The following is a 72,089-nucleotide window of genomic DNA, read 5'->3' as shown; positions in this document are numbered from 1 at the left end:
CTGCTGCTCCTGCCCACCTGGCTACGGAGGCGCCCAAGGGAAATGTGAAAAGATAAAAGAAGGTGATGACATTAGCGAATAAAATTGAGTTATTAGATAAAATTTCTAATGGTGAAAATGTCTCCTCAGTGGCAAAACATTATAAAATCAATGAGTCAACGGTACGATCAATCAAGAAATCAGAAGAAAAAATCCGCCTTAGTGTCCGTGAACACGCGCTAATTGCTTCAAAAATTTGCTCTGTAACTCGTAATTAAATTAGAAAAAATGGAAAAAGCTTTAAATTTGTGGATAGAAGACGAACTAAAAATAAAATTCCGTTAAGTTCACTTATCATTCGTGAAAAGGCAAAACTCCTTTATCAACACTTTAACGAAACTTGATAGCACTGGAGGGATAAGTTTTTTAGCTAGCAAAGGCGCTGGTTTGAAATTTCTAATAAATATTACATTTAATATTAAATTGTTTCTTATTTTCATTTCGATGCCATATGCTTGCATTTCACTATGTGCTGTCTATGTACATAGTCATATTATGACGGTACATATAATACATACATAGACAAAATTTTAGACTTGTTTTTCTTATATATTTCATACTTTGGAACGTAACCCCTTTATTACTATGGGAGCCATAACTCAGTATTCGCGGCATTTCTCAGGAACGTAACCCCCGCGAATAGCGGCGGGGGGGAGGGGTTACTGTATATCATTTATTTATTTTAACCAGTTAGTCGGTCGTCGCAAGAAACTTGGATGATGAATGACAAACTGATATCCACTTAAAAGATAATTTGCGCCCCAGTGTCATATGTTTCTGGCTATATGTTATTCTTTGTATTTACGGCTTTTAGCAGTTATCATGCTGTCATCTTCAAACTGGTTCCACTGAGATCTAATACAGTGAGACAATGATTCTGTCATTATTGAAAATATCCATGAATGGTCTAGGTTTTGATCTCCCAAATGTAGCAAGGGACCACGTAAGTTTTCTTGCATGCAAATATGGCCAAATTATCTCCTTTTCAGTGTAAATTTAAGTTTTGTAAAAAAAAAAAAAAAAAGGAAACGTAACATGGTCAGGGACGGCTTAATGGTCTGTGATATTGAGAGAAAAACAGTGGTAAAATTATCAAACTTCCAAGTTCACCACCAAGGGAGTGGGGATACAGCTCATTTGCTATGGTTGTTAAAGATAACATGGATGTCGTTTGACAATTTTACGGAAGCTTCGGATTTTACAGTTTCTACTTGGAGCAAAGCTACTTACCAGTAAACTCCAGTGCAAAATACTGTACACCACGCAGAGTTCGCATTCGAAGCATCTCTTTTTCTGTTTATACTTCGATACACTTCGAGAATGTACAGTTAGTTTCCGACTTTACGAGTTAATTCGTTCCTAGCGCGCGCTCGTAAAGCTGGAATTTATTCCCATAGACATATGTTAAAAACAGGGGTTACGTTCTCAACAATGAAATTAGTTAGCTAATTACTTTATGTGTAAACAATGATTGGTTTATCCAAAGAAATGAAAACATTGCCTGTAAAATCAAGTAAATTATAATTTAAAGAAATTATTTACGACTTAACAAATGTTAAAAAAAGTTTATTCTTCATCATCGACTAAATGCACACTCGTTGGTCACTCATTGTTGCACTCGTTATAAATGCACTCGTTCTTGGTTTGTTGCACAAGGAGTCTTCTTCAGAAAGGCTTCAAGAGGCGTTTATTTCCAAGATAATCTCTTCTCTTTTCTTTATAAATTTCACGATAGCAGATAGCATAAGCATTTTGGCAAGCAGGCACAAATTGCAACTAACTATTATTAGCCATTTGGAGCAAGGAAGCCTGAGGCTTATGCTGCACCAGTCAAAAAAAAATTCCTGAGTTACCCTGAGAGAGAGAGAGGAATCACCAAGAAAGAGAACAATGATGATATCCAGCTCAGTACCCTGGGTGTGTCAAGCCCATACTCACCAGATGTTAGTCCCTGAGGTTGCAAGATACGCGCAAGTGAGATTGCAACTAACACAATTTGCAGGGAGTGACAAGTTTATGAAGCTTAAAAAAAAAAGGAATGAAGAGATTCTGAAAATTTGCTTTTTATATGATTGAAGATTGAAGTGAAGGGGAAACACATTTCACCCTAATATCGCAATAACATCGAGTTTACTACCCATTTATAATTGCCTGCACTAACAGAAAAGCACAATAAACCGAAAAGTGCAAATTGCTTTTATTGTTTTGTGGTCGTGACTTCAAGAAATATGCTTTTGAAAAATATCACAAAGCCGTTCAAAATTGGTTCTTATAACAGAACATATGATAATGATGAAAGTGTATTGCATTTAATGATTTGAATTGATAACTAATACAATTTACATTATAAAATGACCTTTTAGAAAGATAAATTTTCTGTTTATACTCCAGGACGACCAAACTGTCACAGGAGTTCACAAGAAACAGCATCGTATTTAGCAGTCACGGGCTTGAACCCCAGTCACTCAAGGCACATGTACTTATGCACCTGCGTGCACTTGACCACTCGGCTACGGCGGCCAATAACTGTTATACAGTAAAAATTTCAACTTCCAAGGCCTTGGAACGAATAACTAAAGAACGTGTTATTGGATTCACATTACGATATTTGCCCCATATGATGGTCTCTCTGGAACGGATTAATATCGTAAAGCGGGATCCACTGTATTGTATAGCTACCTGCATGGTTTGAACTGTGGGATTTATGAATGTTTTTAATTTTTTGCAATTAATCTTCATATTTTCGATTGTGTTGATACTTGAAAAAAAAAAAAACTCGTAAACTCCCTTCAGAGAAGATATAGTAACTTCTCTGAATGCCGTGCAGAGAAGATACGGTAAGTTAACACACAGCTGAAACGTTACTCAAATATTTATCTGGTGATTAATTACTTGAGGACTGGAGCCGTAGCCCTCATGGGAAACATAGGTATAATCAGCATTCTCTCCACACCGTGCAGAAAAGACCCGAGTTCGAATACCGTCAATGAAGCGAGCAATTTTTATAGGACTTTTACACGTTAGCAAATTAGTTGATTTCAGGCGAGGGTAGCATGGTTTTCTCTCCAGGAAATTAGTGTTCTTTGTCCAGCAAACGGCAGATCGACCACGGAACACACGCAATTTACAGACATTTTATGTACAGTGCAAAAAAGCATAAATTACTGATGCACCTAAAAACAACATGCACTCCGTGAGGGATGACCAGCTGCTGACAAATTGCAGGATACTAGTGAGCTGAATTCAAGACAGGCGTGGCAGATGCATTCAGAATGGTTCAATACGAGAGAAGAAACTAAACTAAATTAAACTATTATAATTGGGTCACCTGGTAATTTCTTATATATAAACCCATGTGTATTGTGTCAGTAAATTGCTTGTGTTCTCTGGTCAATTTGCCTGTTTTTCTGGACAAAAAACCTGTTTCTGGGGGAGGGGGAACCTTGCTATCTACGCCTGAGACCAACTAACTCAGCCACGGATTAAAAAACACATTAAAGTTCTTCGCGTCATCGACAGGATTCGAACCCAGGCCTTTTTTACCCGGCGTGGGGATGATACCACTGTGCTACCCGTGCAGACTGAGAGAAGAAACTAATCATTTGCATTTATATTGACTGGGAAAAGTGTACACAGGGAAGTACACTGAACCTGTGCCATGCATACTGAAGCTCCCATTTCGCCAACAGAAGATTTTATAGTTTCTAGAAGCAAACAATTCTGGTAACCTCGAAAATTTGGGCTAGACTTTCTCGACTGTTCTGCCTTTGTCTAAAAAGTGAAACCGACATTCTCTATTCTATCATTATAAGCATTGGATCAGGAAAAAGAAAGGAGTCAAGTGCAAAGGTTCGCAAGCCAGCATAGAGCCAATAATTTATAAAGCTAAATTGCCTTTCCCCATATGGAGGCGGGATTCTCAGGACCTGGGAAATTATTAAACCATCCTTGGATTCAGAGAGGGACCCTATGGACTGGAGAATGTCTCCAATTCACAAAAGGGGGAAATCAAAAGGATATGTGATTAATTGTAGACCTCTTAGTTTATTGCCATCCTCATCACACTGGGTGAAAAAGATCTGAGTTCAAGTCCCGTCAATGACACGAGGAATTTTTATGGGCATTTTTGGATGAAAAACACGAGTTGTTCGTCCAGCAAAACAAAAAAAATTGAACACAGGACACATGCAATTAATAGACAAATAGACAATATACACAGAGGAACATGGCCTTAGTCGCCAATGCTCCTAAACCCAACAACAGCTTAAAGCTGTAGCTACCATCAAGGGTTTTTGCTTCCATTAAAGAGACTACAATGGTCTCAGGTTCTTTTTTCAATTCTATACAGTGGGACCAACTATTAACATTTCCAACAACAAATTATAAATGGGAAGCATTTAAGGAAATAATACATAGAAGTTACTAGGCTGTACATACCATATAAAAAAATGTTCTTAAATGCTTAATGAATGTCAGATGATCTAATGAGACATCTGTCAGAGAAGCAATGCATGGGATGCATATAAATTATCAGGTGATACAGAAGCCTATGGGAGATATAAACTAGTCTTCAGTCAAATCAGAAAGGAAGCCAAGGCAGATTATGAGAAATCTTGGGCAAAGGATGCAAAGACTACTTTGCTTATGTGCACACTAGGACAGAATGAATCACACTGGTAACACTTAATATCGATGGTTTAAATATTGATGATCCTGCTCAGGTTGCTGGCAAACTGAATAGGTATTTGCTTCTACATTAACACGAGGAATTATTTAGGGAAGTGGATGCAAGAAGTTTATCAAACTCTACCAGGGAGTTTTTAAACAACTGAGAATAAAGTGGAAGATAAACATTTGAAGTCAAACAAATGAAGTCATAAAAAGATGCCTGCAGTGAATGGGATCTATCGAATTATCCCCAGGGGCTCATATGTTTATTTATTATATCTGGTGAGCATGTTCTTGGCACACCCAGGGTCCTAAGCTGGATATCATCATTCTTCTCTTTCTTGGTGATTCCCTTCTCTCTCTCTCAGGGTAACTCAGAAAGTTTTTTTGTTTGGTACGGCATAAGCCTCAGCCTTCCTTGTACCATATGGCTAATAATAATTATATTAATGGAGGCAGCAAAGGAGGTAAGGAAACCAATGGTCATAACTAGAAGAACATCTTTGCATTCAGGGTAGGATTCTCTAGTCTGGAGATGTGTGAATGAATCTCAAATTCACAAAGGGGAATCAAAAGGTAGCATGAATAATTACAGACCTGTCAGCTTAACTTCTGTTCCAGGAAGAATAATGGAGTCACTGGTTAAAGAAGTAATGCTGCATCATCACGACAAGCATGCAGTTATGCTTCAGGCATGGCATGGGTCGATCTTGGCGGACTAATTTGTTTGGATACTGTAATCCAGTGACAAAGGACTGGATGCAAAGCATAATTGGTACACCCAGGATCCAGAGCTGGATATCATCATTCTTCTTTCTTGGTGATTCCCATCTACTTCCAACTCTCTCTCTCTCTCTCTCTCTCTCTCTCTCTCTCTCAGGGTAACTCGGAAATTTTTTTTTTGGCTGGTGCAGCCTAAGCCTCAGGCTTCCTTGCACTATGTGGCTAGTGATAATAATAATAATATCATATACTTGGATTTCAGGAAAGCTTCTTTTGATACTGTTACTCATATGAGACTGCTGTACAAATTGAAGCAGTGTGGCATTAAGGGAAAGTTACTCCTATGGATATAGGGGTAGTTAAGTGGGATAAGACACAGAGTGGTTATCAATGGGCACCACTCTTCACGGAAATTTTATTAGTGGAGTCCACGGGGTTTGGTGCTGGACCCATTGTTGTTTTATCTATTAATGATATTGATATATCATGCTTAATATCTAAGTTTGCAGACGATACAGAGGCTGGTAAGCTGATCAATGACAGTAATGAAGGTATGCTATTGCAACAAGATCTAGAAAAATTAGGCAGATGGAATGAGAAATGGTAGTCTCACCATTTCTCAATGAGAAGTGAGAAATGGACTGAGAAAAGTTTAACATTGACTGATGTTAATTACTCAATATGGGTAGCATTAATTCCATATTAACCTTTTGTGGCCTTTTTTCACTGTGGCTGAGTTAGTCTTGGGTGAGGACAGCAAAGTTTTTCTTCCAGAAACTTTTTTTTTTTTTGTTTTTTTCCAGCGAAACAGGCAAATCAATTAGAAAGCACACGCAATTTACATACATAACACATACCTACACATGGGTAGATAAGCTTGTTCTCTCGAGTAACTCTTATTTGAAAGAAAATAACCTGGAGAACTATGCTTATTTTCAGAGGTTACATAAACACCTATTTAATTTTTTCATTGAAAATGACACTATGTAACAAAAATATATGTATGTATACATTTTAATTTTTGTATGCATTTTGAGCAGTAATCAAGAATCAAAATATTAACTAGAGAAAGATCAAAGCTTTATCACTGATTTTTCTCCAGTGTTAATAGTTTGGTGGCTATTCGTTCTATTTGCATTCTTTATGTACATATGAATATTGTGATATATGAGTCTGAAGAATTAATATAATAATATTTTGCCATTTGCTATAACTACGAAACGAAGGTGTCAGTTTTCAAAAAACTCGTTCTGCTATGGATATTATATAAGTTCGTAGTATATGCAGTGACACCAATGCTACCTATTTTGGTATGCCTAAGGTAACCAAAGAAGTTGTGGGACCTCATTTTTGCTCTTAGTTGCAGGTCAACATTAGAAAGATGGTTTCATGGTAGTAGTAATTATAAGCATTTTGCTATAGCTGCATTTATAGAGAGTACACAAACCATTATGACTACTACTTTTTTACATTGTGGATATATCAAAGTTTAAAAAGTCGATAAATTAAAAAGCCGTGGTGTGCAGAAGGAGAACTCTTTATTGTATACATAAAGGATATCGCTGTATACAATGCCTATTTAAATGTTCATCTAAAAGCCAATGGTCTACATGAAAACCATGTATCCCAATGTACCACCTCTATTCCTCTGGTACCACACTTAGACTTGCCAATTCCCAACCCAACTTCCAGAGACGTCTTTAGAATTATGTAACGAATCTGATCAATAGGATAATTGAGATTACATTTCAGAATCCTGTTCAAGTAAAACCACATTTTTCTAACTAAATCCAGTGCAGAGCACCTGACAAAAGAATGGAACTGTCAGCTGCAAGACTCCAAGTAAGGAAAAGCCAACACTCACACAAGTTTTTAGGTTTTATATTGTTGCAGCTCTCATGCATAGCGGTGGTTATAAATACCATACTCATACACCAGGTGGAAAAGGTGCGAGTTTGAACCCAGTCAATGATGCAAGGAATTTTTTACGGGCTTTTTTTTCACGTGGCCAAATTAGTTTCTCTCCAGGAGGAGGAGGAGTTTGCATGTTTTTTCTCCTGGAAACTCAGCTTTTTCATCTAGAAAAATAGTTAGTTTCAAGTGCACTGGCAGAATATTTTGCAAGGTGAAGCATGTGGGAATAAATATTTTTGTTCACCAAATTTTTGAATACATGCAATATCTTAAGTCAAGTTTGACTGATTTATATGTACAGCCAAGCCAACATTGTGATCGGTGGGAGAAAGTACCACAATTAATATTTTAGTTGTATTTTTTTTTTTTTTTTTTTTTGTAGAATTTGTATTGTTTTAATGTTTCAATAAATTAATGAAAATATTAAAAATTGTGTATTACTTCGAAATTCAAAGGTGGCACACTTGCACCATGCTGCTGGCACCCACGGTTGGTTTGTAGGGTTTTAGATGCATCAGTGACTTAGACTATATTGCACCACATCTGTAAATTGCATATGTTCTGTGGCCAATTTGCTGTTTCCTGGACTGAAAACCCAAGCTATCCCTCCTGAGGCCAACTAACTCTGCCACATTAAGAAAAAAGCCCACAAAAATTCCTCACATTATTGATGGAATTCAAACGCCAGGACTTTTCCACCCAGTAGTGGAGAGGCTGGTGATTATACCAAATGTGCTACAGAGGTCTAATCTAATAAACGAATATGCTCATATTGAGTTCTTTTAAATAAATATAAGTCTTTTATACTCTGTATGGCCACAACAGCCAGGATTGCATTTTTTTATGGATTCAATCCAGCATTATGTGCCGGCACACCTTAAGCCCAGAAAGGATTAGGTACTGTTATGTACTTCAAGAACATTTGTTGGATTTATTTGTTCAGTGCATAAAGCTGGCATGTATTTAAAAAAGAAAATGAGTCACTTCAAATTGCAAGTTCATCTACATCAATTAATCCAACTTGTACTTTTCCAAATATTAAAATCAATTTATTTACAAAATTCTTGATTCTTCCTCTGACTATTGATCGGATTTGTCTAACTGTGCTGGCCACAGCGGTCAGATATCTTCAGTTTCAAAATATCCCTCTACCAATTGAGCTCTATGTCGTGGCATTGGCACAAAAAGAAAATCTGGGCCAACTGTTTCGACAAACTCTGCTATGGTCTGGAGTTAATGGAATACATAAATTTATGGCTAATTCCACAGGTTCCCATATTTATCTAAATTGTTTCTTGTTTTAGAAACAAGTGTAATTTTTTTTTTTAATAATAATTTTTCATAAAAGATATGATAGATTCCACCAAATAGATATTTTCCTGATAGGTTTGATTTTATGGGTGTAACTTTTGGATGCCAGTATATATGACCACCAACTAGCAATTCAAGGAGCCACCCTTGAACAGATAATTGCTTAAACACAGCATAAACCTGACATCCAGAAAAGTGGCATCATCGTCCAAGAAATGGAACTTTGACAGACATACTTGTTTTGCAAAAATATTCAAATAGTTAATAATCAAATGTTCCATTTATACCACAGGATCAAGAGCAGAGGAGGACTAGCCATAAGGCTTACCAGGAAAACCCCAGTGGGCCAGAGGCAGGAGGCCAGTGTGCTTTTGGCCATAAACACTAGTGAGAAGCCACTACAAGTTTTCCCCAGTAAGAATTTTTGACCCAGTCCGCCTCTGATCAAGAGCCCAACAAAACTTTTCCCCAGATTTATGCTGTAGTGAAACAATGCTAGACAATTAAGGTATAGGTAACAAAAGCCCAAGGTTCCAAAATAATTCATACAAGTCAATAAAATATAGTAGAAAAGAAAAATATACATCACATTATAATGCAACAATGCTATTATGCAAACTTATGTATAAAGTAGTTTTAGAAATATCCTGCAAGGAGGTTAAAGACCTCAACAGTGAGATAATTATATCTTGAAATCTAATGAAACATTAATAAGAACTCATGCCACTAAGGAGAGTATTTTAGAACCCTGAATGGTATTAAGTACACCGTTGAGAGAGAGCAGCTTATGATATAAGCTTTTAGAAGGGTTTGCAGATTCAAAATTTGTTTCCTGAGTAATCCATACATGCTCAAAGGGATTCAGGTCTGGATACCTCTGTGGCTACTGCATTCTGGATATGTCCTTGCTCTGAAGACAGTTTACAATCTTTTGTGCTTGATGGGGATTTACTGTCCATTAGAAAAGAGAGGGATATATATACACAGCAGCAGATGACTTATGTAAGGTTCTGGTGGGGGGTTGAAATTTATCACCCTTAAAGCACCACATACGTGCTTAATCGGACTCAAGCCCTATTGAGCACTTCATTCTGAAAATGCCCTCACTCTGAAGAAAGTTCACCTTCCATACTCTATGGGATTACTGTCCATTAGGAAGAAACTGAGGGTCTCTTGCACCTCTAAAACATGACAGTATTTAGCAGTCACAACTCCTCTCAAAACTATGCAACTCCATTCATGAACTGCACACTTTGCCTGCCCAGACCATTGAATCATCTTCTACACAGCAATCCTATTCTTCCTGTCCAGATAAGGATACAGCAAGGAGCAGTACATTCACTGAATCTAAAATCATCTGTGAACATCAGATTCAAGAGCAATGATTCAAAGAGTAGTTATGGCACCTGCTGAAACAAACTCTCTTCTATGACAAGTAAAGTATGAGAATGTCTAAATGGTACTTTTGCTACCTTCACAAAAGTACCTTAAATGGTACTTTTGTGAAGTGTTTTTAGGTGGTTCATGATAGGAAAGAAAAAAAAAAAATTTTTCCCTTTTCCTATCACAAACTACCTAATACCAGATTGCTCCTTGAACTTTAACTTCCCCATGCTATCAACCTAAGCAATACTACCCAGTAATTTAATCCACTGAAGTAAACTTCCTAAGATACATTGGTACAACTATTGGTACTCCACTGATTTTCCTTCCCTGCCAACAAAACCACGTGCCCTACTCATTTTGCTGTGAAAGAAACAAATCATGGGTTGTCTTTTATATGCCAGCGGTTCCCAACCAATGGTTCGCGAACCCGTGGGGGTTCACAATAGTGTTCCAGGGGGTTTGCACTAAAAATTCTGTAATGGCATCTGCTTAAATTTACAAAGGTATATTACTGTAAACAACAAAACATAACTAATAATAAACAATAAAGTAAAATAAAAATGTAAAGAATTGCCAAAGAAAGAAACCACATCTCCCACAATTCCTTATAATTAGTTTACTATCTACAATATATCATGTTAAATAAATATGTTTTCCATACTAAATTTTTTTTTTTCATTCTCAAGGATCATTGTTATGTATAGGTACTTTTTTCTTTTTTTTAGAACCTATAGTACTTAGTACCATGCATGAGTTGAAGGTTGAAAAGATGAAAGAAGATACTTGTTGATATTAGACTTTAACTTCTGTAGATTGTAATTGTCAGGAAATACGTATTAAGGAAGGTTGTTCCAGAAAACAGAAGCTGAATGAATAAATGAGGAAGATGAAAAGTTGGTTCTGTGAGTTTAAAGTTGGACAGTAAAAGGATGTTGTCTGGTTGCGGCACATGTTTGGACTGCTTTGAAAGAGAGAGAGAGAGAGAGAGAGAGCGGGAATTATAGAAGCCAATTCAGAAGAACAGTGCCCATGCAAGTATCTATAGAAAATAAATCCAACAGAAACAGAAACCTGGTACTTAAGGATGTGTTGCTTAAATTTTCATTATTGCTGAGGAAGGAGGCAGACACCTCCGAAAACTTTAATAGTGTTTTTATCGATTTTAAATTTATATTTTAATGCATTTTAACTTATTTACTTATTTTATTTTATTTTTGTTGTAAATTAGTTTTTTGTAAATAATCATATTTTTGTAAATATTATTTTACAGTCTTTTGTATCATTTTATTTTATTTTACTATTAAATCAGTTATAAACGGTTGGTGTATATGTTTAAATTTATGGTAGAAACAAAGTCTGTGAGACAGAGAGAGTGGAGAGACTCTGTTACAGATGAGACATTAATTAACCTAACTGTCCTCTTTTGAATGGAATCTAGAAGCCCGAGAGAGAGAGAGGTTTTGAGGGCACAATATACCGTGGTAGACTGGATTTAAGATTTCTACAGAGTCAACAACTGTTTGGAAGAAAAGTAATGCTGAGAGCGAAAGAGAAAACCCAATTTATTAGGTGCAGAGGAAGCAATATTTGTAATGTACTTTATGCCAAGAGAGATTAAAAGTCAGGGTAATCCTCAAGATCTTGCCTAGAAATTGGAGCATCATCGAAGATAAGCATAGGAGCAGAAGAATCCATTTTGCAAGATATAAGACAGGACTGAGGTTTAGAAGGGTTGAAATCAACTAAGTTATCTTTGCCCACTGGAGAATTACCTGGAGATCAGCATTTAAGGATTTGGCAGTGGATATTTGAGAAGTTGAAGCTGTTTGAGCAGAGCAATGTTTCTCAAACTGGAAGCTTGAATGCAATGTGCTATCATCAGCAAAACTACGGATAGAATTTCCGGTCAATGGAAGAAGGTCATTAATATACAAGAGGAAAAGGTAAAAGAGGAACTAAACCTTGGTGAACACCAGCATTAGTGGAGAAGTTAGAAGACAGAGAGCCATCTACCATCACCCGCAATGAGCGGTCGGAGAGAAACTGGATATCCAATTACAAAGAACAGTTTGCAAACCATAGGATGGAAGCTTATTTAGAAGACCTTTATGCCAAACATGATCAAAAGCCTTTGAAATGTCAAGAGCAATGACTTGAGTTTCATCAAACTTTTCCACTGAATTTGTTCATAGATGGGTTGTTGTTTGGTTTTTAGGAGCATTAGCAACTAAGGCCATATTGCTCCAGGATATGCGGCGGTCATTCCTTAACCTTTCCGCATCCTCCGTATTTGGTGGTGACGGGCTCGAACCCCGGTCTAATCAAGAAGCGTGTGCTACGCACTGCTGCTCCTTCCCACCTGGCTACGGAGGCGCCTCATAGATGGGTAACATAAGCCAGAATATCACCAATGGAATGACACTGACGGAATCCATACTGGCCATTGTTGATTAGATGAAATATTTCCAGATAATTTAAGAGTTGGCAGTTAACTGATTTCTTCATTACTTTGGAAAGAGTAGAATTGCAATGGGACAATAATTAGATGGAAGGGATTTGTCACCTTTTTTAAAAACTGGCTGGATATGATCAAATTTCCAAGCAAAAGGAAAATCACCTTTGGAATAAGTAAGTGAAACAAAACTGAAGTAAGTTCGTGGGCACAGGTTTTGAGAACAAGTGTAGAAATACCATCAGGACCTGGAGATTTCTTAGCATCAGATTCATCAAAATCCTTCTGACATCCTTTTGACGGAAGACCACCAGAGGCATTGGAGTGTACAATACTGGAAACAGTTTGAGGTGATTTACCAAGACCATCAATACATGATTTTGAAGAAAAATAGAATGATAGCAGGTTAGCTTTGTCTTTGGCTGATGTGGCAATGGAACCATTTGTTTTTGACAGAGCTGGGAACACAGTTGGGCAAAAATTGCAGCCAATAGCTTTGGCAAAAGACTAGAATGCTCCGCTACCATTTGGACAAGAAGCAAGTTTTCTACTCTTAGCCTGTTCGAAATCTAGTTTGGACCGATTGATAACTGCTTTACAAAGTAAAGATATATTTTGATTTAATTTAATTAAAATATAATTTTATTACATTTTTAATATAATAATTTTAAATTTAATTTAATACCATTAATTTTTTAAATTAATGTCATGATTTAATACTCATCTATTTGTCATACATGTTTTTATATTACCCCGTAACCTTGGCAAGCTCCTGGCCGTGGCAGGCATATATTGTATCTTTATTGTATAATAAAGATTTCTTCTTCTTAATACTTAATAATAATATTTATTAATATGCAGTGTCACTTATAGAAACGTTTGTTGTTTGTTTGTTATTTGGTTTTTAGGAGCATTAGCAACTAAGGCCATATTGCTCCAGGGATATGCAGTGGTCATTCCCTGACCTTTCCACATCCTCCGTATTTGGTCATCACTGGCTCGAACCCCGAGTCTAATCAAGAAGCATGTGCTACGCACTGCTGCTCCTGCCCACCTGGCTACGGAGGCGCCTTATAGAAATGTAGTACTAGAAATATTTTATAATAAAACTTCAGAAATATTATACGATTTCAGAGAATATAGTGCTTCGCATTAAAAATATTGTGTTGAAAGGGGTTCGCGATAAAAATATAACATTGAAAAGGGTTCGCAAATCAAAAAAGGTTGGGAACCACTGTATGCAAACACCTTTCTCCAGTTCACTGGGAGTTGCATCATCCTAGTAAGATTGAAAACAACTCAGAAGAAAGAGCTGCTGTGCTGTTCTCCCCATTTTGCCTAGCAATTAAGGCCACATGCTAGTGCCATTTTCCCCCTGGTTAGCCTTGTATAGCATTCTCAGATTCTTTCTTCATCCTGGAACCAGTTTCACTATCAGTATATAACATTTAGGTGGATAGGCAGGACCCTGGTCTCTTTCCCAAAACTGCAAACTGCTCTCGACCACAATGAAGTCATTGCTCTCTCTCTCTCTCTCACCAAGTGGAAATGGCTTTTTCAGTGAAAAAGTTTAATTAGTATGTAGAGAAAATAAAAATCACAATGAGTTAGAACAAGAGCACAGAGTGGGGTCCCACAACCATGTTATTTTTTTGATCCAAAATTGTTGCAGCAACCAATCTCCAGTCCAATATCTTTTCAGAATGTTTTCTTATAGAAACATCTTCCCATACAAGTTGCAGAACTTGTTTGTTGGAATACTGATTTGTACTTTCACCTGATGAAACAAATTGGTACACATCATATGTTGGACGGAATCAGTGTCAAAAAACATGAAAAACTTGTTCAAACAATGTGCTAATACCAGCCTGAATGAGGAGATAATTTATACCCAAGAGCAACTTCGTTCCTCACTCTCTATTCAGATCTAGCTTCCCATGAGCACAGAATACTCAGCAAAAAGACAATGAAGTGGTTATAGAACCACACTAGGATGTTTGTTTGTTATTTGGTTTTTAGGAGCATTAGCAACTAAGGCCATATTGCTTTGGGAATATGCGGTGGTTATTCCCTTGACCTTTCCGCATCCTCCGCATTTAGTGGTGACGGGCTCGAACCCCAGTCTAATCAAGAAGCATGTGCTACACACTGCTGCTCCTTCCCACCTGGCTACGGAGGCGCCCCACACTAGGAACCACATTTTGAATTTGTATACATTTCTAAGGAAATAAATATGGAAAATAAAAAATTAATTTTTTGTGTATCATTATAAAAAACAAATACGTTGTGATCCAAACTTTAAAATAAGATTTATAGTTTACAAATATATTTCTTTCAAAAAAAATATCCAGTGCTTCTGCTATTTTCACCACTGCTGATAAAATCTAACAGTTTTCTAAAAATGATTACTTATTTGAAACAGAAATTGATGCAAAATTACATGACCACAATCATATGATTACTGAAAAGCTACAATTCAATGCTATAATGCTACATGATGTCAATTTCAAAAAAGTCAGTAAGTATGCATCTATATATTTGCATGGATGGATATGATTAAATCACTTCATAAAGTATTATTTCAGAAAGTTCTTCTTCATGCTTAACAGTGAGAGCAATAAGAGGATCCGTAATTGGAACTTTCTTCACCCAAGATGAAATATCAATGCCAGTCTGAAAAAACAAAAGAATGGAAATTTTTGAACGCTGTTTTTTTTTGAAGGGGGCAATAAAATAAGTGGAACAATGGCCACGTAACAGAAATGTGTGAAATTCAATCACAATAAACTTAAAATAGGAAGCAAATAAAGCAATGTTTCAGTTAAAATAAATTTTATATAGCTTAAAGTCCAATTAGTACTTTACAATCCAATTTTCTTTAAAATCGGGTAGTATCTAAGAAAGCAATTTGACACTCATATCAGCGATTACATTTGTCTTTAAGAATCCATGCAAAAAAGGTAACAATTCTCTATTTACAGATGTTTGTAGGAATACCTTGCCCTTTTATCTGTTTTTGAGGCCAGCATGATTTAAACTGCATAGATAGTGCAATGGTCTTAATTTTCACAGAACAATAAACCCATCTTTGCAACAAGTTGACCTAAAAGATTAATCAAACATTTGTTTAAAAGACAAGACTACTGTGACAGCCTGCTTCAGAACTAACTTGTTCCTCACCAGGTAGCAACATACAAATAAAACAATTGTAAAGAAGTTGATTGATAGGAGCTGCCATGTAGTATATGAAATCAGAGTTTTCAAAGTTTTAACTAAAGTTATCTGCTTTGCCTGGCAAATGGCCAATTAATTTTATGGCAATGTCATCTGTTTGAAAGTAGTACTATACCAGGACAACTTGTACAAAGGCAAGCAAGTTTGTTCTGCTATGAGAATTAAAACCATTTATACTGCATTATCAATGCAGTTTAAATCATCGTGCTGGCAGCAAAAACATATGAAAGGACAAGGTAGTTCTGCAAACAACTTATTATTTCTTCAAAGCCATTTAGCTTTAGCAATATTATATCTTTAAATTTCTCTCTTTTAGTGTTATCTCTTATTCAATAAACTTCATAACTTAACACGAACTGCTCTTGTAAATTATAGCTATGTGGATCATCATAGAGCATTCTTGTGAGCTGGTGAACAGTTTGTCACTTTAGGACTGCTAAGAGCAAAGGCAAAATTAAAATATCAAGTATGGATACAGCTCGAAAAATATATGCTTTCTTAAATCTATAATTAATCTCCTCCCTAAAAAGCAACTAATGACATGCACAAACAATAAATTCAATGCCACATGACCAACATTTTTTTTTTTTTTTTTGACACTATTATAACTAGTCATACAGCTCATCACGTGCACGACTAAAGTAGGGAGAACCCAACAGGTGGCTCAAGGTATACGAAAACCAGGCCGTAGTTATAATGATGGCAAAAAGGGAAATGTGATCCTTGTTACCACATTGCAAGAAACTGTTTGAATTTTTTAACAGTATATTATTAAAAGCAAAATGTCATGTAAACTGATAAAGATTGGCTTGTTATAATTATTCCTCCAAGAAGAATAGTTCATTTTTTCTTATTCTCCATTGTGAAAACATTTTTTCTCTGATACACATGCATTGATATTCTGACAACATTTGCTGTGACTATGTTTATTGCCATTTATTCCCATTCAGCAAATTAAACTGTTATTTACATTTTAACCCTTTACCAAGCATAATTTAAAAGTGTTCACATTTTGATGCCATCTTTATTTTAAATCTGGCATGAACATGACTGTGAAACATGTCACATTCTTAAATCTTGTGTAAAAATTGTTTGCTACATCCCATAAAAATACCGGTTTCACTAGCAATTTTGCAGATAATAAAAAGTCAATCACTTCTGATTGTATGTTTTCGCAGTAGAAGGGGCCAGAATGAAAACCATTTTTGACAGACAAGTGGCTCTCTTTAAACTTTGTAGAGTTTTTTTACATTTGCAGAGTTTTTGTAGAGTTTTTTTACATTTTTCTACAAAGCTTAAAAAACTGTAGCAAATGATATGTAAAAACTTCTCTAAAAGCTGTTTTTAACATTCCATGGGGTAGCTTTGCATTTTCCCCTAATTTGAAACAATCTGATAAACATTTTCTTCTCAATAAAATCATTTATTTTAAAATGCAACAAAACATATAAAACACCTTCTATTCAATGTGCACTAATTCAGAGTGACGACAGATAAATGGTGATTCAAGTGTTACTATGATGCAATAAGTTGAAACTTTCTATAATGCTGCACTTTCAAGATACAAAGTCAATCCCCAAACATTGATCTCACCTTGCATATCAAACATATCAAAAAATTGTCCAACCCATTAGTAATTTACAGGCATTTTCTTCAAATAACTAAAAAGAAGAACAATTTTTTTTCATAATAAAGACCATAAACTTGATTTTTTATTGAATAAATCTTCTTACCTCAATATTCTTGAGACTATTCTCAAGCCTAGGCACAGTCAACAATAAAGTTCCAGGTTTAGTTATATTTTGTCTCAAGAATTTCCAACAGCTAATCTGATCTTCAACAGGAAGAAAAAATTCAAATACGTTGTTTAAAATAATAACATCTGCAGATTTGACAACTTCAGGAACTTTTCTAATGTCAGAATTAATAACCTGAAAAATAAAAACACAAAACTTAAAAATTATTTGAATGTTTCAATTACCTTATTTATAAAAAATATCATAAAGGTAAAGAAAATGCAACTACATAAAGTTTTAATTTATCATCACTGCCATTGCCATCTTAATCTGTTATACCCAGTGAGTATATGGATCACTATGATAGCACAGATTAGTCCTGGAATATCAGCCTTTCATTCACTATTTCTTATTAGATTTATAAACCTAGCCAGAGTAAGCACATATTCCTCTGTTGCTTGAGATCATCATTGGATTCCTCTGGGCTTACTGCTACTCTATGTATTCCTGTCTATGTATTCATATACTATACCTTATTTGTAAAGGTACAGTAAAATCCCATTACAACGAATACTATTTTAAAGAAAATTTAACCATAGGTTCCAGCAGACTTTCCTTATCATCAGGGATTTGTAAGTCTTATCGGAACAAAATAGTTTTGGCAAAAAATTCAGTACAATGAATTATTTTCAGAGTGACTCTGTCTAAAATTACTCATAATAATTGCAACAACCCATATATATGACAAAGACTTTAATAAAATTAAACAGGATAAAACTGCATATTTAATACAAAAATAGAACAGACTAATAAAACTGTGGAGTTAAAAGCATTAAAAATAATATATAAAATTATAAATATACAAGCTGTGGCTATTAAATAAGGAGACTGTTGCAATAAAATAAATGTAAATAAAATAAATGTAATCACTATTGTGAATGAATTCCTTCCTGTAAAAAAAATTCTGTTAACTAGCATGTTCTCTATACCTGCTTTTAGTGATCCTATAAAGGTGTATTACCCTGCAGAGAATTCCCATATTTTTGTTAAATGTTTAAGTCATAAATCCCACCAATCACATTCTTGGATGAGGTACTGTTCCTATGTTTAATGGAACAGTACCTCATCCTATGTTTAATGGAAATGCAAACTATAGCAAATTAACAATACATGTTCAGAAAGATACCTTCTGTGTTTTTAACTTATTTTATGTTGAAGTAGACATGCAGCCATCAATAATTGTTAAAGAAGCTGTTTCTGTGTGGAAGAGTATGGTGCCTTGGTCAATTAAAGTTTTCAAATTCATAGCAACTACATACTTAATGCATGCATGGTAAGCCACCAAACTTGCACATTGCACTATTGGGTCCCCCGTCCATAAATGGTTCATATGCTTACCCTTCTTTTTCGGTCTTCTGAGTAAGTCACATGTCCACTTAATGTAATAAGCACTAATCTACAGAAATAAATAACTTGGCACCTCCCCTCCCACACATATATAACATTATGCCTCTCCTCCAAACATGACAGCCAACATCTGTCCATGGTAAATTCTGAACCACTTTCACATTCTGAAATAACTTATGAAATAACTTATTTTCATAAGTTTTGGTCATTTTTGAGATCAGTGTCAAAAATCTTAACATCAAATTTATAGAAGCAAAATATAATGATCAAACAACAAATTTATATTTGTTTGTTGTAACTTGTTTCTGGGTGAATTAGAAAGAAAAAAATGCAGCATATAAAAAAACAAATATCAAACAGTGAGTAATAACCATCTTAGATTACGTAACATAAATAATTAGCAAAAATAAATAATTAATACTTAACTTGATACGGAAGTTATATAAAGGGATTTCGTAGATAACACTCGATACTGAAACATAAATATATAACTGTGTTGGGATACAAGTTTAGGGTTTTAATTTTGTACTGAAATTGAAATTTTATCGAAATCATGACTCAGACCAGAGCAGCAAAGCAAAAGGCTCAAGCTAATGGGAGTGCTGTGGCTCAGGGGAGAACTGAGGAGGGCAGTTGCTCTCTGAATCACAGTCTTTTAAAATGCACTATTTGCTTGATGTTTGTGGAGCAGTCAGGTACGGGACATGATACTGCCATGGGGGATGTCTTTGTATGTGCGCGATGCAAGGAGTGTAAGGAAATCAGGCGATAACTCAGCGTTGTTATGGGCCTATATGAGAGCTTGAAGGACAGGGTGGATGCCCTAGAAGGATTAAAAGTGAGGGGCTCATCAAGCTCTCAGCTGCCCACACCAACCCCAGAGCTTGCACTTGGGCATCACGCAACACAGCGGCAACCCACAAGGCAGATTGCGCTGATCCCAAAGGAACTAGTAGTTGTTGGTGACTCTATTGTCAGGGAAACGGGAAACATGCTTTGTAAAAAGGATAGGTGGAACAGGACCAGGGTATGTCTGCCAGGGGCAAAGGTTGATGACTTTGTAGAGCGGATATCATCTTTTAAGGGCACAAAAGGTGATATAGTTGTACACGTTGACACTAATGATATTAAGAGTAGGAGACCGGCAGAATTACTTAACAAGTACAGGTCACTGTTGAAAAAAAGCCGGGAATTAGGATTGAATTTGAAAGTGTCTGCAATTCTGCCCAGACCCGATAGGAGAGAGTATATGATGAGAGCCCTATTGATCAATTTGGCCCTGGAAAGATTGTGCAAGGCTCAAGGGGTAGAATTTTTTTCACCCTGGTCTGTACTTGTTAACAGGAGAGACTGCTTCTACAGGGATGGGATACACTTAAATAGAAAGGGTGCAAGAATGTTTGCTGATGCTATCTGCTAGATTGGGGGGGAGACAAGGACTAATAGATTAACAGTAGCCACTGGCAGAGGTGAAAGTGATTCTTGCACTGCTTCTATTGGAATGAGCAGCAGCTTGGAAAATAAGATGCAGGATATTTCAGAGACTGCTGGGAGTCACTGGGGTACAAGTAAACACATGGGTTGTGTTAGGGTAGCTAATAAAAAGAACAGGTGCATGTAAACTTGCGTGTACACCAATGCTAGGAGTTTGGTAAATAAATTTGATGAATTTGAGGTATTGCTCAAAGCATCAAAGGCAGATATTGTTGTAATATCAGAGACATGGTGTCACACAGATATAAGTAATGCAGAACTGGAATTTGGGGAGTACGTCTACAGAAAGGATAGACAGGATAGGAAGGGAGGAGGGATTATGCTATTAGTTAAGAAACACATAAAATCCAAGGAAGTGAAGCCAGTTGACATCGCTGGACAGTGCAGTGTCGAGTCAGTTTGGTGTGACATAAGCATTGGGAGATCAATTGAGAGTAGGAGTGTGCTATAGGCCTAATGACTCTGATGAGTATAATAAGAAACTGTACAGGGAAATAGAGTGGGCCAGTAAATCAGAGAGTCTTATAATGGGGGATTTTAATTTCCCAGATATTGACTGGAATTTGTGGGTTGGTCACTCACACACTAGCAAGGCTTTTGTGGATTTATTGGATGATTGTTTTCTAAATCAGCATGTTCGGGAGGCAACTAGAGGGAGCAATACTCTTGATTTGATTATCAGTAGTGATTCTTCATGCATTAAGAATCTGCAGATACAGGAACCACTAGGTGGCAGTGATCACAGTGTGCTGAAGTGGGGTTTACTCAAGGAGGTAACTGCCATCGGGGTAAAGGGAAGGGTTATTGCTTTCGTAAATGCGACTACGATGGTCTGAGACAGTATTTAAATTCTATACAGTGGGACCAACTGATGATGTTACCAACAGCAAACTCAAAATGGGAAGCATTCAAAGAACTTATCTTGGAAGCTACTAGGCTTTACATACCAACTAAGAAATATTGTTCAAGGTTCAGGCCTAAATGGATGTCAGATGAACTAATGAGACAATATGGCAGAGAAGAAAAATGCATGGGATACATATAAATTAACATGTGACACAGAAGCCTATGATAGATATAAGTTGATCTGTAACCAAGTTACAAAGGAGGTTAGGCAGGCGAAGGCAGATTACGAGAAATCTTTGGCAAGGGATGCAAAGAAAAACAGGAAGGAGTTCTTTACTTATGTAAACTCTAGAAGGAAGGGGATGAATCAGATTGGTCCACTTGATATCGATGGTTCAACTGTTCATGATCCTGCTCAGGTAGCTAACAAACTGAATGAATATTTTGCATCTACATTCACACATGAGGAGTTATTCAGCAAGGGGAATGCCATAGATGAAGTAAACACTGGCAGTGAGCTAGATGATCTTGTAATAATTCAGATAAAGTGGAGGAGAAATTGTTGAAGATAAATACAAGAAAGGCACCTGGGGTGGATGGGATCTATCCAGTTATATTCAAGGAAGCAGCAAAGGAAGTAAGCAAACCCTTAGCCATAATTATGAGAGCTTCCTTGGACTCAGGGGAAGTACCCATGGACTGGAGATGTCCAAATGTGACCCCAATTCACAAAGGACGATCAAAGGGCGACACAAGTAATTATAGAAATGTTAGTTTAACTTCTGTTCCTGGAAAATTAATGGAGGCACTGGTTAAAGAAGCACTGCAGGATCATCTAGACAAGACTTCAGTTATAGCTCAGACACAGCATGGTTTTGTTAAGGGGAAGTCTTGCCTGACCAATTTGATTGGATACTATGATGCAGTCACAAAAGAACTGGATGCAGGGAATAACTTTGATATTATATACTTGGATCTTAGAAAGGCTTTTGATACTGTTGCACATGGAAGACTGCTGCACAAATTGGAGCAGTGTGGCATTGGTGGCAAATTGCTGCTATGGATAAAGGGATGGTTGAGTGGCAGAAGACAGAGAGTATTAATTAATGGACACTGCTCATCGTGGACTAATGTTATTAGTGGAGTCCCTCAGGGTTCAGTGTTGGGTCCATTGTTGTTTTCTGTATTTATAAATAATATTGATGATGGTATATCAAGCTTAATGTCCAAGTTTGCAGACGATACAAAGGTTGGTAGGGTTGTTAAGGACGCTACTGATGCTATGCTGCTGCAACAGGATCTGGAAAGGTTGAGCAGATGGGCTGAGAGGTGGCAAATGAAGTTTAACATTGACAAATGTAAAGTACTACATGTGGGAAACAGCAACCCCAGAGCAACGTATCAACTCTGTGGTACTACACTGACAGTGGTAGAGAAAGAAAAGGACCTGGGAGTAATTGTGCAGGCAGATATGAAGTTCTCTGAGCAATGTAGACGGGCTGCAAGAGTAGCTCATTGTGTCTTATCAATGATATACAGGAATTTTTCTAGCAGGGATAGGGAGGTGATTATTCCCTTGTATAAGGCAATGGTCAGGCTGCGCCTTGAGTACAGGCATACCTCGGTTAACGTTACCTCTGATAACGAAGCTTCGATATAACGAAGTCGGCAATTTCAAGCCCCATTTAACATAAAAAAATATTCCAGTTTAATCACATGAAATCTAAACAAACTGAAGAAATTACGGAAACCTTTGGGGCTTCTCGTGGTTGGTTTGAGAAATTTAAAAAACGGGCCAGGATTCATAGTGTAAAATTAACAGGAGAAGCTGCAAATAAGTTTCCAGAAAAACTAAATGAAATAATTGAACGTCAAAATTTTCCAAATTTGGTGTTCAATGTTGACGAAAGCGGTTTGTTCTGGAAACGGCTACCAACAAAAAGCTTCATTTCTATTGAAGAAAAATCAGTTGCTGGGTTCAAAGCAGCCAAAGACCGTTTAACGTTACCCTTTGGATCAAATGCCTCTGGCGATTATAAATTAAAATTGTTATTAGTTTACCATTCAGAAAATCCGAGGGCGTTAAAAGGTAACATAAAAATGAATTTACCTCTAATATGGAAAGCAAATAGAAAAGCGTGGGTTACCAAGGAGTTATTTACTGATTGGTTTGTTAACCACTTTTGTCCTGAAGTAAAATGGTATTGTCAAAAAAAAACAACTTTGAAGAAAAAGCTCTTTTGTTGTTAGACAATGCTCTGGGACATCCCACTGATCTTAACACGTTGGACACATGCATTCCTGTCAAAGTTGTGTTTCTTCTAGCAAACACAACTTCCCTGATGCAAGTTAAATTCCCCTGAATGACAGTTAAAACTTTTTGGAAAAACTACACCATTAAAATCGCAATTGAAAACATTGATAGTTCTTGGAAAGAAGTCACTAAGAAATGCTTAAATGGAGTTTGGTGCAAAATATGGCCAGAAGTTGTACTAGAAGAAGAAAATAACATCCAAGAAATTAGAAATGAAGTTATCCAGATGGCTCAATCAATAGGTTTCGAAAATGTCGATGAAGAGGATGTTAGGAATTTATTGAATGCAGAAGATGATGGTCTTTCAGTGGAAGATTTAGAAAACCTTGTTAGCAACGAAGACAAAGATAATGAAGACGAAGTTAAAGAAGTTCCTGCCGAAAAAGTGTTAACAACCAAAGATTTAAAAAGGTGCTTAAATGAATTTTTTTAGTGAAAATGATCCTGATTTAGGAAGAAGTGTTATTGTTAAGCGCTCAGTGTTAAATGCAATAACTCCATATAGGCAATTGTTAAATGAAAGAGGAAAAAAGCATAAACAATCAACTTTAGACTCTTATTTTAAAATGTGATTTCACTTTGTATGTAAGTTGACTGTTTATTTAATAAAACTTTTCTTTGTTCGAAAAAAAAGCTTTTCATTTTCTTTATGTAGGAACGTATCCCTATTCTGGCCATAGTATTTTTACCTCTGAAAACGAAGTTTCGCTTAACGAAGTAATTTCGTGGAACGCATCCTATTCGTTATTCGAGGTATGCCTGTACTGTATACAGGTCTGGAGGCCTCATTTCAAGAAGGATGTAGAGATGCTGGAACGAGTACAGAGAAGGGCAACAAGATTAGTGAATGGAACAATGGGGTGCTCTTACGAAGAAAGGCTTAAGTTTTGCAAATTACAGTGTCTGGAGACTAGGCACCAGCGAGGTGACCTGATAGAGGTGCACAAAGCCTTGAATGGTTTGAGCATGTTCAATGCTGATGGGATACTGCCTCTTGCTCAGAATAATCACCTGAGAGGGCATAAATTCAAACTGAGTAAAGACAGATGTAGGATAGATGTGCGGAAATTTGCCTTTAGCCAGCGGGTAGTTGGTTGGTGGAACAGACTTCCATCCCTTGTTGTGGAAGTTGATAGCCTAAATAAATTTAAGGCTCAGCTGGACAGGTATTTCAAACGAAAGGAGGGGTGAAGTGGAAGGTTTTTTTTTTTGGCTGATGCTGCATAAACTTGCCTCTACTAATGCTAATGCTAATAAACAGTTTTCATATGTTATAAAACAGTGGTTTCCATGCTGAAACCTGCAGATTCCTGGAGCTATGCAAAGAGAGTACTGTAAGGTGAGTGGAGGGGGAGTCTGCAAGCTATTATCAATATATCAGTATTGTTCGCAGATTATCTATACATGATTTTTCTATTTCTTTTTATATTTGATGAAATTCGCAGCTTAGCTAGTGAAAAAAAAAATGGGAAAAATGAGTTAATTATCAGTTAATGAGTAGACATAATATTTTAAAAAGATGTCCAGGGATATAAAAGGGAAAAAAGTTACAACTACTTTACTGAACATAATTTATACACAGTTTTCAGTTATTCTATGAAAATTGAGAATTTCAGTAAGAAAATACCTGAATCCTTTTACCCATTCCATGCTTCTGAATAATTGTATTTTGAACTTTGCACAACTCTTCATTCATTTCTACACCAATAATCTTAGCAGCTTTTGTGTTAATATATAACTAGAAGAGAAATAACAGAACCAATTAGTTATTACAAGTTAATCTAATATCCATTAAACAGAATAACTTGTTGTTGTTATTATTATTTGGTTTTTAGGAGCATTAGCAACCAAGGCCATATTGCTCCGGGAATATGCGGTGGTCATTCCCTGACCTTTCTGCATCCTCCGTATTTGGTGGTGACGGGCTCGAACCCTGGTCTAATCAAGCAGTGTGTGCTATGCACTGCTGCTCCTTCCCACCTGGCTGCGGAGGCGCAGAATAACTTATACAACAATAATATAAGGACTCTTGACTTTATTTATGAAGTATTAAGACAACTCCAGAAGTATTCATACATATCTATTTCCATTCCAAATATTAATACATTACAATATTCTGGTAAACAAAGAAATAAACAGTGATTCAGCCATTGATCTTTAAATAACTATAATAATCTATGCCTTGTGCACGTGAGAAGGAGTTTTAATAATGAAGGTACAATACTATCTGATGTAACTACAGTAGTTAAATAATGAGCAGAGACAAGGAGGTGATTATCCCCTTGTATAAGGCAATGGTCAGGCCACATCTTGAGTATTGCATACAAGTCTGGAGGCCCCATTTTAGAAAGGATGTAGAGTTGCTAGTAAAGAGAAGGGCAACAAGATTGGTGAGAGGAACAAAGTGGTGCTCTTACCAAGAGATGCTTAAGTTCTGTCAGTAGCAGCTTCTGGAGACTAGGCACCTGCGAGGTTATCTGATTGAGACGTAAAAGGCCTTGAATGGTTTAAGAAGGCTCAATGCCGATGGGATACTTCAGCTTGCTCAGATTAAAAACCTGAGGGGGGGGGGGCATAGATTCAAATTGAGGAAAGACAATTGTAGACTAGATGTGCAAAAGTTTGCCTTTAGCCAGGGGTAGTTGATTGCTGGAACAGACTTCCATCTGTTGTTGTGGAAGTTGATAGCTTAAATAAATTTAAGGCTGAATTAGACAAACATTTGGAGTGAATGATGGGTGAAACGGGAAGGGTTTTTGTTTTTTTTTTGTTTTTTTTTGGCTGATGCTATATAAGTTTACTTTCTTACAGCATATGCCTCAACTAATGCTAATCAGAGCTAATTACCTCAAGAAAACTTCAATTAAGACTGTGTAGATTAGTAATAAAACTGGTACATATTCTGGATAATGATCTTACATGCAAAGAAAAGCAGTCACAGCATCAAAGTTGCTCACTGGATTACCTCCAAAGTTCACACATAATTTTCTCCAAATCCAATCAATCTGACATTCGATTCCATCACATGGCCATGAAGCAAATGCTAAGGATATACAAAATATTTGGACTCCCGACAGACTGCATATAAATGCATGGGATGCATTTATATGCATCCCATGTATTTTTCTTCTCGTGACAGAGAAGAAAATTGCATGGGATGTATATAAATTATCAAGCAACTCAGAAGCCTCCAAATAGGAATACAAGGCTGGGACAATTCATATTGAACAATTAGATTTTACGCCAGCTGGTATTCAAATAAACAAATTTCAATCCTGCAACTAAAACACTTTATTTACAATAAAATAAAATACAAGCGTATGAAATGAAATAAAATAAAATAAAATAAAATAAAATATATAGTAGTCTAAAAATGATGTGATTTAATTTTTACAATAAAATATATATAATAAAATATGATGATAAAAGCGATAAAAACAGTTAATAAAATACCGTAACTGTAGCTTTCGGAGACAGCGGTCTCGTTTCTCAACAGCATATTTCTGCTGTGAGGCACATCCTTAAATAGCAGATGCACGGCACTCGTCACATGGTTCCTCGGGAATATGGCTGGAATTTCCCATTTATGCACCGGAACCAGAAATGGCTCGGGAGCACACTAGCTGAAACCGTTCATCTCGCCCAAGAACAACGGTTTCAAAGAGGGGATGTAAGCATACACCCTTGTCTCTATTAATGGAATTGCTAGCTGCCCCAATATGTAAACTCTCAAGCCATTTACGGTCCCAGAACCCCTGTGCATGATCCGTGATGACAGCATCCTCCGGGGAGATTTGATGTTGCTTCTCCCAGAAGTGTTCTGCCACGGCAGACTTCCCATAGTTTGCGGACTTTATTGTATTCATATGCTTCCCCCAGACAGTCTTTCAGTCGTCATCCAGTCTCCCCTACATAACACACCCCTCAATCCGGGCATTTAATTTCGTATACCACCCCACTGTTGGCTTCTTTCGTTATGGGGTCTTTGACACAAGATATCAGTGTACAACCTCCGTCCCGAGAGTTGCACACAGCGTATCTGGCACCCCCGAATTATTCGTGCAATGTGGTCTGAAAGGCCCGGATAGCAGGGAATGTATGCAGTGCTCACAGGGGCGAACGGCTCAGTATGGGTGGACTCCGCTCCTCTAATAATTCTGCCCAACATCCTCTGGGGGTAGCCGCATTTCTTGAGGTCTGCCGTGACACGAATAATTTTGTTATCTCTGTACTCTGAGGTGCTACAGTGGGACCACACTCTATCTACTAAAGCCTTGACAACACTACCCTTGTGTATTAAGGGTAAGTTGCTACAATGGATAAAAGGATGGTTGAGTGGGAGAAGACAGAGGGTGGTAATCAATGGGTGCTGCTTTTCGTGGACTAATGTTATTAGTGGAGTCCCACAGGGTTTGGTGTTGGGTCCTCTGTTATTTTGTATATTTATCAATGATATTGATGAAGGTATATCAGGCTTAGTGTCGAAGTTTGCAGATGATACAAAGGTTGGCAGGGTTGTTAATGACATTGTGCTACTGCAACAGAATCTAGATAATTTGGGCAGATGGGCTAAGTAGTGACAACTGAAGTTTAACCTTGACAAATGCAAAGTACCGCATATGGGTAGAAGTAACCCGAGAGAAAAGTACCAACTGTGTGGTACTACACTTAAGGTGGTAGAAAACGAAAAAGACTTGGGAGTAATTGTGCAGTCAGATATGAAGTTTTCTGAGCAATGCAGACAGGCTGCCAGGGCAGGTCATGGGGTTTTTGTCAATTATATATAGGAATTTTGTTAGCAGGGAAAAGGAGGTGATTGTCCCTCTGTATAAGGCAATGGTCAGGCCATGTGTTGAGTACTGCGTACAGGTCTGGAGGCCTCATTTTAGGAAGGATGTCGATTTGCTTGAGCGTGTACAGAGAAGGGCAACAAGATTGGAGAGGGAAATGAAGGGATCCTCTTACCAAGAGAGGCTTAAGTTCTGCAAATTGCAGTGGCTGGAGACTAGGCAACTGCACGGTGATCTGATTGAGGTGTATAAGGCCTTGAATGGGTTGAGCATGCTGAATTCTGATGGGATCCTTCCACTTGTTCAGATTACGAACCTAAGGGGGCATAAATTCAAATTTATGCCCCCTTAGAAAAGAAAAGACAGATGTAGAATAGATGTGCGGAAATTTGCCTTTAGCCAGCGGGGGTTTAATTGCTGGAACAAACTTCCACCTGTCATTGTGGAAGTTGATAGGTTAAATAAATTTAAGGAGGAACTGGACAGGCATTTGGAGGGAATGGTGTGATTTTTTTTTTTTTTTTGGCTGATGCTGCGTAAGCTCATACACTTGCTTTCTTGCATCACATGCCACTACTACTACTACTACTACTGCAAATATCCTTCGTATAATTTAAAATTTATGTTTTTTGTATGTTATGTTTCAGTTTCTGCCACTTAGCATCATCTAGTGTAACTTCCATCTCTTTGTACGGATGACAGGGTGTAGACCAATATACTAATTTCAGATGGTAAGACGAGTTGAATTTTAAAAGATAAATCTTGCAGTTTCAAAGAAGACAAACATGATAAGAATATAAATGATGATGAGAAAAACAAAACATAAAGCATTGAATGAACGTGGTTTAGGATGACTCCATAATAATAAAACGTATTATCATGGAGTCATCCTAAACCATGTTCATTCAATGTATGTATAGTAGGGCATTTTCTAGAAACAAATACCACAAAAAGTCAATTGCCATACTGAAAAATTTGATCCAAGCCACAAGCTGAACTATAAAGTAAAAATGATTTTAGAATTATGATTTTGTATATGTATTTTGGGTGTGTTCAAGGGGTGGTGACGTGCATTCCATAACCTCTCCTACCCAAATGTCAACCTCACCTTCTCGGGGCAAACTGACCAGTTTCTACAGAGGAGGCTCTGGCGACTGAGTCACAGCGGCATAACTGTCCCATCATATACAGAGGAAATGCTGTACCTGAAGCCTATCTAGAGGCTATAAGGTAGCAGCCCCACCACTAGACTTACCCTGCGAAAGGCTGGTAACCTATCCAGGGGACATTCTAAATACTCGAAATAAGCTCAAGGGAAAAAACTGGAGGGATCTCAAGGGTAACGACCTAGGCAATGGATATAGGACTACGATTAAGGAACTTAAAGTAGCAACTTGGAACATTAGGGGAATAAATCACAAATTAGATGAATTGACCATGGAACTAAAAAATAGAAATATTGACATAGCAGTCATTACCGAAACAAAAAAGAAAAAAGAATCCAAAGAAATAGGTAACTTCATAATGATATACTCCGGCGTACCATGTGAAATGTGGGCATCATCGGGAGTTGCTGTTATAATAAAGAAAGAATGGGAAAACAAAATATTAGACTACTCCTGGATATCACCCAGAATATTGAAATTAAGACTAAAAATTCTATCTTATACAATAACAATCATTGGCATCTATGCACCAGTAGAAGGCAACATTGATAAAACCACAGAATTTTATGACAAATTACAATAGATCATAAACCAAACTAACAAAAACGGGTATCTCATATTAGCAGGAGATTTTAATGCAAGGGTTGGTGCTCAATCAGTAGACAAATGTATAGGATCAGAAGGCAAACCCGTGGTCAACAATAATGGAAGATGTCTGATAGACTTCTGCATTTTTAATAAACTTAAAATTAAAAATACTTTTTTCAGACACAAGAATATCCATAAATTCACATGGGAAGCAAGAAACACAAAGTCTATAATAGATTATATTATCATTAATGAAAATTTAAATGACAAAATTAGAGACACTGGAGTATTCAGAGGCAGTGAAATTGACAGTGATCACTACCTAGTAGAAAGCACTTTCAAAATAAAAAGAAATTATCTTAATAAAAAGAAGAAAATACCAACAAAAACTACTAAGAAATTAAAAATACATTTGTTGGAAGACGAAAGCACTAAATTCTTGTATGAAAGTCGATTGAAAGATAAACTCAAATCAGATGAAAGTGATAATGTTGAGGAAATCTGGTCAAACATGAAAAAATCAATTCTGGGAGCTGCTGAAGAAAGTCTTGGATATAAACCTATAAAAAATAAAAACTGGCTGAGAACTTGGAATGAAGAATTGAAACAAACAATCAATGAGAAAAAAAAGAGCTATAAACTGTTCCTACAAACTAAAGACCTACATCTACACATAAAATATAAAAAGCTTCGAGCAGAAGTCAGAAAACTAACCAGAAGAATCTGACGGCTGGGATAAATTTGTTAAATCTTTAGAACGTGATATCACGGGCCCACAGAGAAGAGGTTTTAAAATTTTTAAGAAATTACAACTATACACAAATGATCAAATAAAACCAACTCCATCTCCCAAGCAGAATGGAAGCAACACTATTCCAAACTATGGTATAACCCAGGCATTAGGGAATTGGAAGATAACCAAAGATGAAGAAAAAAAAATATAACAATGGAAGAACTAGAGTTAATATCACAAAAATCAAAAAACCGAAAAAGCCCAGGCATAGACAATTTGAATGTAGAACTATTTAAATATGGGGGCACCTTACTAAAAAATGCACCACTAAAATTATTTAACATCATATGGCATAAGTAACAGATACCCAAAGATTGGGAAACAGGAATAGTAATCAATTTACACAAAAAAGGCTCCAGAAATAACCCTAACAACTACAGAGGAATAACACTGCTGTCAACTGCTGCAAAGATATACTCTAATATACTAAAGAATAAACTTAATAAATACACTGAACAATTCTTAGAAGAAGAACAATGTGGGTTCAGAAAAGGGAGAAGCACAATAGATGCCATTTTCTCACTACAACAAATTTTGGAGAAAAGAAGAGAATTCAATCTACCAACATTTCTGCTCTTTACTGATTATGAAAAAGCATATGACAATATAAACTGGGAAAAACTTTGGCAGATTCTACGTGAAGAAAATATCCCAACCTAACTCTGGAAAGCGATCCAAAGCCTATATAAAAACTTAAGTCTGTATAAAATATTCTAATGGCCAACTATCAGACCCAATTAAAACCAATAAAGAAGTGAAACAAGGATGTGGACTATCACCAAATTTATTTAATACCTACATCAATAAAATTCTTAGAGAATGGAAACAAACAATTAACAACAGAAATAAAATCCAAACTATATTATATGCTGATGATCAAGTTATAATTGCAAAATCCAAAGATGAACTACAGATAGCAGCAAATGAACTTAATAAAATAGGTAAAAAGTACAAGATGAAAATCTCCACCTCAAAAACAAAATCAATGGGATTATGTGGAAAAAACATACAAAGAGTCAAAATTGTTATTGATGATAAAATAACAGAATAAATATCTGACTTCACCTATTGGGAAATTTAATATCAAATGAAGGGAAAGACATCCACACTAAACTACAGAAATATAATAAAATGAATGGAATGATTAAATGCCACTTCGGAAAACAAATTACAACTGAAACAAAATTATGACTGCACAACATCACTTCAAAACCAGCCCTCTTCTACAGCTGTGAGACTTGGGTCATAAATAAGAAATATGCACACATATTTGCAAGGCTAGACCACCAAAGAAATTTAGATGTCCGCATGAAATTAAAAGTAGATAACATAGTAAATGACATAAAACGGTATCAGGAAAAATGGATCAGCCACATAGAAAGAATGAACCCAGACCGGATCCCAAAGCCTTTAACTACAAACCTACAGGCAAGAGAGATGTTGGTTGACCAAGACAACGATGGCGAGATCAAGACCACCTCCAAGAGCTACAACGGAACAGGTCTTAAAAGACCTAAGCCAGACAAAGTTCATGATGATGATATATGTATTTATTGATTCTGACAGAATTCTCATGAGAGTGATATTAAATTTTCCTTGAAACTTAAATAAATTTAGAGCAACACTTCAGGAATACAAATGCTATAGAACATCAGTGTACATGTGTTGCACCTCATTTGAAATATTCACCTTTATATCTTTCCACCATAAGCATAGTCAGTTGCTGATGCACCTGTAAAACTGTAGATAAACAAACAAAAAAAAAAAAAAAAAAAAACTTGAAATGTCTATGAAACACCATCTTCAAAGTGCCAAATGTCAGCATACTTAAACCAGTGATGGGAATATTTTGTGCAACATACCAAAAGCCATATTTAAATATCTGTACCTTTTGAGACCTGCATAGCTTAATACTGCTGTCATGGAATTTTTACAAAAATTCCTTGACAGCAGGTCCTATTAAGTTATGCAGGTCTCAAAATACTGCTGTCAGTATTTTTACAAAAATACTGACAGACAGCAGTATTTTTGTAAAAAATTCCATGACAGCAATATTAAGTTTTCCTTGAAACTCAAGTAAATTTAGAGCAAAGGCTTCGGCAAAACAAGTGCATGGAACATCATTCATTTTACATGAGTTGAGCCCCATCTGAGATTTCTGCATATAACTGAATTATGTTGGTAAAAGCCTCATTTTAAATGTTTGCCCATACAATTTAATCATACAAAATTTGCTATACACAAATGAAGCTTTGCCAACTCATATACTACACATTAATTTTCCTTGAAATTATTCCCATTTAATAGTGTTTGCTTTCTTCTCATTGTCATGTTGCTGAACTGAGTTTCATGAGTTTAAGAGTGTTTCTTTCTTTTCATTATTACAAAGCACAAAATGGTTATTTGCAATTCAAAATGACTGAGAGTTTGTTATTGTCTGTAATATTCCCATTATGCATCACAATTTATGAAGGATTCCCATAATGTTTTTATACAATGTCAATTTATGAAGGCATGATCAAACATCTTAATGATTATTCTGAAAGAAAAATTACTCAAATCAATTCAGTTTTGGCTGAGAAATAAAAAAAAAATTTAGGAGCCATTTTTGTAAATGAACATTTAGGAAACAAGTTAATAATTACAAATAATAATAAAAAAATACATGTTCTGTTAATACTCTGTCACAACCACATAAACCCCAGGGGCTCACATCTGGTGAATATGGGCTTGGCACACTCAGGGTCCTGAGCTAGATATCATCATTCTTCTCTTTCTTGGTGATTCCCTTCTGCTTTTTTTTCTCTTTCTCTCTCTCTCTCTCTGCTGGTGCAGCAAAAGCCTCAAGCTTCCTTGCACCATATGGCTAATAATATCACAGGCAATTACAACTAATCACTGGCAAGAATACTATCATTAATTGTATTTCATCAAATTCACTGAAATATTCTATATCACAAAGCATAAAAAACTAAGAACACATGAAAAAAAAAAAAAAAAGCAGGTTTTCTTTACATCATTTTATAAGTATTATTATTAGAGAATTAGTATTCACAGTGTAATATAGCTATGTCTATTAAACCGAAAATTCAATGAAAAAAAAAAATATATATATATTTAAAGGCTTCAACAAAATAAGTGCATGGAATATCATTTTACACAAGTTGAGCCCCATTTAAGATTTTTGCATATAACTCAATTGTGCTTTGACGAACACCTCATTTGAGACTTTTGCCCATACAATTTAGTCATGCCTCTCAAAATAAAAGGAAAGTATTAATTTTGTTCAATTTGAGAGATATTTAGACTTGAACCTAAAAATTTCAAAAAATTGCACGAATTTTCATTATAGTATTCATCGTTGAAACAATCCTTGCATATTCATATTATAATGAATATGTAAGAATTTTTGCTGTTTCCAAATGGTATCTTGGTTTAGACAAAAAAAAAAAAAAAAAAAAAAAAAAATTATCATAAAATATAAAAACTTCATGATTAAATTCATAAAGGGTATTACATGACATTCATTTTTATAATATAATTATTGCTACAGTAAAATATAAATGCGCAAAACAATATGATTGAGCTTAAATATATCATAAAATATCGGTGTAAATACACCACAGTTAGCTCATAAAAGTAAATTACAATCATAGTGTAAAGGCATTGATTTAATTGTATCTAATATCGTGACTACCTTCACAATGAGTTACCAAGTATTGCACTACCTATATTACCATGTACTGCACTGTCAATGATATATCATGGATTTTTTTTTTTTTTTTTGATTTGGTAGTTGTTGGCGCATCGGCTTCTGTGGCCATATTGCACCTCCCAAGGTTTTTGCAGTACTTTGATCCAAGCCCGAGGCGGGAATCGAACCCGCGACCTTTGGGTTGCCGGGCAGGTACTTTACCCACTCGGCTAGATATATCATGGGGGATACACAGACTAAAAGGTTAATAGTGGCCTCATGCAGAGGCAAAAGTGATTCTTGCACTGCTTTGATTAGAATGAGCAGCAGCCTGGAAAGCAAGGTGATGGAGATTTCCAGGAACGTTAGGAGTCACAGTGGAACAAGTAAATACATGGGCTGTGTAAAGGTAACCAAGAGTAGGAACAGGTGCATGTACACCAATGCTATAGTACTAAGTACTATAAGTTCTAATACCTTTCATATTTGGGGTTTTCATATATAATATATATACTAGGGGGCTTCGCCCCTGCTCGCTTTGCTCATCAACCCCTGCGCATGATTTTCTATGTAAAATGTAGAGGTATGACGGAGTAAGTTAAATCTTTTCTACGTAAAACGCACACCTGTTGCAATGCACTGAGGTTCTTCCTCCCATTCTTCAGCTATCTTCTTCACTCATCCTCTTTTTTTCCCCTTTTGTTCTCCATCAGGAAGTTCAGGTGACCCCTGATGGAGAGCAGCCAGTGTACTGTGGACAGCCTGGCTCATCTCCCAGTGCTGGTGGTGGGCAACGTGGAGTCCCACTAGGGGCCCTGTGACCAAGAAGCCAGCACAAACAACAGAACCCAACACCAAACTACACATGCAACACACGCTTTTCTGGCTTTTACAGAGGTTCTGTATTCATCACAAGAGTACTGATGGTGCATATGTGGGAAACCACAGGTGATGCCTTACCCAAACACTGTGCCACTATGATCAATATCTAATCAGGAAATGACCTATGTAATTATTTACCTGTGCATTTGTTTGTTTTTATTTGGTTTTTAGGAGCATTAGCAACTAAGTCCATATTGCTCTGTGGATATGCGGTGGTCATTCCCTGACCTTTCCGCATCCTCCGTATTTGGTGGTGACGGGCTCGAACCCCGGTCTAATCAAGAAGCATGTGCTACGCATTGCTGCTCCTTCCCGCCTGGCTATGGAGGCGCCTATGTGCATTTGTAGTGACATAATTGCCCCGCCCACTTGTAGTGATGTAACTGCCCCGCCCACTTGTACTACATGACCTGCATCCCTCTTCTCCCATTGGCTGCCCGACCAAGCGGCATTCTCAAGGTGGAATAAATATCACTATGTAATTATTTACCTGCATTTACATAGGTCACTTAGGAAAAGGCCTTTTGCTTCAGGTTCCATAATGCATGAGGAATACTGTTGCCTCTGAAAGAGCAGGACTAAAATATTTACAAACTATACAAATATTTAAAATATTTACAAAATACTAAACTATTTACAAATATACAAACTATATTGGGTCTCTTCTTCAGATGACATTTAATGGAACATCAAATGATGCCATGCGTGGTGAACGCTATAGACACAACTTCTTTCAATTGAAGACACCGATATAATTATTTACCTGCACATTTGTGGTGACACAATTGCCCCACCCTCTTCTCTCATTGGCTTGAATAAATATCAACTAGGAGGAAAACTTTTTTAATGAATAGAGAGAGAGAGATATTTTCATATTACATTGAATGAAGAAGCTTACCTCAATATTTTCTTATGAAACCCTTCAATTCTGATTCCCGCTATATTACTTAAGTTAAAATTTTATAAATTATTTAAATGAATTTTTTCAGCACTCGAAAAAAAACAGATGATCAAAAATATCTGGTATCAACAATTATAGGCTCCAATGTTGACATTCAGAACTATAATAAATCATCCCAAATATAAAAGAGTGTAAAAAAAGACATTAGCATCATAAAATGAAATATAAAGAACAAATAGAATTACGAATAAAATACTATCCTTAAAGCTGACAAAGCTTTTCAACATAGTGTTGAGTTCACAGATAGTATAGAAGCATAATGTGTATGATATTTAAAATGAGAAGAGATTTACTCCTTCCCTGGTGCATGTGTATATACGACCAGAAGTCTGAAATGAGAAAAGGGCCAAGAAGATTAATCGAGTTTTTGTGAAGTTTCATTTCAAGGGTTTTGGCTATGAGTAATTTTGTATAATTATGTTGAATGTTGAGGATTTTGACTTAATGAAGAAGAAATGTGTATCCATCTGCAATGGCATGATATGCTAATTCGGATGTGGTAGAACATGAAGCACGAACTGACGCAGAATGCTGCTTAACCCAATACAATACAATTAATATTTTTATATACACATATAATAAAATTATTTTTAAAAATTTTACATAACATTTAAAATATAATATTTTTCTTCATAGTTACAACCACAGTTTAGGCATTTGTTCCCCTGGTGGATGAGTGTATAGAAACTGCCACAAGGATATTAAAGTCAAGTGACTTCAGCCACCTTTACATCATCAGCAAATTTTTTCCAACATATATTTAAGCAGCACAAATGTGTGGTAGTCCAAGAGGTGGAAAGTCTTAAATAGTAATGAATGTACCAAAATCTCCCACCTATTATCACTTGAAACATTATGAAGTCTGCATGGCTGGCAGAGAATATTTTCATGAAGCAAGATCAAATTTTCACAGCAGTCAGTCTCTTGGCATATTCACTACATTCACAGAATCACATGTTCACAGTGATTCTGTGAATGTCATTGCCATGCAACACCTGGATGACACTTCATGCCTCAACATTTGTCCATATTTCTATCATCATCATTGCCATATCTGTACTGACATGAAATGCATAGAAATACATGCAGAAAATTCTCCTGGCCATTACTGCATATACTTCCCACCCATGTAAGAAAATTACATTATTTCAATTGTTTGCTTAGCAACTGTTTTTTTTTTTCTATACAATTTGTACTCTTACTTTTCATATGCTTCTTGTACATAACTCTTATGTGATTGAAAAAGTCTTATTAAAATAACTAAAATGCACAGTGAACTAACTTGGATCACTTACAGCAAACAGAATTGCTCCCAACCTTGATCCTACATCAAGAATAACTTTACCTCTTAAGTCAGGTAGCAAACTAAGACAAATGAAGTCCACTTTACGTAGAGATGCAGAATGAGATATAAAAGCTGAAAATACAGAAGACTATTAATATTTCAGTCAAAATAATATTATAAATAATGCAATTTACAAATTTATATATTAATATTCATTGATATTTTACTATTAGAGATGGTGATTTCTACCTATCGGCGATAACTCTGACTGCTCCTTAAAAGTACCAATTACTTTTATCAGTGACAAAATCACCCTTAAGATTAAAAGTGATGCTTACAGAATGTAAGGCATATCACATGTTACCAGTTACGTGTATGTAACTGGTAACATGTGATACCAGTTACGTGTATGTGCATGCATGTAACCAATATTCATAGAAACCAAATCTGTCGCTGGTACGCTTTGTGTAAACGCTACTGAATCTAGTGTCCAAAAAAACCGAAGCAAAAAGCAAAGATTTTTTCAAATAATTAATCTCCAAGGAATTAACCACTGCAGCTTACAACTGAAAATTCCTGGCAGCTGACAGTACATACTCTTGCTCATGACAAATACCAAGACGAACGGTATTCATTATGAGCAAATGGTGATTTAGTAGCAGATACTTATCACAGATATCATTAACTGTGACTTTTTTTTAATGTTAGTGACAAAGTAATAGATACATGATTTTTGGCCCATCTCTACTAGCCATCTACAGCAGATTCCCAATTAACCAAGAATGTTGAGAAATTAATTTCCCTGGATAATCGATTTCCCAAATAATCAGCAAAATAAGCAAAAAAATTGGGATTATGAATGATATGCATTTAATATATAAAAAAAAAAAATTGTATATCACCAGTGCTATTTAAAACTCCAGCAAATCTGATTAATTTAATTTTATTCTTTATTAAATCTAGTACAGTTTTTCACCAACATCGTACTCTTTTGTTAAAGCTGAACACCCGAACATCTTTTTCATATTTATCGATGAGTTCAAGTTTTTGTTGTATTGAAAGAACGATTCTTTTTCTTTTTAACATGATGGGTAACTTTAAAACTTTTGAAATAAATGCAAGCAAAATAGGTATGTACCTACTGAACAACTGCAACTCAAAATGTGCCCACCTGCTTCACACACACACACACACACATTAACTGATGAACAATGAATAAATACCTTTTTGTGTGTGCACAGATGCAAGGATTGAACAAATTCCTAAGGAACAAGATTGTACACTAGACTCCTAGTGGCAGATTAAGGGTTTGTGGGGCTCTAAGCAGTATTTTTCTAAAAAACAATTAAATTTAAAAATAAATTATTGTAAGTAAGTAAGTAGGTACTGTAATTGATTTTTTTAAGACATTTAAATCAATTTTTTATTCCATCCCCACACAATCAGGAGTCTACTGTATCCACATATTATTGTATGCATTTCCAGCTTGGTATAAATAGGAAAGGGTGCAGGGTTCTACCACCCCAGTTCAAAAAATGAGAGAAGATACATTCCAGTACAGTGTTCACTAGGCAGTCCTTAGTGCCCTCATGGGTAGTGCAATTGGTATAATCAGTGTCCTCCCCACACCAGGTGGAAAAGACCCGAGTTTGAATCCTGTCAATTACATGAGGATTTTTTATGAGTCTTTTTCACGATGTGGCTGAGTTGGTTGGTCTTAGATGAAGGCAGCATAGTTTTCTGTTTCATAGAAACTCAGGTTTTTCATTGAGAAAATTGACCACACAACACGTGCAATTTATACATATATTATATGCAATATGGCCTAAGTTGCTAATGTGCCTAAAACCCTACACAACAGCTTAAATTAGTGCAATACATCACCATCTTCAACTCATTTGGAGAGGCCTGGGTTTGATTCCTGTCAATGACTAAAGGAATTTCTGATTTGATTTGATTTGGTAGTTGTTGGCGCATCGGCTTCTGTGGCCATATTGCACCTCCCAAGGTTTTTGCAGTACTTTGATCCAAGCCCGAGGCGGGAATCGAACCCGCGACCTTTGGGTTGCTGGGCAGGTACTTTACCCACTCGGCTAGCCCGGTCGGCTAGGAATTTCTGATGTCCTCTTCAACCAAGGGCACTAGAAAGGTTAGCATTAGCCAATCTCATGCAGATGGAGTAGGATCTTCCCCCATGAGTTGTTCTATGTTTATAGTATCTCTTATGTCTTTCCAGAGTCCAAGAACAACAGGCAATGTATTGATGCTATGTTACGCTTGAGGTGCACTTCAAGGTCTGCAACTTTTGGTGCAACTAAAAACCAAAGGGATTACTGGTTTTAGCTTTGGCTTGATCCAGTAAGTAAATGTCTATAAAACAATATTTTATTTGGTTGTGATTAAAGTTAATTACTGTTTCATAGAACCTGGCATTAGATATATATTTTTGAATTTAAATACATAATATATAAGTAGCAATATGGGCACATGTTCAATTTTCATGTTTATATTTTATGTCTATAATATTTTTTATTTTCAGCAGAATTAATAAGAGTTTTGTTTTTGAAAATAACATCTAAATTACACAAATTAAATACTCAAATTTACTATAAAATATTTAAGAGCAAAGGCCTCATGCTACGAGGTAGAATGACTAACATATAGGTTAGTATAAAAGCATCATTTTAACGTAGCCATCTACCAAACTAGTTATATTAATTAATTAAATTGGCATCGTTTTATATCTCATATTGTGAATACTTTCATAATGAGTTGCCATGGTATTGTACTACCTCCAATAAGTAACATTTCACCAGTGGAGAAGTACTGTTACTTATTCTCAGTGGATATCACCACCCAGATGGCACCGTTTCAAAGCTTGGCTTCTCCTCGGTGGGTGGCCAGGTACCCTGGTGTTGCAATAGTGACAACCCAGTTATGAAGTATAACTTCTTAATATGAGAGATGCTTGATGGTGTGCAGTGACATAGACTATAAAATATTTAAGGGCAAAGGCCTCATGCTACGAGGAGGTAGAATAACTAACATATAGGTTAGTGCAAAAGCATCATTTTAACAGTCATCGACCAAAGTAGTTAAATTAATTAATTAAATTGGCATCATTTTGGTTATATCTTATATTGGGAGTACCTTCACGAGTTGCCATGGTATTGTACTACTTTGAATAAGTAAGACTTCACTAGTAGAGAAGACTACTGTTACTTATTCCCAGCAGATATCACCACCCAGACGTTTCAAAGCTTGTCCTCTGTGGGTGGGCAAGTACCCTGGTGTTGCAATAGTGACAACCCAGTTATGAAGTATAACTTCATAACAACACCAACCTATATGTTAGTCATTCTACCTTGTAGCATGAGGCCTTTGCCCTTAAATATTTTATAGTCTATATCACTGCACAACATAACGCATTTCTCATACTGCAAAGTTATACTTTATAACTGGGTTGCCACTACTGCAACGCCAGAGTACCTGCCCACCCACCGAGGAGAAGCCAACAAGCTTTGAAACGGTGCTGTATGGGTGATGATATCCACTGAGAATAAGTAACAGTAGTCTTCTCAACTGGTGAAGTGTTACTTATTTGAGGTAGTACAATACCATGGCAACTCGTTGTGAAGGTATTCACAATATGAGATATAACCAAAATTATGCCAATTTAATTAATTAATTTAACTACTTTGGTAGATAGCTAATGTTAAAATGATGCTTTTGCACTAACCTATATAATATTCAAATTTATTAAAAAAAAAAAAAATTACATTTAAAAAAGTATTATAATCCATTAGCAAAAGGTTTGCTACACTTCAAACAGAACTCAAAAACACCAAAAACTTTTCCAGAAATAAAAAATTGAGTTGCCTGCCACTATTGCTGGGTTAAGTTTCCTTCAGAACTCTTCACACTAAGAAAGATTTCAATATGTGCAGATGACCTGTGAATTTATTTACCTTAGCATTAGCAGAGGCATTTGATGCAAAAAAGCAAGCTTATGCAGCATCAGCCAAAAAAAAAAAAATAAATAAATAAATAAATAACCACTTCAACTTCACCCCTCTGTTTGTTCGAAATACCTGTCCAGCTGAGCCTTAAACTTATTTAGGCTATCAACTTCCACGACAAGGGATGGAAGTCTGTTCCACCAACCAACCACCCGCAGGCTAAAGGCAAATTTCCTCACGTCTATCCTACATCTGTCTTTCCTCAATTTGAATTTATGCCCTGTCAGGTGATTATTCTGAGCAAGAGGAAGAATCCCATCAGCATTGAGCATGCTCAAACCATTCAAGGCTTTATACACCTCTATCAGATCACCTCGCTGGTGCCTAGTCTCCAGACACTGTAATTTGCAAAACTTAAGCCTTTCTTCGTAAGAGCACCCCTTTGTTCCATTCACTAATCTTGTTGCCCTTCTCTGTACTCGTTCCAGCATCTCTACATCCTTCTTGAAATGAGGCCTCCAGACCTGTATACAGTACTCTAGGTGTGGCCTGACCATTGCCTTATACAAGGGAATAATCACTTCCTTATCCCTGCTAGAAAATTTCCTATATATCATTGACAATACACCATGAGCTACTCTTGCAGCCCGTCTGCACTGCTCAGAGAACTTCATATCTGCCTGCACAAAAACCCCCAGATCCCTTTCATTCTCTACCACTGTCAGTGTAGTACCACAGAGTTGATACGTTGCTCTGGGGTTGCTGTTTCCCATATGTAGTACTTTACATTTGTCAATGTTAAACTTCATTTGCCACCTCTCAGCCCATCTGCTCAACCTTTCCAGATCCTGTTGCAGTAGCATAGTGTCAGTAGTGTCCTTGACAACCCTGCCAACCTTCGTATTGTCTGCGAACTTGGACATTAAGCTTGATATGCCATCATCAATATCATTTATAAATACAGAAAACAATAATGGACCCAATACTGAACCCTGAGGGACTCCACTAATAACATTAGTCCACGATAAGCAGTGTCCATTGATTACCACTCTCTGTCTTCTCCCCCTCAACCACCCCTTTATCCATAGCAGCAATTTGCCTCCAATGCCACACTGCTCCAATTTGTGCAGCAGTCTTCCATGTGCAACAGTATCAAAAGCCTTTCTAAGATCCAAGTATATAATATCAAAGTTATTCCCTGCATCCAGTTCTTTTGTGACTGCATCATAGTATCCAATCAAATTGGTCAGGCAAGACTTCCCCTTAACAAAACCATGCTGTGTCTGAGCTATAACTGAAGTCTTGTCTAGATGATCCTGCAGTGCTTCTTTAACCAGTGCCTCCATTAATTTTCCAGGAACAGAAGTTAAACTAACATTTCTATAATTACTTGTGTCGCCCTTTGTCCTGCTTTGTGAATTGGGGTCACATTTGCACATCTCCAGTCCATGGGTACCTCCCCTGAGTCCAAGGTAGCTCTCATAATTATGGCTAAGGGTTGCTTACTTCGTTTGCTGCCTCCTTTAATATAACTGGATAGATCACATCCACCCCAGGCGCCTTTCTTGGGATATCTTCAACAATTTCTCCTCCACTTTACTCTCAGTTATTACAAGATTCTCTAGCTTACTGCCAGAGTTGAATACACCTCTGGCATTCCCCTCGCTGAATAACTCCTCATGTGTGAATGTAGATGCAAAATATTCATTCAGTTTGTTAGCTACCTGAGCAGGATCATCAACAGTTGACCCATCGATATCAAGTGGACCAATCTGATTCATCCCCCTTCCTTCTAGAGTTTACATAAGTAAAGAACTCTTTGCTGTTTTTCTTTGCATCCCTTGCCAAAGATTTCTCATAATCTGCCTTCGCCTGCCTAACCTCATTTGTAACTTGGTTACAGATCAACTTGTATCTATCATAGGCTTCTGTGTCACGTGTTAATTTGTATGTATCTCATGCATTTTTCTTCTCTGCCATATTTCTCATTAGTTCATCTGACATCCACTTAGGCCTAAACCTTGAACAATATTTCTTAGTTGGTATGTAAAGCCTAGTAGCTTCCAAGATAAGTTCTTTGAATGCTTCCCATTTTGAGTTTGCTATTGGTCAACATCATCAGTTGGTCGTACTGTATAGAATTTAAATACTGTCTCAGTCCATCGTAGTCGCCTTTACGAAAGCAATAACCCTTCCCTTTACCCCTAATGGTAGTTACCTCTTTGAGTAAATCCCACTTCAGCACAGTGTGATCACTGCCACCTAGTGGTTCATTTACCTGCAGATTCTTAATGCATGAAGAATCACTACTGATAATCAAATCAAGAGTATTACTTCCTCTACTTGCCTCCCGAACATGCTGATGTAGAAAACAATCATCCAATAAATCCACAAAAGCCTTGCTAGTGTGTGAGTGACCAGCCCCCAAATTCCAGTCAATATCTGGGAAATTAAAATTCCCCATTATAAGACTCTGGTTTACTGGCCCGCTGTATTTCCCTGTACAGTTTCTTATTATACTCATCAGAGTCATTAGGCCTATAACACACTCCTACTCTCCATTTTGATCTCCCAATGCTTATGTCACCAAACTGAATCGACACTGCACTGTCCAGCGATGTCGACTGGCTTCACTTCCTTGGATTTTATGTATTTCTTAACTAATAGCATAACCCTCCTCCCTTCCTATCCTGTCTATCCTTTCTGTACACATTGTACTCCCCAAATTCCAGTTCTGCATTCCTTATATCTGTGTGACACCTAAACCTAAACCATTTACGATTTGCATATGACATTGTGGTCATAAGCCATGATCGCAAAGAATTAGAGGAAAATCTTAATCAGTTATGCAGAGTTGGTAAGGATTTTGGACTAAAGATGAATATGGCTAAAACAAAAGTAATAATGAACAAGTATGCCACAGAAAGGGATATAATGATTGAAGGAGCAGTAATTGAAAAGGTGGAGTCATATACTTATCTGGAACAAGTCATTAGCTGTAATAATGATAAATGGCTGGAAGTCAAGAGAAGAATAAATTTTGGATGGATAGCATTCAGGAAATATAGTCGCATACTGAGGAGCAATATCCCAATTTGTCTGAATTGTAAAATAATGAACCAATGTATACTCCCCACCATAACTTATAGAAGTGAAACTTGGGCACTCATCAAAAGAATGGAAGAGAAGCTGAGACCTACACAGCAAAGAATGGAACAAATTATATTGGGAATCAGACTGTCAGATAAGAAGAGAAACACATGGATTAGGCAGCAAACTCAAGTAAAGGACATTCTTATCAAAACTAAAGAACTAAAATGGTCTTGGGCAGGACACATAGCACGAAAACAAGATGACAAATGGACTAAGAAAATAACTGAATGGTACCCAAGAGGAGCTAGACGAAAATCTGGAAGACAACGACGGAGATGGAGAGATGAAATTCATGAGTGTTTGTGGGTAGCAAATGGATAGCCATTGCACAAAACAGAAGGAACTGTAAAGTTGATGGAGAGGCCTTCATCCTTCAGTGGATTGAAATTGGCAGATGATGATTATGACCTAAATACAATACGTAGAACACTTCCGTATGATACTCTACAGAAATTAAAATGAATCAAAGATTACCGCAAAAATGATTACAGTAAAAAATCAACTGAAAACAATTAAAAAATTAATTTAAAAAGTTTAATGCAAATTTTGAAAAATGATTTCCTTCCTGAAGCTGACAGGGCTTTTCGACCGTATGATCACAGGAATGGAAATTACGGAGTATGTGAACTTGAATCTTAAATATCTCTATTCTTTTGAATCTTAAATATCTCTCTATTCTCTTGAATCCTAAATATCTCTCTATGTTAATTTTTAATTGTTTTCAACTGATTTTTTACTGTATGGAAGTGTTCTACGTATCATATTGAAGTAAACTTCTCTTATTCTTCTACAAAGTTAGATGAATATCAGAAAGTGGCTATACTGATAGAAGTGTACTTATCTCCCAAAACAGAAAAGAATTAAATTTCATGGTGTTTTTAATTTACATTTTTCACCATTACAGTGGTAATATATACAATGTACAAGTTAGTGCAAACGCATCATATCACTACGCAGCTAAACTCTGAATTAGCAAAAATATGCAAAAGCGGCATCATTTAAGTTATATCTCATATTCTGAATACCTTCACAACAAGTTGCCATGATATTGCACTACTTCGAATAAGTAACGTTTCACCAAAGGAGAAGACTGTTGTTACTTATTCTCAGCGGATACCACCACCCAGACGGCACTGTTTCAGGGCTATTTGGCCCTTCTTCGGTGGGTAGGTACCCTAGTGATGCAATGATGATGAAACAGTTATGAAGTATAACTCCACAATATGAGAGATGCCTGACGGTGTATAATACAAGTTAAGACTGAAATACATTAAGGCTTTCTATAATCTTATAGTATATTCAAGTAAAATTTAAATACATAATATTTTAATTCTGCTTACTTAAAGGAGCTATATTATGAGAATTACAGTCTTTGCAATAATTTCTAGTCATTTTGCCTTCTGCAACCAAATCATCAATTTCATAATCTTCATATAAAAAGGAATCAACATGTATTGTATGACTAGGATCACAGTCTGCATTCTAGAAATGAAATTTAATAAAGAAAGCAATTAAATATAAGAAACAAGACACTAAAAATACATGAAAACAGTTTTATTTCTCAGGCACGTAGGACAAGTGTAAGAACTATTAACTGAAATGCAAATATGTTTCATATTTGCATTTCAGTATGGTAATAACTTTAGCTATAAAAATTTTTTTGTTTTCTGTTACACAGAAAACAAAAAAAATAAAAAATTACCTATGTTACATCAGAAAAATATGGACACACAGGAATTCCTCCCCAACCGTGGATTTGAAATAATGCACTTTTGTATTATTTCAAATGCACATACAGGAATTTGAAATAATGCACATACAGGAATTCCTCCCCAACCATGGATTTGAAATAATGCAATTTTGTACATCAAAATTTTACAACTCTCTCTCTCACACACACAGTCGAAACTCCTTAAACAAAATAATCTAACAATTATTTCTCCCACCTCCTTCCTGTAGAACACATAAACAGGTAAAGTGTTTTAATTGTCTGACAGCACCAGGGGTTCCCCCCATCTCTGCATTTTTTTGTTGTATTCTTTGTTTGTGTGACCCAGAACTCTGTGGAGGCCAGAGATTTAAAAAGTGTGTAGGGAGTGGTTGTTGTTTCGTGTTATGTTCTGTTGTTTCTCTGACCATTTAGCCATTGGGCCCCTATTGGGACCCACACTTTACCATGAGGAGGCAGGTCAGGCACCCAGTATATTATTTAAGTACTCTGGCAGGCCTCGCCACCTAATTTCCAAGGATTTCAGTGGCAAGGCCCACACACACACACACACACACACACACACACAATCCAATTAATTCAAAAATTAAATAAACAGATAGAAATTAATAAAAATATATATATAATGTTGTTAGTCTATATTTCCACCTTAGTGAGATTTCACATTATTCAGAAACAGGTGAGTTCAGGGGGGCACTGCTAAATTTCTTTTAATTGGCTTAATTTTCTAAATTATTTTGGGAACGTTGTTTCAACACTACCCTTTTCTTCTTTATCCCCCCTATATATATTTTTCTGTTATGGTTATGTTATTGCTCTGTTATTGTTATGTTATTTTATTTGGTTAAGTTCTTTTTCACTCTAATGGTATGCCATGCTACTGGCAAATATCCTATTTTAATTTAGCTTATTATAAGCAACATGTAGTGGATTGTGCTTTTCAGCTGCCACTGATGTTAGCTTTCCTACAATTTTTCTTATTTATTATTTTTAATATATATTTTTATTAATTTCTATCTGTCTATTTAATTTTTGGATTAATTGGATTATATTTATATTGGGGTAGCGTGATGATTTGCTAACACTGCGTTCGAACTGCCATCTATAGCCTAATTTGTTTCTATATATTTTCAGTTCAATTATTGTTTTGTCAGTAGTGTGGTTTGGCCATGCGAGTACTAGGCTTTCTGTTTTATTATTTTTCACTGCATGCACCGCTATGCAAATCTATTGCATCGGCTGTCTGATCTTAGTATCATTCAGTCGTTGCATGGATTTGTTAAGCGTTCGAAATGCAGTGATTCCCTGACTATTATTGGCCTCATGGTCCTCTGTCAAGATGGGGCATAATGGTCAGTCTATTTTATTTCATTTCATTTTATTAATTGGTAATGTAATTTTGTTAGTCTTCATTTCCACCTTAGTGAGATTTCACATAATTCGGAAACGGGTGCCTTCGGGGGGGGATTGCTAAATTTCTTTTAATTGGCTTAATTTTCTAAATTATTTTAGGAACGTTGCTTCAACACTACCCTTTTCTTCTTTATACCCCCCATATATATTTTTCTGTTATTGTTATGTTATTTTATTTGGTTAAGTTCTTTTTCACTCTAATGGTTTGCCATGCTACTGGCAAATATCCTATTTTAATTTAGCTTATATATATATAAAGAGAAAACGGGGAAAACACCAGAATTTGGAAAGGCCGAAAGAGATTACAAGAAAGCGGTAGAATTTAGATGATTAGAATTTGGCGGAATTTTTAGGGGCGTTCTCGGTCGGTTTAGTTAGTGGGGGGAGACTGAAGACTGGGGGGAAACAGGATGGGGATGATAGAGTAGGCATCCCCAAAGAGGTCAGTGGGGATGAGTGCCATCAGGTGAAGTATGGAGAAGGCAGGGAGAGGAGGAGACAGAGACCCGTCCCCCCCCCGGGGATGGGGTTTTAAAGGGAACCAGGTTTGAGTACCCAGTTCAGATTGCCAAATGCAGTGCTGGCAGCAGAGCTACAGTATGTCTCCGTCAGTGATAGTTGTCATGTCCATGTAAGTGTTGAATCTGGTAGGATGGTCAAACTGCCCCTCCTCAGGGAGTAGGATATGTTAGCTGGCACTGGAGGGGCGGGAAAAATCGCACATTTACTTCATTCATAATCTGCATTCTATTTTTATACTTTTTTTCTTATATTTTATAATTTTTTTTCCCTTTTACGTTATATATACAGTGAAACTTCTCCTAACGGACACCTCTCATTAACGGACATCTCTCTACAACGGACATTTCCAAATTCCCCAACTCACCTCCATTGGTTTTAACGTGTTTGCAGCTTCTGTCTAGAGGACATTCTCTGTAACAGACGCGGACAGGCAATCTGCACTGTTTCGTTTAGATTAGCACTTAATTTGATCTCCCCATAACGGATAGCAGGCGAGCTCATGGCCCTTTTCTAGGAACTTTTCTTCCACGTATTGCCTCAATCGTGTGTTTATTTTCTATTTCCGATTCATTAATTTTATCAAGGTTTACGTCGCAGTTCTAAACCCTTTTTCAAGAATTTTAAGGCACGTGTAAAACTTCTGATGAATTGGGTGTGTGCAGGGGGGGGGATATGTTGGCCTTTCGTCTTTTCAGTTTCAGTTTTCAGTTTTGTTCAGTGTCGTGTGAAGTGCACAATGTCTTCTCGTAAACATTTAACTTTAAAGATGAGTCGAACTCATTAATGCGTATGATCGGGAAGACGCAGGTAAGCGACATCCAAAAGAAAAAAAAATGAACTGCTCAAACAATTTTGGCAACACGGAAATGATCAGGTTCAAAAATCATTCCCGAAAACTGTTGGACTTCAAATTGACAATGTTACGTATGAGTGGTTTTGTCGAGAACGTGCTAAAAAAATTCCCATTAATGGGCCTATTATTAGGGAAAAGGGGAGCAAATAAGTTCAAAGCTTCTGTGGGATGGCTAGACAAGTTCAAAACTCGGCATAAAATTTATTGGAAAACCGTAAGTGGTGAAGGTGGATCTGTTGATACTGGGGTTCTAACAGAGTGGACCGTCAAATTGGAAGATTTATGTCGTGATTTTGAAGCTAAGGATATTTACAACTGTGACGAAACAGGGTTGTTTTTTAAAGCTCTTCCTGAAAAAACAATGAGTCTAAAAAACGAAAAGTGCCAGGGGGGAAAAATTTCTAAGGAACGCTTGACTGTACTATTGTGTACAAATATGCTGGGAGACTTTGAACAACCTCTTGTTATAGGAAAACCACAAAATCCTCGTTGATTCAAGGGCATAAAGTTGAATCTTTTGAATGTTGACTGGAAGTCTAATAAAAAAGCGTGGATGACACGAGATATCATGAGCGAATGGATAAGTCACTTTAACCAAAACATGATTCGTCAAAACAGAAAAATTATTCTTTTCATGGATAATGCTGCATCTCACCCGCACATTGAATTGTCCAACATTCAAATCGTTTTTCTGCCACCAAACACATCTGCAGAGTGTCAGCCCTTGGATCAAGGGATAATAAAAAATTTTAAACTTCACTACAGAAAACTTGTTTTAAGACATCTCATTGCAAACATGAACGATGTAACATGTACGAGTGACCTTGCAAAGAAAATCAGCATCCTAGATGCGATTCAATGGATTTCCTCTTCAGTAAACGCAATTAGAAAACAAACTGTCGTGAACGGTTTTGTAAAGTCTGGCTTCTCAAACGCAAAAATTGAAGTTGTGAACAGCAATGTGGAGCACCAAGAAGAACAAGAACTTCAACATCTATTGATAATGTACGATATTTCAGCTACAAGTGACCCTGGCTACAAAGATATAGACTCGAACCTCACTACAGAAGATGGTGCTATAGATATCAACGACATTATCATCGATATTTTTTAAGAAGTTCCTCATGAGGATGAAGAAATGGAGGAGGTCATTCTGTCGAAGAACATATTAACGACGAACCACCGATGAAAATAGAAGAAGCGCTGATACAAATCAGTCGTTTAAAAATGTTTTTTCGCCGCTGAAGAAGATAACTGAAGGACTTTCGATGGTTTCTTCACTCCAAACAAATGTTGAAAACAAAATTATCAGCCAGAAGAAGGTGCAGAAGAAAATAAGTGATTACTGTATGTATTTTTCTTAAGATAAAGTCATAATATGCATAGCACAATTGTATGTATATTATTTACAAAAATATTGTGCAAAATCTGTATATAATTTAATTTAATTTTACATTAAACGTTTAACGATTTTTCTTTATCTCTTGTGTATGTAATTGTATATTATTTACAAAAATATTGTTCAAAATCTGTATATATTTTAATTTAATTTTACATTAAACGTTTAACGATTTTTCTTTCTTTCTTTTTTTTTTCTCCCTCAGACTTCTTGTTAGCGGACACTTCTCTCTAACGGACACATTTTTGTTCCCCATGGCTGTCCGTTAAAGGGAAGTTTCACTGTATATATATATATATATATATATATATATATATATTTTTTTTTTTTTTTTTTTTTCATTCACTTATCTTTTTCTCACATGCCAGGGAGGGATGTAATGGTGTGCAATGTAAATTTAAATACTAATGCATAATAGTTAAGCTTAATAAGTAAGAATATAAAAGATTAAAACTAGGGTTAGTGTGTACTTAACTGTAACATTTATGGTTTGTATTCTTTTTCTCGTGCACTTGCACTCTCATTCATTCTTCTGGCTTTCATTTCATTTATTAGACTCTTGCTTTCTGCACTGCACTCTCTAGGCACCTCAACTTGCTGTTATTCTTCAGTTGTCGTGCAGGCCAGGGTAGAATGCAGTTAGTGTTTGTGTTGTCAGTAAATGTTTGTTAGTGTATAAAGTAATCTAAGTTATTATTAACTTTGTATTCTTTTGGCAATTACATTTGCCCTTCCACTCATTCACTCTCCCTTTCCCTCATGCTAGGTCACTCTTTCTTTCACCAAAACCGACATTTATTCCCTTTTACCATAATTCCTAATTCATTCAGTGCTCTGCCTATTCATTCTGTCTTTCATTCTCATTAATTCATTCTACATTGCATCCCCCAGCTACTAGCTTACTGATATTTTACAGCTAATCTGCTTCCCTGGCTGCCTATATATCTCCCTCCCCTATATGGTTACTTATTTGGTGTGCTCCAGGTTCCTACACATGGCAGGGTAGTCCTGGGGGGGGGTACCCATGTCATGAGCAGGTGTAGGAGAAAATGCTGGATTTAGGTAGTCTGGGATACTGGTGCACATTTTCAGAGGACTGAACCAACACTAATTGTGTTGTTCTGGAGTGCCTGTGACCATAGGGGCTCTAGAAGTAACTGCATCACTGTACCCCAACAGTAGCGGAGATGGGAGAAATCCCAGGTGCCGTCTGACACGAACATGTACCCCAACAGTAAATGCACCTTACCAGAAAATAATGCAGACAGGGTGATTTCTTTTATGTTCTTGATGCACACATCAGAACTATGTATATCAAGAGTTCACTAGTTTACAAATGATTTCCTTCTGTCCATATCAGAAAATGTGCATCAGTGTAATACAGTGTTACTATAAAGAACGTTTATATAAATTTTACAATTAGTAAAAATTGTAATTCATTTTGGTCCAGATCCCTTTTTGGCATAAAATTAATAAAACAATGGAGTAAATATAAAAAAACTGATCATACCATATACTGAAGGTGCATTTTTTTTTTCTTTTATTGCAGAACACATAGAAAGGCACCTTCAGTATATGGTATGATCAATTTTTTTTAAATGTCCCACATTAAATTAAGGAACTTACAAAAATATAAGACTAAAATAATTACTTGATGCACAAATTATTCGTTATATTCAGATCACTTGTAGCCCATGAAAAATTATTAGTCTAGAGGCAGAACACAGTCTCAACTGGTGACGATTAATATATACTACAATGTTCTACATGGATGTGTCACCACCCCCTCTGTATATTTCCCTGTTTCTAACTAACATTTATATTTTCCCAAACATATTTTGGACTTTTTTCTGTAATGCTTTGATGATTACCATGCTTGATATACAGCATATTTTGGAACTCTTTTCATACACTTTGAAGATTACCACCTTTGTTATACAGTAATGTAGATTAACATTAATTTTACCCTTTATAATGTCCTCTAAACAGTCAAAAGTATTGAAAGTGAATGTGTGTACATCTAACAGGTTCCATCACCTTGTTCTTATCATGTTTTTCTTATTGTATTATAAAATTTATGAATGGAAAATGAAATTTGTGAATTATGTGAATTTCCTGATTATGTGAATTTCCCTCACATAATCAGGTGGTGATTATGTGAGGGAAATTAGGGCAATATGTGAGGGTATGATTCTGCCAATAACCAACATTCAAAATAAAATGAAATCATAAAATTATTTTTATGATTTCATTTTATTTGAATAGAAATACACACCGTTGCCATATAAATTTACTATATTAGTCTAGATGCAGTTTTATTTAGAAATAATGAATCTAATCAAACTAGACACACATAGTTATATCTTTGGAGACATAACTACTTGTGTCTTTATAATAAAGAAATTTACTGTTGGCATAATAATCATTTTTCCCTTATCATTATTTTCCATAGGACTTTGGCTTTGCCAATTGTAGAAATTTTCAGAAACATATCCTTGCAGCTGGCAAGAGATGCCTGTACTCAAAAAGCAGTGTTATTTCACATTATTGAGGAACAAAACCTGAAAATGTTAAATTTAAGCAGATGTCTAAAAATATATACATTATAAAACACAAAAATAATACTTGCATAAATACTATTAAATTGTTTCTAAAATAATGTTTTCTTTATTTCTTAAATACCAAGTGGCGCCTCCATAGCCAGGTGGGCAGGAGCAGCAGTGCATAGCACACGCTTCTTGATTAGACCGGGGTTTGAGCCTGTGACCACCAAATACGGAGGATGCGGAAAGGTCAGGGAATGATCATCGCATATCCCAGGAGCAATATGGCCTTAGTTGCTAATGCTCCTAAAAATACCAAGTAAAAATACCAACTAAAAATACCAAATACCAAGTAAAGCATTAAAGGCTGAAAAAAAAAATAGATAACTATTAGTAATGTCAAATTTACATTACACTTCCTCCAAAGCATCCTTTATCTGGCATTACACACTTTTGGCGACACTGGTATAACTCCTGAAGCCCTCATGGGTAGCCCAGTTGGTATAATCACTACCCTTCCCACAAGTGTGGGGAGGGTGGTGATTATACCAAACACCAGAGTTCTAATCCTGTCAATGATGCAAGGAATTTTTATGGGCCTTTTTCACAACATGACCAAGTTAGTCAGTCTCACGCAAGGTAGCATGTTTTTTTCCCCCGGAAACTCAAGTTTTTTATCCAGAAAACTGACCACAGAACATACTATACACAGCACAATATGGCCTAAGTTGCTGATGTGCCTAAAATCCTACAACAACCAACCAACTATAACTCCTGAAAGTCTTTTTGTAGAAATGGCTCAGTAGCATTCATCACTGCTAAACTTGATCTCTTTGGCACTGCTAAATATGCATCCCTCATTTCCCACTTAATATGTCTATAAAGGAATCTGTCACTGACAGAGTTCAGGGCAGAATAATGTATGTGGCAATACAATGCAATGGTGCCAATGCCATAAAGCAAAAATCAGATCTTGTTAACTACAACTTTTTTTTTGTCATCAGGCAGCTTCCTTTCCTGTAGATAACACAAGATATCCAAATATGATTTGTAATACTCTTACCTTTAGGGATGAATTTAAGATGTCCAATTTCTGTTATGCATAGAATACTTCAATCAACAGCCTTTTTATCCTTTGATCTGCCTTGTTAAAACTTCTTTGGACAAGCTGAGGACTTATTCTTCAAAATAAACAATTGTCATTTAGTCTATGATACAAGAAGTGCCACCTTTCAATCCTAACAATTATTATACTCAGGGAGACTGGATTTGCTGCCACTACTTCAATGAGATCTCAACTGACAATCCTTCTCTCTTACTTTTGGTCATGAGTCAAAGTGGATGGCAAGATATATTCCCACACTGTAAGAAGAGAATATGACATCGCTCATAAACATTCATAGTCTGCACACACATAGGAAATTAAAACAGATACACAGGATGTTCAGATTGACTTATATGTTTATTGACTTATATGTTTATTCACTGGAAGATAAACTTATATGTTTATCTTCCAGTGAATTACAACTATCAGAAAATGTTTTTTGCCAAACCAAAACCTTTAATGTCACTGCTCAAATGACATCATTTTCACCAATCATCACCAATGCTAAGTCTTCTACTCCAACATGTTTATCAAATGCGCTGCATTTAAGTACAAGTAGCGAAACTGAATGTGTAAACATCATTGAATAAACTGAACAACTACTAGAATGGCATTATGTGGAACCAAAAAAAAAAAAAAGGTTTTATCATTACAAGGACATGCAATCATGTCATAAAGTCACTATTACAACTTTTGGAATGTACCTTATATGATATGATAGGCTAATTAATCTTGTCTCAGGTTAAAGAAATACAATATCTGGATCAACTCACAAATGACTTAAATTCATGCAGCATAAAAAATATATTCTTTTACAGAGAACCTATTTACTGTCATTTTTAAATGGTAAATATACATGTACCATAGCAGTATAATGATTTAGTAATTTTCATCCCATTATAGCACCTGAATAACATAAAGCAGAAATTTGAAAATCTCCACTGAGATTTACTGTAAAAAAAAAAAAAAAAGGCTAAAAGAACCTGTTATGTATTTTATTCTGATTTGATGAAGTGTTCTTTAGGAATATTTTTTATACTTCTAGCTGACAGATCTTGATATATTATTTTAACTTATTTTATTGAGGTAAGAATCCAAAGAAGTCTGAAATACATAACGTTAAATTAATTTTAAATATACAATTAGTCCAAGTTTTATTCCAAAATAAACATCGTAAATACAGAGAAATTATTTCCATATTAATAGTCTGAACAACTGCATTAAAGGTGGCTTGGAATAGCTACATTTCTAGAAATTTAATTCAAATAAATAATGATGGTATATTGGGAAAAATCTTACAAAGATACATTTAAAAAACCTTCACTTCAAAGGTGATTCAATTAGTTTCATTCAATACACTAAAAGAAAAATATTTTTCACTATTGAAACTAAAACTTCTTTTTCAGTTTTTCTAAAAATAAATGCTTTTTTAGTTCTAATTAGATGTTTTTCACAATTTTTTTTTTTACAGTTTGAAATCACATTTTGAACCATTGGCCATCCTGTAGTTATTCATAGTGATTAAGTTACTCATGGAAAGACTGTTTGCTTTAAAATGTTTATTGATTTATTTTTTTAGTTCAGTATTATTATTAAAATAAAACTGATTATACTATTTTGCATTCATTATTTTTAATGTTACAGATTTGGAATATTTCTTTACCTCCTTTTTAATGTAGTAATTATAAAAGCATTAAATGTACACATTAGCTTTATAAATGTTTTTTGCTAACCTTCACAAACTGAATAAGATAAAAATAATGCATAAAATATTATCAATAATAAACAATAAAGGAGTAAAATTTGGTACTGCAATTACATCTGAATCAAATTTAAAAAAATTATGCCTCCAACAAAATGTTAACAGTTTTTCTAAGCAGTGTCTTCCAAAACTTGTCATTAAAATACTGGTCACTTCTTTTAATATGGAGCTAACATTTTCAGTTACCAAGCAACCAAAATCATAACAGATACAACATACAAAAGACAGCAGACCTCTTACCTCTCCTTTCGTTGGTTGCACAAAACTTTCTGAAGGCAAAATAGCATTTAGAGGGACCAATTCTTTTATTTCCTGGCCAATCTTCCTCAAATTCATGTGATTTATAGCAGGCTGTTGACCAGAACATGCTAAAAAATATATATATAAAAATTCATGTTAATAAGGGAAGAAATAACCATAAGAAATATTACGGAAAAGTAGCATACTGAAGAAATTTTCTTTAATGATTATTTTATGTTTTAGCTAAACATATAATGAAGTATTATTTAGTATTATTAGTATATAATATCACAGTAAATAATATATATATATATATACAGGGTGTTTCAGTTAAACGTTTCAGAACTTCCTGACAACTCGAAATCATATAGCAATGTGGGGTCGGAAATGCTTTCCTGAAGCGGTGTTTTACACAGAAGCACCATAAAGAAAAGAGACCGTAAGTGAGAAATCGTTTTAATAATACATGAAAAGAAGCAAAAGGTACATGGATTAAATTAAGTGTTCGAAGTTTCTTCCACGGGCTACAATGCACGCCTCACCTTTGTCGGCGGGTAAGACCACAATGCTATCATCTTGCTTGAGGCTTTTTAGCGCTAATTTTTGCTTCACATTGAGATTAGAGGGGGCATTTTTAGCTTGACTGAGGATGGCTGCTGTTTTAACTCAAATTTCATTAGCCATATCTTCAGGAAGTTTATTTATAGCTCTTCCACGCAAGATGATAGCATTGTGGTCTTACCCGCCGACAAAGGTAGGGCAACGGTGGTTCTTGATAAGGAAGCATATCGAAATAAGGCGTTGGATTTATTGAATGATCATACAACCTATAAGGTTATTCAGAAAAGTCCACTGCTTAACTTGGAACGGCAAGTGAATAGAATGGTACAGAGTTGGCTTAAGTCTAGCAAAATTTCCAAAGAACAATATTGGGTACTGCATGCTACAGGGAGCCAAATACCAAGATTTTATGGCTTGCCCAAAATTCATAAAATGGGTGTACCACTTAGACCCATAGTCTCATTTATAGGCAGTCCCACATACTCACTATCTGGTTTCTTAGCCAAATTATTATCTCCATTAGTAGGACTTTCTGAATTTAGTGTTAAGGACGGCAAAGACTTTGTGCATTTTATTAGAAGCCAACGCATAGAAGAGAATGAAATTATGATATCTTTCGATGTGAAATCTCTATTTACATGTATTCCGATTGACCATGGGGTGCGTTGTGCACACATGGCCTTACGGAGAGATACTACTCTAAATACTAGAACACAATTAAATTTAGAGGATATTGAGAAAGGTATAGAATTATGCCTCTCGAGCACCACTATGGTGTTTGATAATACTATGTATAAGCAGGTTAACGGTACAGCCATGGGCTCCCCCATTAGCACAATTATAGCTAATTTAGCTATGGAGGAGCTCGAGGCTAGAATATTTAATGTTAGTGTTCTCCCTATGCGCCCCTGGAAAAGATACGTAGATGATATGTTTTCAATTATTCGAAAGGGGAGTGAAGATCAGGTGTTGAATATTTTAAATGGCTTCTCCCCATTCATACAATTTACCTCGGAGGCAGAAGAAGGAGGAGTTTTGCCGTGATGTGTTGGTCTGTAGGGAAGACCAACAACTAAAGACTAAGGTCTATAGGAAATCGATGTGTAGAGGTCAATATTCGCACTACAATTCAGCTCAGGCCAACCATCATAGGAACAGTGTGGTTAGAACATTAGTTGACAGGGCAAAATCACACCGTAGTACCTCCGAGGATAGGAAGGTAGAGTATAAATGCATCGTGATGGATCTTACAAAATGTGGCTACCCCCAAAGGATTATAGAAAAATATATTAAAGGAAATCAGAGGAGAGGCGAATCTTTTACGCCAGTATCCACTGCATATATTCCCTACTATCCGGGTCTAACCGATCATATAACTAGAATACTAAGAAATTATCAGATGCGTTGTGTGCAGCTTCCGGGGCGGAGGCACACAATCGTGTCACAAGTAGAGGACCCCATTCAAAAAGAGAATGCAAGTGGGGTCGTATACAGTATTAGATGCCCGGATTGTGGGGAGTGTTATGTAGGGGAAACAAAACGCCGTCTCAAAGACCGTCTGGGGGAGCACACTAAGGCAATAAGAAGTGCGGACTATGGTAAGTCCGCCGTCGCCGAGCATTTTTGGGAGAAGCAGCACCACATCTCCCCGGACGAGGCTATCATCACTGATAGGGCGAATAAGTTCTGGGACCGCAAGTGGCTTGAGAGTTTGCGGATCTGTTCCACGTTAATTAATAGAGATAGAGGAATGCAGTGAACATTAATAGAGATAGAGGAATGCGGATCCATCCCCTCTTTGAGGCTACTATCCTCAGAAGGGACGAACGGTTCCACATGACCCACTCTCGAGCCACTTCCGATTCCATAACACAAGAGAACGGAACACGGAATGAAACACGTGATGAGTACCGTGAACCTGCTGGTATTTAAAGACGCACCGCAGAACAAAGAAAATACCGCTGAAGAAGAAGAAGAAGGCAGGAGCCTTTGAAAGCTATGGTTTTATCGCTTTTAATTTAGTATATTTTAATGTATTTTATTGTTCTTAACCCAGTATATTTTAATGTATATTTCATATATTTTAGTTGTAAAGTTAAATATAATTTATTGTAAATACAGACAAATATAATTTATTATAAATACATAGTTATCAAGATTCCCGTTTTCGTTTTTCGTTTTCTTTGTGTTTTATTTCTACATAAGGTTGGTGAAAAACATTTAAAACTACAATATGAACATACCCAACCTCAGAGGCCTGTTTGAACAATATTCTTGATCTGCTTATCTGCAGCAATTCTTCATGCATTAAAAATCTAAATGTAAAAGACTTACTAGATGGGAGTAATCACAGGCAAATTGATGTGGGATTTACTGAAAGATATAACTACTGTCAAGGGTAAAGTGAAAGGCTTTTGCTTTCACAAGGGTAACTACAGAGGTCTCAGACAGTTTTTAAACTAAGCACAGTGGGACCAACTGATGATGTTACTAACAGCAAATTCTAAATGAGAAGTATTCAGGGAAGTAATCAAAGAAGCTACTAGGCTTTATTATTAGCCATATGGTGCAAGGAAGCCTGAGGCTTATGCTGCACCAAAAAAAAAAAAAAAAAACCCTGTGTGTTGAGAGAGAGAGAGAGAGAAGTAGAAGGGAATCACCAAGAAAGAGAAGAATGATGATATCCAGCTCGGGACCCTGGGTGTGCCAAGCCCATACTCACCAGATATGAGCCCCTTTTCATACCAACAAAGAAATACTTTTCAAGGCTTAGACCTAAATGGATGCCAGATAAACTGATGAGACTTGCAGCTGAGAAGAATAATACATGAGATGTCTATAAATTATCAGGTGATACAGAAGCCTATGGTAGATATAAGCTAGTCTGTAATCAAGTCACAAAGAAGGTTAGGCAAGCTAAGGTAGATAATGGTGATGCCACTATAATTCCTTCTTTACTGTTTTTATAAATAAAAAGTCTCTAGCAAAGAAAAGCAACAAAGACTTCTTATTTATAAAAGCAGTAGAAAGAAGAAGTTAAATCACACTTGTCCACTTGCCTTTGATGGTTTACTTTTGATGACCTTGCACAGGTTGCTAACAAACTGAATAGGCATTTTGCATCTACATTCACACATGAGAAACATTTTAGGAAGGTGATGCCTGAGGTGTATAAAAAACTCTTAACAGGGGGATAAATGATTTTGTGATAACTGTGAGGTAAATGGAAGAAAAACTGTTGAAGCTAAACAAAAAAGAGGTGCCTGGGGGGGATGGGATCCATCCAATTATTTTAAAGGAGGTAACAAAGAAGATAAGCAAATCATTCTTAATTATGAAAGCATATTTGGATTCAGTGAAGATCCCTATGGACTGGAGATGTGTGAATGTATCCCCAATTCACAAAGAGGGATCAAAAGGTGCCCTGAGTAATTACTTCTGTTCAGGGAAAACAATTGAGCCACTAATTAAAGAAGTAATGCAGGAATACAATTATACTGCAGTCACAGAATGGATTTGTTAAGGAGCAATTTTATCTGACCAACCTGACTGGATAATATGATGCAGTAACAAAGGAACTGGATGCAAAAAATAAATTTTGATATCATATACAGGATTTCAGGAAAGCTTTTGATACTGTTAGACATAAAAAATTGCTGTATAAATTGGAGCAGTGAAACAAACTTCCATCTGTCATTGTGGAAGTTGACAGCTTAAATAAATTCAAGGAAATACTAGACAAACATTTGGAGGGAATGGATAGGTGAAATGGGAAGGTGTGTATGTGTGTGTGTTCTCTTGCACAACTGCAGAATCAGGGCAAGGTGAGTTACCTTATTCTAGTTCTGTCACTGGCATGATACCCAGTCACAACATGGAGGGGGGAGGAGGTATACCCTAGACATATGTCCATCTTGTGTAGATGATATCAATTTATAGTTCTTCTCTGAAACTCCTCCCTCTACATTTTATACACCATGTTCTAAATAGCCTACTATAAGTCCTTTCTGATTGCTTGCATTCAACTTAACTATTCCCTTGAAATTTCTCATCAAGCAGAAATATTTGGAAAGGTTACTGAAGAGAGAAAATAAATTATGTCAACTTGTGGATGATGAATCCCTGAGCTTGTTGCTTCTCTGTGCGCATATGGACAAGGCCTGTACAACCATCCAAATATTTCATGTTTGTTGTTGTGGTTAACAACTACAAACATGCTTTCATAGGGTTATCAAATTTCTGGCTAAAGGAGGTTTGTCATCCTTTAGCAAGACATTTGATAACCTTCATCTGGCCAGCATTTTAAATATACCTGATATTATTTGCTTTTTCCAGAGGGTTAAAAAAAAATGCTAGATAAAAATAATAATTTCGCATCAATTAAATTACACTCTGTTTAAATTATACATCAAATATTTCTAGTTAATTTTCAAGTGGAATCTTTATTTTCAAAATTTTTTTTTTTTAACTTTCTTTTTTCCAATAATCAATTTAATGCCTTTTATTGTTAAATTGGTAATATGTAGGATACTGACTTCATTAATACATTAACCCTTTAACCACATTAGAAAATATCATCACTTTTTCTGACAGTGGTATATGTTATCATAATTCTCTTGACCAATCTGTTGCTGTGATTATTGGTATAAAAAGTGCAATGAATATATTTTTATTATATATCATTTTTATTAATAGTTGGGATTTAACAATGAAGAAATCTGCCTACATATTTGTAATAGATACATGAAAATTATTAAAATATAAGGAAAATTTATTCAAGGTTTAGGCCTAAATGGTTATCAAATGAACTAATGAGACTCGTGACAGAGAAGAAAAATGCATGGGATGCATATAAATTATCAGGCGACGCAGAAGCCTGTAGCAGATATAAGCTAGTCTGTAATCAGGTCACAAAGGAGGTTCGGCAGGCAAAGGCGGATTACGAGAAATCTTTGGCAAAAGATGCTAAGAAAAACAGCAAGGATTTCTTTACTTATATAAACTCTAAAAGGAAGGGGCTGAATATGATTGGTCCACTTGACATCGATGGTTCGACTGTTGATGATCCTGCTCAGATAGCAAACAAACTGAATGAGTATTTTGCATCTACATTCACACGTGAGGAATCATTACAGTTTGAAAATGGAAGAAGGTTATCAAATTGTAGCACTGTGCTTAATGTTTTGTAATAACTGAGAGCAAAGTGGAGGAGAAATTGTTGAAGTTAAACATAAGAAAGGCACCTGGGGCGGATGGGATCTATCCAGTTATATTAAAGGAGGCGGCAAAGCAACTAAGCAAACCCTTAGCCATAATTATGAGAGCATCCTTGGATTCAGGGGAGGTTCCCACAGACTGGAGATGTGCAAATGTATCCCCAATTCACAAAGGAGGTTCGAAGGGTGACACGAATAATTACAGACCAGTTAGTTTGACTTCTGTTCCGGGTAAAATAATGGAGTCACTGGTTAAAGATGCATTGCAGGATCATCTAGACAAGACTGCAGCAATAATTCAGACACAGCATGGGTTTGTTAAGGGAAAGTCTTGTCTGACAAATTTGATTGGTTATTATGATGTGGTCACAAAGGAACTGGATGCAAAAAATAATTTTGATATCATATACTTGGATTTCAGGAAAGCTTTTGACACTGTTGCGCATGGAAGACTGCTGTACAAATTGGAGCAGAATGGTATTAAGGGTAAGTTGCTACAATGGATAAAAGGATGGTTAAGTGGGAGAAGACAGAGGGTGGTAATCAATGGGTGCTGCTCTTCGTGGACTAATGTTATTAGTGGAGTCCCACAGGGTTCGGTGTTGGGTCCACTGTTGTTTTGTATATTTATCAATGATATTGATGAAGGTATATCAGGCTTAATGTCGAAGTTTGCAGATGACACGAAGGTTGGCAGGGTTGTTAATGACAGTAATGGCAGTGTGCTACTGCAACAGGATCTAGATAATTTGGGCAGATGGGCTAAGAAGTGGCAACTGAAGTTTAACCTTGACAAATGCAAAGTACTGCATATGGGTAGAAGTAACCCCAGAGAAACGTACCAACTGTGTGGTACTACACTTAAGGTGGTAGAAAATGAAAAAGACCTGGGAGTAATTGTGCAGTCAGATATGAAGTTTTCTGAGCAATGTAGACAGGCTGCTAGGGCAGGTCATGGGGTTTTGTCAATGATATATAGGAATTTTGCTAGCAGGGAAAAGGAGGTGATTGTCCCTCTGTATAAGGCAATGGTCAGGCCACGCCTTGAGTACTGCGTACAGGTCTGGAGGCCTCATTTTAGGAAGGATGTAGATTTGCTTGAGCGTGTACAGAGAAGAGCAACACGATTGGTGAGGGGAATGAAGGGATCCTCTTACCAAGAGAGGCTTAAGTTCTGCAAATTGCAGTGGCTGGAGACTAGGCACCTGCGCGGTGATCTGATTGAGGTCTATAAGGCCTTGAATGGGTTGAGCACGCTGAATTCTGATGGGATCCTCCCACTTGTTCAGAATACGAACCTACGGGGACATAAGTTCAAATTAAGAAAGGATAGATGTAGAATAGATGTGCGGAAATTTGCCTTTAGCCAGCGGGTGGTTAATTGCTGGAACAAACTTCCATCTGTCGTTGTGGAAGTTGATAGGTTAAATAAATTTAAGGAGGAACTGGACAGGCAATTGGAGGGTATGGTGTGATTTTTTTTTTTTTTTTTTGGCTGATGCTGCATAAGCTCCTACACTTGCTTTCTTGCATCAAGTGCCACTACTACTACTACTACTACTACTACTAAATTACAATTATGCTTTAACCAGGGATGGTTCTATGTGCACATCTAGCAATTATAGCAAAACTTATTATTGGCAGCCCTATATAAAAGCATTAAATGGTCTAAAGTGTAGATATGAAATTACAAGTAAATTAAAAGTTTCATTAAAAAAAAAATTACCTTTACCAATACAGACTTAATTCAAATTTATCTTAATCTGACAAAATTAATAAGTAAAAATATCAAAATTAAATTTATAACAACCAAAACATTTTTCTTTCTTACAGAGTTTGCAAAATAACAATTTAATCTTGTAATCCAATGATTAATCCAGTAATTCTACAGTTTTCCATTAAAATAATTGAAAGATCAACCAACTTTCCTAATTGAAATTTGTAACAAATGGAATGAGAAAAGCTCATAAGCAAATTGAAGACCATAACAAGGCAACAGTCCCAACTCTCAACCTTCAAGTTATGCACCTTGTTATGTTAGAAAATATATTATCTTAAACAAACTCTTAGAACAATGTCCATTTTTATTCAATCAATTATGCAAAATTTTGTGGCCCCATAAAATACAAGGTCCTGACAGAGCACCTGGTGCAACTACCATTAAAATCGGCTCTGGTTTTAATGGTTAAAGGAATGACAGCTACAAAAAAAAAAGTAGTGTGCAAGCATCATTTTATAGGATGACTTAATGTAAAGTAAAGCACAAATTCTGGCAAAAATAAAATAAAAATAAATAAAATACAACAATGTTGAAACACAAGAACAGTGACCAAAACATAATGCTATGTCATAAGTGTGCAGCACAGGAATTTGAGCATTTGCTGGAAACCCCAATTTCAAAATTGTCATCTTATAATATAAAAGATGAGAAAAAAAAAAAAAACACATTACACAATAAGTGTTGGTAAGAGAATATTTTTCAAAAAGAGCATTAGTGGCAAAACCACCACACCACCAGGTCACTAACTGTGGGAGAACTCACTTGTTAAGCGAGCAATCACAAAAATTTAAACATAGGTGTGTAGCAGATCCATAGAAAGTGGGCAGTTTCCATTGGAAAGAAATTCACTTTCATCATTTGTAAAGACTTGCAAAAATAAAACATTAAAATTTTATCACATCGTGTATGAAGTTATCTTTTTTATTATTATTATAAGCTATATGGTGCAAGGAAGCCTGAGGCTTACTGCACCAGCCAAAAAAAAAAAAAAAAAAAAAATTTCCAAGTTACCCTAAGAGAGAGAGAGTCAAAACTAGAAGGGAATCACCAAGAAAGAGAAGAATGATGATATCCAGCTCAGGACCCTGAGTGTACCAAGGTGCACATCTGGTGAGTTGAATCCATACTCACCAGATGTGCTGTAACGCTCCAATCATAGCGTGTGGTGATGATGAAAACCTTCCGTTGCTATCACATGTTGTGAAATGCCCTTGAAGTGTCAAAATTATTTCCATTCCACTTAGTCTGCCAGACCCCACTTACTTTTTTCTGAAAATCACTATTATTGATTGCCTCAACTACTGACTATCTTAGTTGTTCTAGTTATTTGCTATACAATTCCTTTTGATTCAAAGCTGGTACTTATGCATGTGTCCGCTTTGATATTCCATAAACAACTTCAAACAGGTTACTTAAAACTTGAGTTTGCTGATAATAGTTTTCACTATTATCAGCAAACTCAAGATAACATATCAGCAATATGATGTTTCTTTTAATCTCACTCAGTTTTTAATCAAGGGGGACGTGTCATATAAAAAGTGAGGCGAATTCGACTATAACGTGATCTGCGTGTCGGATCTTCATTGAAATTACTTTAACAGGGTAAAAGAAGATAGTCAGAAATAAGGCCGGTTAGAAACAGTCCGTACATTAATTTTGGCCAGTCTACTTCTAGGTTTTGATAAGCAGAAACACTATCGTGATCTAATAAATGCATTATCTGGGAATTAATTAAAATTGAACACAATATTAACAAAATGGGACAATAATTACTGACACGAATTTTCTTCTTGGGAATTCATCCACAAAATAACTGTCAAGATTTACGAACCCTTCTAAAGTTTATTGCAAATAATAACCTTCAGAAGAGTATGATAAATATTAGAGTACACTTTAGGACTTACTTGCAACCAAGTATCTACGTTGAATCCATGAGAAAAAATCGGCAAGATAGTCCTTATCAAGCTCGTCCACCAACTTAACAAAACTATCAATAGCATTGTCCAAATTCATTACAACCTATAAGCGGCACTTAAGAAAAAAATGTAGTTTTAGATACTATCTACCAAAGCACACCTATCATCCAAGACACCTCTCGTATCTATGGAAATAATTTTGACACTCACTACAAGCGCATTTCACAACACGTGATAGCAACGGAAGGTTTTCATCATCACCACACGCTATGATTGGAGCGTTACAGATGACGTTTATTCCATATTGGCATAGCCTACTAGGCTATGATATAGGAGCTAAAAGAAACAAAACGAACGAACAACAAAAAGGGAGAGTGGTGGGGGGTACGTCACATCATCACACAGAGTTACAGAGAGGACACCCACACAGGCGATAATGTTAATTCCGGTTAGCCATTAAAATTCACAGAAAGTGGAGCCATTGATGTGAGTGCAGAAACAGCCCCGAAATTAGGAAACTTTCGGTGGAGAGTTTTTCTACATTGTGATGTAGGGTTTTATCAATTTATTTAATTTTTCTTCGGGGGATACAAAAAAAGCATGCTTTCTTGCATCATTTTAACTACCCAATACTAATAATAGCTATTAAAGTAATTATAATTTTATAAATAAAAGAAATTCAGACTAAGGCGCAAATTTGGACTATGTGTATATAAAGTGCTTTATATACACATAAAAGAAATTCTTACAAAAATAATAATATACAAAATATATAGAACGCACTTGAAAATGCTAGCATCCCGGGCTACATCCCGAGGTCGGTTCTGGATAGTTAACTCTTCTCTGAAATCACCAATCAGCAGGGGGCGTATTAAGGGGTGGGCAGAATGGGCATATGCCCCTCCTTAAGCCTAATTTTTTTTAGATCGCCTCCTGCGTTCTAAACAACTGAATAGCCTGGTTGCCATGCCCCCGTTACGATGATATCTGGTACGCCACTGCCAATCAGCATTATTATTGTCGATTTGTCTTGCGTTCCTCAACAATGCCGGATATCGAAAATCCGGCGGAATCTATTTCTATTGAGTAAATAATGCAGAATAGCACTAGCTAGACATCCTGGAGTTTTATTATTATTATTATTATTATTATTAGCTGCAGGGTGCAAGGAAGCTTGAGGCTTAAGCTACACCAGCAAAAAAAAAAAAAAAAAAAAATTCCTGACTTACCCTGGAAGAGAGAAAGAGAAGTAGAATGGAATCACCAAGAAAGAGAAGACTGATGATACCCAGCTCAGGGCCCTGGGTGTGCCAAACCCATACTCACCAGATGTGAGCCCCTGGGGTTTAACTATAAGAGGACACTTCATAAAACTTTCGAATGCGCACTTCTGAAATTGGTTCCTTTCTTTTTTCTTTTTTTTTTAATCTTTTATAGACTGTGTCAAAAATGCACACAATTTTGGAACACAGTTCTGCAGAACTTGATAAAAATATCGAAACTGGCATTGGTTCTGCAGAACTTGCAAAAAATATCGAAAACGCTACTAATATTTTGCTGACTCAAAAGGAATAATCACAGCAAATCGGTTTTTAAAAATTTGGAGTGACTGCACTGCAATAAGAAAATAACTTTTACATTTTGTATAACAGTTTAGGTTTGCCATAACTCATTATGACACGATACATTCATATGTATTTAGGCGTTCAGTATTATAGCTTAATGTGGCAATTCCAGGGGGTTCACAACGTAACATCTGGTGAGTATGGGCTTGGCACACCTAGGGTCCTGAGCTGGATATCATCATTCTTCTTCTCTTTCTTGGTGATTCCCTTCTACTTCTCTCTCTCTCTCTCTCTCAGGGTAATTCAGATTTTTTTTTTCTAGTGCAGCATAAGCCTCAGGTTTCCTTGCACCATATGGCTAATAATAATAATACTTAAATTAACTTCACAAATGCCAAGATTAAATTACTGTATTAATTTGCCGATGACTTCAAAATAACTACACAATAACTAGGCCTGTAACTCCGTATACGTCACAATTATGTCCACGACGTAATTCACGTGCTCCATTTTCAATTGTGAAAATATTCAAATTATTATTATTTTTATTACTATTATTACTTAGCCACATAGTGGGTGTACTAGTAGTAGTAGTAGTAGTAGTAATGGCATGTGAGGCAAGAAAGCAGTGTATGCGCGTATGCAGCATCAGCCAAAAAAAATCCACACAACCATTCCCTCTAAATGTTTATACAGTTCCTCCTTAAATTTATTTAACCTATCAACTTCCACAACGACAGATGGCAGTTTATTCCAGCAATTAACCACCCGCTGGCTAAAGGCAAATTTCCGCACATCTATTCTATATCTGCCTTTCCTTAATTTGAATTTATGCCCTTAGCATTAGCATTAGCATTAGTAGAGGCATTTGATGCAAGAAAGCAAGCTTATGCAGCATCAGCCAAAAAAAAAAAAAAAAAAAAACCACTTCCACTTCACCCCTCTGTTCGTTCAAAATACCTGTCCAGCTGAGCCTTAAACTTATTTAGGCTATCAACCTCCACCACAAGGGATGGAAGTCTGTTCCACCAACCAACCACCCGCTGGCTAAAGGCAAATTTCCGCACGTCTATCCTACATCTGTCTTTCCACAATTTGAATTTATGCCCTCTCAGGTGATTATTCTGAGCTAGAGGAAGAATCCCATCAGCATTGAGCATGCTTAAACCATTCAAGGCTTTATACACCTCTATCAGATCACCTCGCTGGTGCCTAGTCTCCAGACACTGTAATTTGCAAAACTTAAGCCTTTCTTCGTAAGAGCACCCCTTTGTTCCATTCACTAATCTTGTTGCCCTTCTCTGTACTCGTTCCAGCAGCTCTACATCCTTCTTGAAATGAGGCCTCCAGACCTGTATACATTACTCTAGGTGTGGCCTGACCATCGCCTTATACAATAGAATAATCACCTCCTTATCCCTGCTGGAAAAATTCCTGTATATCATTGACAATACTCCATGAGCTACTCTTGCAGCCCGTCTGCACTGCTCAGAGAACTTCATATCTGCCTGCACAACCACCCCCAAGTCCCTTTCATTCTCTACCACTGTCAGTGTTGTACCATAGAGTTGATACGTTGCTCTGGGGTTGCTGTTTCCCATGTGTAGTACTTTACATTTGTCAATGTTAAACTTCATTTGCCACCTCTCAGCCCATCTGCTCAACCTTTCCAGATCCTGTTGCAGAAGCATAGTGTCAGTAGTGTCCTTGACAACCCTGCCAACCTTTGTATCGTCTGCAAACTTGGACATTAATCCCGATATACCATCATCAATATCATTTATAAATACAGAAAACAATAATGGACCCAACACTGAGCCCTGAGGGACTCCACTAATAACATCAGTCCACGATGAGCAGTGTCCATTGATTACCACTCTCTGTCTTCTCCCCCTCAACCACCCCTTTATCCATAGCAGCACTTTGCCTCCAATGTCACACTGCTCCAATTTGTGTAGCAGTCTTTCATGTGCAACAGTATCAAAAGCCTTTCTAAGATCCAAGTATATAATATCAAAGTTATTCCCTGCATCCAGTTCTTTTGTGACTGCATCATAGTATCCAATCAAGTTGGTCAGGCAAGACTTCCCCTTAACAAAACCATGCTGTGTCTGAGCTATAACTGAAGTCTTGTCTAAATGATCCTGCAGTGCGTCTTTAACCAGTGCCTCCATTAATTTTCCTGGAACAGAAGTCAAGCTCACAGGTCTATAATTACTTGTGTCAGCCTTTGATCCTCCTTTGTGAATTGGGGTCACATTTGCACATTTCCAGTCTATGGGTACCTCCCCTGAGTCCAAGGAAGCTCTCATAATTATGGCTAAGGGTTTGCTTACTTCCTTTGCTGCCTCCTTTAATATAACTGGATAGATCCCATCCACCCCGGGTGCCTTTCTTGTGTTTATCTTCAACAGTTTCTCCTCCACTTTACTCCCAGTTATTTCAAGATTCTGTAACTTACTGCTAGAGTTGAATACACCTCTGGCATTCCCCTCACTGAATAACTCCTCATGTGTGAATGTCGATGCAAAATATTCATTTAGTTTGTTAGCCACCTGAGCAGGATCCTCAACACTTGACCCATCAATATCAAGTGGACCAATCTGATTCATCCCTTTCCTTCTAGAGTTTACATAAGTAAAGAACTCTTTGCTGTTTTTCTTTGCATCCCTTGCCAAGGATTTCTCGTAATCTGCCTTCGCCTGCCTAACCTCCTTTGTAACTTGGTTTCATATCAACTTGTATCTATCATAGGCTTCTGTGTCATGTGTTAATTTGTAAGTATCCCATGCATTTTTCTTCTCTGCCATATGCCTCATTAGTTCATCTGACATCCATTTTGGCCTAAACCTTGAACAATATTTCTTAGTTGGTATGTAAAGCCTAGTAGCTTCCAAGATAAGTTCTTTGAATGCTTCCCATTTTGAATTTGCTGTTGGTAACATCATCAGTTGGTCCCACTGTATAGAATTTAAATACTGTCTCAGTCCATCGTAGTCGCCTTTACGGAAGCAAAAACCCTTCCCTTTACCCCTAATGGTAGTTACCTCTTTGAGTAAATCCCACTTCAGCACACTGTGATCACTGCCACCTAGTGGTTCATTTATCTGCAGATTCTTAATGCATGAAGAATCACTGCTGATAATCAAATCAAGAGTATTACTCCCTCTAGTTGCCTCCCGAACATGCTGATGTAGAAAACAATCATCCAATAAATCCACAAAAGCCCTGCTAGTGTGTGAGTATCCAGCCCCCAAATTCCAGTCAATATCTGGGAAATTAAAATCTCCCATTATAAGACACTCTGATTTACTGGCCCACTCTATTTCCCTGTACAGTTCCTTATTATACTCATCAGAGTCATTAGGCCTATAGCACACTCCTACTCTCAATTTTGATCTCCCAATGCTTATGTCACACCAAACTGACTCCACACTGCACTGTCCAGCGATGTCGACTGGCTTCACTTCCTTGGTTTTTATGTGTTTCTTAACTAATAGCATAACACCTCCCCCCTTCCTATCCTGTCTATCCTTTCTGTAGACGTTGTACTCCCCAAATTGCAGTTCCGCATCCCTTATATCTGTGTGACACCACGTCTCTGATATCCCAACAATATCTGCCTTCGATGTTTTGAGCAATACCTCAAATTCATCAAATTTATTTACTAAACTCCTAGCATTGGTGTACACGCAAGTATACCTGCACCTGTTTCTATTCTTAGCTACCCTAACACAACCCATGTGTTTACTTGTACCACAATGGCTCCCAGCAGTCTCTGAAATACCATGCATCTTGTTTTTCAGGCTTCTGCTCATTCTAATAGAAGCAGTGCAAGAATCTCTTTCACCTCTGCCAGTGGCTACTGTCTGAACAAGTGGAAGGATCCCATCAGAATTCAGCGTGCTCAACCCACTCAAGGTCTTATTCACCTCAATCAGATCAACGTGCAGGTGCCTAGTCTCCAACCATTGGAATTTGCAGAACTTAAGCCTCTCTTGGTAAGAAGATCCCTTCATTCCCCCTCATCAATCTTGTTGCCCTTCTCTGTACACGCTCAAACAAATCTACATCCTTCCTAAAATGAAGCCTCCAGACCTGTACACAGTACTCAAGGCATTGCCTTATACAGAGGGACAATCACCTCCTTTTCCCTGCTAGCAAAATTCCTATATATAATTGACAAAACCCGATGACCTGCCCTGGCAGCCTGTCTGCATTGCTCAGAAAATTTCATATCAGACTGCACAATTATTCCCAGGTCTTTTTCATTTTCTACCACCTTAAGTGTAGTACCACACAGTTGGTACGTTCCTCTGGGGTTACTTCTACCCATATGCAGTACTTTGCATTTGTCAATGTTAAACTTCAGTTTCCACTTCTCAGCCCATCTTCCCAAATTATCCTGATCCTGTTGCAGTAGCACACTGCCATTACCGTCACTAACAACCCTACCAACCTGTGTATCATCTGCAAACTTCGACACTAAGCCTGATATACCTTCATCAATATTCTTGTTAAATATATACAACAACATTGGACTCAACACCGAACCCCGTGAGACTCCACTAAAAACATTAATCCACGAAGAGCAGCGCCCATTGATTACCACCCTCTGTCTTCTCCCACTCAACTATCCTTTTATCCATTGTAGCAACTTTCCCTTAATACCATTCTGCTCCAATTTGTA

General features: G+C 36.5%; 1 protein-coding gene across 2 annotated transcripts; it reads right to left on the bottom strand.

Annotated features, from left to right (window-relative positions):
- Positions 1-14,933: 14,933 nt before the first annotated feature.
- Positions 14,934-66,676, bottom strand: LOC150075390 (uncharacterized). 2 transcript variants are annotated; one of them, XM_090388700.1, is made up of 7 exons: positions 66,618-66,676; positions 56,362-56,489; positions 46,136-46,277; positions 37,694-37,815; positions 25,152-25,262; positions 17,461-17,658; positions 14,934-15,166 (listed from the first exon to the last, which is right to left on the bottom strand). In XM_090388700.1, the coding sequence occupies exons 1-7, from the start codon at positions 66,631-66,633 to the stop codon at positions 15,050-15,052; spliced, it is 834 nt and encodes a 277-aa protein (XP_090244826.1). In that variant the 5' UTR covers positions 66,634-66,676; the 3' UTR covers positions 14,934-15,049. The 2 variants fall into 2 exon arrangements, with proteins under 2 accessions (XP_090244826.1, XP_090244824.1); XM_090388698.1 differs by lacking the exon at positions 66,618-66,676 and adding an exon at positions 65,823-66,039.
- Between the last annotated feature and the right edge of the window lie 5,413 nt (positions 66,677-72,089).

This window comes from Mastigoproctus giganteus, chromosome 14, assembly GCF_048544385.1.
Source record: "Mastigoproctus giganteus isolate SK-2022 chromosome 14, ASM4854438v1, whole genome shotgun sequence".
Classification (NCBI taxonomy): Eukaryota; Metazoa; Arthropoda; class Arachnida; order Uropygi; family Thelyphonidae; genus Mastigoproctus; species Mastigoproctus giganteus.
Note: the sequence above shows the minus strand (reverse complement) of the source record. Positions and strands in the feature narration are given on the sequence as shown.

Excerpts from the sequence above, each read along its gene's own strand:
- LOC150075390 (XM_090388698.1), bottom strand. The coding sequence starts at position 65,931 with ATGAATTTGGACAATGCTATTGATAGTTTTGTTAAGTTGGTGGACGAG. Across the intron at positions 56,490-65,822 it reads ACGTAGATACTTGGTTGCAA|CATGTTCTGGTCAACAGCCT; the intron begins GTAAGTCCTAAA and ends TATATTTTTTAG. Across the intron at positions 37,816-46,135 it reads TCATAATATAGCTCCTTTAA|CTTTTATATCTCATTCTGCA; the intron begins GTAAGCAGAATT and ends CTGTATTTTCAG.